The sequence below is a fragment of the Nycticebus coucang genome, chromosome 20 (genome assembly GCF_027406575.1).
Source record: "Nycticebus coucang isolate mNycCou1 chromosome 20, mNycCou1.pri, whole genome shotgun sequence".
NCBI lineage: Eukaryota > Metazoa > Chordata > Mammalia > Primates > Lorisidae > Nycticebus > Nycticebus coucang.
The window spans coordinates 31,204,465-31,276,553 of NC_069799.1; the positions used below are offsets into that span (position 1 = coordinate 31,204,465).

The 72,089-nt window shown below is 41.5% G+C and overlaps 1 protein-coding gene across 1 annotated transcript; it reads right to left on the bottom strand.

Moving 5' to 3' along the window:
• Positions 1-16,784: 16,784 nt before the first annotated feature.
• Positions 16,785-45,744, bottom strand: LOC128572325 (zinc finger protein 98-like). Its single transcript, XM_053572152.1, has 4 exons — positions 45,454-45,744; positions 34,281-34,407; positions 33,686-33,781; positions 16,785-21,476 (listed from the first exon to the last, which is right to left on the bottom strand). Exons 1-4 carry the CDS (start codon positions 45,454-45,456, stop codon positions 19,507-19,509), a joined length of 2,196 nt encoding a protein of 731 aa, XP_053428127.1. The 5' UTR covers positions 45,457-45,744; the 3' UTR covers positions 16,785-19,506.
• Positions 45,745-72,089: the final 26,345 nt, after the last annotated feature.

The window sequence follows — 72,089 nt, forward strand, 5'->3', positions numbered from 1 at the left end:
TTACAATTTCATTTTCTTTTTTTTGTTTGTTTTTTGAGACAGAGTCTCACTTTGTCGCGATCAGTAGAGTGAGATGGCGTCACAGCTCACAGCAACCTCCAGCTCTTGGGCTTAGGCAATTCTCTTGCCTCAGTCTCCCAAGTAGCTGGGATTACAGGCGCCTGCCACAATGCCCCTCTATTTTGTTGTTGTTGTTGTTGTTGTTGCAGTTTGGCCTGGGCCGGGATCAAACCTGTCACCCTCAGTATATGGGACCAGTATATACTTTATAATTTCTTTATATAAAATCTCAGACAAGGTATATTAAATGCTTATTGACAATATGTATTTCCTGTCTCTCTCTCTATATATATTTTTAATAGAGAAAGAGTCTCACTGTACCGCCCTCGGGTAGAGTGCTGTGGCGTCACACGGCTCACAGCAACCTCTAACTCTTGGACTTACGCGATTCTCTTGCCTCAGCCTCCCAAGCAGCTGGGACTACAGGAGCCTGCCACACGCCCGGCTATTTTTTTGTTGCAGTGTGGCCTGGGCTGGGTTTGAACCCGCCACCCCCGGCATATGGGGCCGGCGCCCTACTGAGTCACAGGTGCCGCCCGTCCTCTATATTTTTAATATTGGTCACTAACAAAAAGAAAAACAATATTCTCTAAATGGTTAATATTATTTGTCTAATTTTAAGCTTTCTTACATTTATTTTGATTTCATGTTATTGTAGGATATTAAATCTAATACAGGTATTGCCATTTGTGTAACATGTGTTGTATATACTTTTGTGATGGTGCCACTCTGGCTAAAGTGCCATGGCATCATCATACCTCACAGCAACCTCAAATAGTTGAGCTAAAACAATACTCTTTCCTCACCCTCTTGAGTATCTGAGACTACCGGGGTGTACTACCAGCCTTGAGTGGTTTTTCTATTTTTCATATTTTTGTTCCTCTGGCAGGTCTGAAACTCCTGAGCTCAAGCAATTCTCCTGCCTTCCCCTCTCAGAGTGCTAGAATTACAAGTCAGAGACTCTGTGCCTGACTACATTTGTGGTATATTTTTATTGGCATTTTGCCTGGGGGTCATGCAATATTTATAAGTGTACTTCAAGCGTTGTGACTGGTGTCTGTTGTCCCAGCTACTCAAGAGGCTGAGGCAAGAGAATTGATTGAACCCAAGAATTTGAGGTTGCTGTGATCTAAGATGCCATGACACTCTACCAAGGGTGACCAACTGGGAGTCTGTCTCAAAAAAAAAGTGTATTTCATTTTTATGTAGGAAAAATAGTAGTACTTGTGTTGGGATAAAAAAGAAGCAAGCCTAACTCCATTTTAATATAATTCCTTTTCCAGAGAATCAGTGGGAAGGCAAAGAGGGCTGTTTTGCTACATTTTATTGCTTTAGAAAAAACTGGTTCCACCCGCCGCCCCACCATTGCATTGTATTTTAAGTATATTTAGTTAGAACTGTTAAATTATTAATATTGTATGGAAAGTCACTAATTACTTTTATGACAATCCTCTTCTCACTGAGGGCTTGCAGGTGTAACTCCTAAAGAAAAACCAGTGAGAATATGTAAGGTGGTCTTCATGCTACTTTTATATTATATGAAAATGTTAAAAGAGCAAGTTGGACTCCATTTTACTGTTTACTCCCTTTCGGTCACATTTCATCACTTCTAAAAACTGGTTCCTCTTATTTTCCCTCCCAGTATAACCGTAAATGCCTGTAGGTAAAATTGTTAGTAATGTAAGTTACTGACCACGTAGCCCTTATGATTATAGCTTTTTATGATCATGTTGTTTATTACCCTCACCTGGGAGTCCTCCTCCCTATCTGACTGTACCTGCTTTGCAATTAGTAATTTTCCATTGCTCTCATGATTTCCCCTCACTGCTGTTTTTCACTTCTATGACTATGTTTATCTGACCTCTGGAAATATTTTGTCTTTAAAAGTCAGAGCCTTAGATAATTCGGGGTTGCACCCAGAAATCCCATGGTGGGACACTGGGGCAGTTGACAGCCAGCTCTTCAATAAAAGGACTCCTCTTTTAAAAAAGAAAAAAAAAAAAGGACTTCCCTTTAATTCGACAAGTCTGGTGGAGTTGTCTTTGGGGGGGACTCCTGGGTGTAACACTTGGCTTTCTTTTCCACTTCATCAAACAATTTACATATTACAGAGCATGAGATATACATTAATCATTTTCAGTATTTTACATTGTAGGTAATTACGCATTTAATCCAATAAAATCCGTTGCAAATCCATGTGTGGATTACAGGTGACTACTGGCAGGAGAATTTTCCAGTACTTCATATTGTTACCATTTTTCTCTGGTGTGATTTTTCTTATGTTTACTGAGGGCTGAAGACTAGTTAAAACCTTTACCACATTATTCACATTTGTAAGATTTCTCTCCAATATGGATATTCTTTTTTTTTTTTTTTTTTTTGGCCGGGGCTGGGTTTGAACCCACAACCTCCAGCATATGGGACCGACGCCCTACTCCTTGAGCCACAGGCGCCGCCCTCCAATATGGATATTCTAATGTATGGTAAGGTTAGAGCTCTGGTTAAAGGCATTCCTGCACTGCACACATTTGTAGGATTTCTCACCACAGTGAATTCTTTTATGCTTAGCAAGTTATGAACACCAGGTACTCTGGTGGCACTACTGCCACATTCTCCATATTTGGAGTGTTTCTGTCCAGTATGAATTAATTTATGTACAGTGAGGTTTGAATATGTTAAAGGGTTTGTCACACTGTTTGTATTGATAAGTTTCTTTCCAGAATGAATTCTTTTATATCTAGAAATGTTCCTATGCTCATTAAAGGCTTTGCTACATTCTTCACATGACTAGTGTAGGATATTTAGAAATAAACATATCCTATATCAAGCATAGAAAGAGAATTCAGTGTGAGTTTAAAATGACTTGCTTTTCTTCCAGAGGCTTAAGGGACCTGGACTCCCCTGGGACACACACAGAGTTGTTGGCTTGCCCGGAATGAAAAATTCCACAGGCCCATTCTTTGAAGCTGTGCACCCCATGAAGCCTGAGACCAAAGGGCATGCCGCCCTTCCTCAGAGATACGGGCCGAGAGTTGATGTATGTTAATAACATATTATCCTAGGTTCTTAGGTACTCTGCTCTGAGGGAAAGACACAGTCATTACTCAGTCATACTGAGTAAACTGAGTGAATGCTTGAAGATATTCTTCCATTAACTCTGTTCCCCTGTGGCTACTTTCTTCTTTATGATCTTTATTTAGATAACTGCTCAGAAATTAGTCAGTGTTTAGAAGAAGAAGTTGACAACAAAAGTGATTGTATTGATATGATAACAAAGTATTTCCTTTCAAGTTAATTTCAGATAGGTAAAATAATGATGAAACTCACAGATGATATATTAAGTGTATACATGACTAGAAAAGTATAAAATCAAAACCCTGAATAAAGATTTTCACTACATGCCATCCCATCTTATGTAGCCGTTTCTTGACTTAATGATTACAGGAGTGAGTTTATACCCACAGCAAAGCTGCTGTTCCTTCACATTTCTGGTCATGCAACAACTAGAATTTTTATTCATAAGAAATTCTTTTATGTCTAGAAAGGTGTGAATACCAGTTATACGCTTTGCCACATTCTTAACATTTGTAGGGTTTCTCTCCAGAATGAATACTTTGATGTGCAGAAACATTTGACGACTCATTAAAGGCTTTGCCACTTGGTTGACATTTGTAGCATTTCTCAGCGTTTCTCTCCAGAATGAATTCTTTGATGTCTAGTAGTTATGGGTACTAGTTAAAGGCTTTGCCATATTATTAATATTTGTAGGATTTCTCTCAAGAATGAATTTTTTGGGGGGGTGAGACAGAGTCTCAAGCCTTGGTTAGAGTGCCATGGCATTGTAGCTCACAGTAACCTCCACCTCTTGGCCTCAAGCAATCCTCTTGCCTCTGTTTTTCTATTTTTAGTGGAGACAGTGTCTCACTTTTTCTCAGGCTGTTCTTGAAATCGTGAGCTCAAGCAATCCACTAGCCTCAGCCTCCCAGAGTGCTAGGATTACAGGCATGAGCCACCTCCCCTGGCCCGAAATGAATTCTTTGATGTACAGAAAGGCTTGAGTACTGGTTAAAAACTTTTTGACATTGGGCAGTGCCCCTGGCATAGTGAGTAGGGTTCTGGCCCCATATAACGAGGGTGGCGGGCTCAAACCCAGCTCCTGCCAAATTGTAACAAAAAATAACCAGGTGTTGTGGCGGGTGCCTGTAGTCTCAGCTACTTGAGAGGCTGAGTGCCATAGCACTCTAACCAAGAGAAAAAAATAATAAATTAAATTAAACAAAAATAAAGAATTTTTCACATTGTTGACATTTGTAGGATTTCTCTTGAGAATGAATACTGTGATATACAGAAAGGTGTGAGTACTAGTTAAAGTCTTTTCCACATTCTTGACATTTGTAGGGTTTCCCTCCATTATAAATTCTCATATAGTTAGAGTATTTTGAGCTCTGGGTAAGACACTTGCCATAATTTTTACATTGGTAGAGTTATCCAGTATGAACGCCCCTTGTGATTAGACAGTCTTCAGCAAGATTTAAAGATTTCCCAACACTCTTTACATTTGTACTCCTTGTCCATAAAATAAATTATCTCATGTTTTCCAATGTGAGAGCATAGGTTTAAGGCCTTCCCATATTTTCTACACACAAAAGTTTTATCTATGGTATATATCATCTTATGTCTATTTAAATTTGATAATTTTCTGATCACATTCATATATTTACTGTATTGGGACATTTTGTCATGGGTAGATGTTAAACATTGAAGGAGCTAAGAAAATTTCATGGCAAAATATGATTCCTTGATCTGAAAATTATTTTGAATTAAAGGCAATTTGTTATCAGGGAACTTTAAAGGAAGACTTTTCTCTATCTTCAAAGGCTGCTACACTCCTTCTCACATGCTAATAGACCTGTGATAAGGTTATTTGAAGCACAATACCTGTCTCTCTCTTTTTCCCCTCCATCTATCTATCCCCCCTAGCACCACTAGCTACACCAATACTTTCCAGTTTCTCTCCACCCCCTTCCTTCTAAAAGACATCTTTAAAAGCCACTGACAGGCGGTGCCTGTGGCTCAATGGGTAGGGTGCTGGACCCATATACCAAGGGTGGTAGGTTAAAACCTGGCCCCAGCCAAACTGCAGCAAAAAATTAGACAGGCATTGTGGTGGATGCCTGTAGTCCCAGCTACTTGGGAGGCTGAGGCAAGAGAATCACCTAAGCCCAGGAGTTGGAGAGACTTTGGGAAATCATTCTTTTGGTTCACTCCATGCACATGGTATTTGGAAATAAATCTTTCTCTTATTAATCTACCATAAATATGAGTTGATCTTTTCAGTGAACCAACCTAGAAGGAAAGGGCAAGTTTCTCTGAGACCCCCAACACATTCATCAAGTCCACTAAATCATATTTTCTGCTGCTTATGTTGCAGGAAGATGAGGCCCAATGGAGAGAAAGAGCACCCAAGCACCATGTTTGTAGTACCCAGCAAAAAGACCCTAAAGGCCCTGTCTCCACCTGAGCCCCGCACATCTCAACCCACCCCCATGTGGGTTAATTCTGAGAATAGGTTTTAGGACAAGGAAGTTCCCTGAGTTCCCCAAAACTCCTAGCAACAGGTAAAACCATGGTAGAACTTGCCCCAAACCCCTAGCAAAGGCTAAACAATGGTGCAAAGCTTACTCAAGCAAAATTTCCCAAGCCAAGTTTGTCCCCATGTCAGCTGCCATAATGTAACCTCTTGAGCCATCCAGGCCCCCTCACTGTAACTTTGCCCTGAGCTACCCCCTCAACTAACCAATGGCCACGTTCTGTATCTGTTTTTGCTTGGCTTGCCACATAGCACACAAAAAGAGTATAAAAATCACCCTGCTCCTTTCTTCAGGGCCATATGCCCTTCGGGGTGGCAGCCCATCTGCACAGGTGTAATAAATCACCATCTGATTTATACCTGAAGTGGGGTTCTAGTTTTTCTTCCAGGTGGCAAATGAGTTACGACATTTCTGGAGGCCCCAGCGAGATTGAAGTGGGGTCGGAGTTTTTCTTCCAGGTGGCAAATGAGTACAACATTTCTGGAGGACCCAGTGAGATTGCCACCCCCAGATGCCCACCTAGGCCTGCTGCCACCGGACAGTTCCAGGAGAAGCCCTCAGAGAGATGTTCCTCAGCCCCTGGAGTCCTCAGAGGTGTGGAGTCAGAGCATAGGTTTCCAAAACTTTTGAAATTGGTGATAAAGCAACAGCACCTGGGTGAGTTTTCTTTGATCTCTAGAGAATTTGGGGGGGGAGTAATCAGACCATTTGGATGCAACTACACAGTCAGTTCCCCAGGCAGGGGGAGATGTCTCACCACACCAGGTCAGGTCTCATACAGGGCTCATGGCAGTGACTCCAGGTCTCACGCAAGGCTCACCAGGGTCACAGGGTTGAGTCCGGTATGTCTCAAGTCTTTTCCATATCAGTAGGATTGTGTAAAACTTGTCAGTCTTTTTCGTGCCAAGTCTGTTAGTTTCTCTTCTCTGGACTCTCAGAGTATGGGTCTGTTGGTCTCTTCTCTTCTTAGGATTCAAAGAGGGTGGGTCTTCAGTTTTTTTAGATGGTGTGTGTGAGTAGTTCGTCAAATTTGTGTCAGCGCTGGTGTGTGTGAGTTGTTTGTCAAATTTGTGTTTGCTGTTTCCAATGGTTTGTCAGAATTCCTTTCGAAAAATTGATCAATTCCAAGTTTGGGTGTCAATATCTGTGTTTTCTTGTTGTCTGTCAACGTGTCAACATACAATTTGTTTTATCCCCTATGTCTCCCACTGCCCTATAACCCACTTGTGATTGGGACGCTCTCTTTCTGGCAATTAAAGAGTTAGTACAAGGTTTTATAAAATTGCCCCTCCCTTTGACTGCTAAAAGCTGTGGTTGCTATGTTACAAATAGTGTTGAGATAAGGTGCTGGCATTCGGCAGAAAACCCAAGGTTAATTACTCATTGGAACTAAGGGGAAAAAAAAAGTCCTCTTTACCTTTTACAACTGCAGCCACTTGGCATTACTCTGTTTGTTTCTTATTCTGCTGAATAAGAAGGCTACCCCCAACCAGGAGACTGGCTGACGATTACTCCTAAATTTATTTGTAAGTCCACCTCCAGAGGTAAGCCATTTTAACATGTAATTTTAACTAGTGTGTGCAAACATTAATATAATTGTTCATGGTATTTTATTGTGCTTATTTGTTGTGAATTGTTAGAAAAATATGCAACTGTTTGTGAAATTCAATTGTTGTAATTTGTATAGAGCCTCTGAGGGAAGGCCAAAGAGATAGGGACCTCAGGTTGCCAGGCTATTGACCTGTCAGAAGCTTTTGGAAGCATGAGAAGCCTCAGCCCAGTAGCCAGTTGAGGGCTCCCAGAAAGCAGACATCCAATCAACCCCTGGAGTGTTAGATCACACAAAGGCCTGTTAAAAATATGAGAAGGTGTTCTGTTTCTGGTTTTGAGAATATGAGAGTGTGAGAGTAAATGTAAACTAAAGAGAAGAAGAAAACATGTATAAAAGAGTTTTTAAAAGATTCCCTAGAACTCAGCATTCTATGCTTTGAGACACCAGAGTTCTAGTTCTTGTCAGCAATTAGAGGTTTCTTCCTCTATATTGTTAGTATAAATATCTGTCTGTTTTAATCCACTGTTTTCCTGCAACATTATGGTTCCCTGATGAGTGTTCCCCAGCACCCTGACTGACGCCATTCCCTAAGAGCCCTCCTGTACTAATTACACAGAGAGGAGGAACCCAGCAGGGTGACAGCAAGGTCCCACAGTGGTACTCTGTGACAGCGGCCCACCAAAAGAGGAATGAACATACAGGGGAAGAGCAGGCACTGACAATGAACCTACTTTTGTCACCTCCATTTCTAAAGTAAAAGGTAAAATAAAACCCCCTGTGTAGTCCTCAACTTCATCGCCTCTAGAAAAATGAAATTTAACTGCCCTTCCCCACAGTTCACATAGAATCTTAAGATTAAGTTAAACACCTAACTCCTCTAACATCACAGACTTTTAGAGAAACTTTGTATCTTATGTCATAAATTTGTCCTGAAACAAAATAGTTGTATAGAAAAGTGAAAGGCAAGACAAAGGTTAAAAAAGTCTAAAATATGTGTGAACTGTCTGTGCAGGTTAAATAAAACTTATAAAGACATTTACATGTAATCCAGTGCAGTTGTAATCTTGTTGAACAAATGTTTTAAACCTCTGATATTTGACAAAACTTCCAAAATTTAGAACTCGGCACCTGTGGCACTGTGGTTGTAGCACTGGCTACATTCACCAAGGCTGGCAAATTCAAACTCGGTCCGGGCCAACTAAACAACAAAAAACACAACAATAAATTTGGTCTTCTTAGAAAAATATATAAGAAACATTGTCAAATATGAAATGGTGATTAATTATGTATGGATTACAGTTGTACATATATGTTCCAATATTGTAAAGCATTGGTCTCTCCTAACTATAAGACATTGGTTTGTCCTAACACATATTACCAGTAATAATTTGAATTCATCTAAAAAAGACTGAGTCCCAAGTTTATCCCTAAAAGGAAAAAGAAATATTTTTCCTACTGTCTTTAGAATTTTTGTTTGAAAGTTAGGGCGCTGCCTGTGGTTCAAAGGGGTAGGGTGCTGGCCCCATATGCTGGAGGTGGCGGGTTCAAGCCCAGCCCTGGACAAAAAAAAAAAAAAACTGCAAAAAAATAAAAAGGAAAGTTAACATATCTATGAGTATTGCTGAGCTAACTTCAAACAGAATAGAAATCAGTTATGTGGAAATGGGCTGGTTTGTTATGGCTTTTTGTTTGAAATATTATTGATTCTTTCTATGCTTTGTTTTCCAGAAGTCAAGAAAATAATTTTCTGTCTTTTGAGCTATTTACAACTTTTCAAGTATATACTTATGAGCAGAGTTTAAAACATGTACTTTTTTCTCTCTCCTTGATTTCTCCAAAATTTAAAAGCCTTTTGTCAGTATTCTTGATTCCTGACAATACAGTTATTTGCATAAGTTCAATAAGAATCTGTTTTGTTCTATAGCACAATGAAGGCACTGGTTAACTTACCAAGGCTTTGGCTGCAATAGCATTTCCAGAGGTATCCAGCCTGCATTAAGGAATTAAGGTTGACTTTAAAAAGCCAAAAAAATAAAAAAGCCCTTTGGAAAACTAACCACATACCCGGCAGTAACATTTCCCGATCTGTGATAAGTAACGAAGGTCACTTGCTGACGGATCTTCTGGGAATCGAAATGTGCTTGGGGACCTCAAGAGAAGAGGAATTTACCCAATGCATACCGGTATCTAATGGCACAGAGGAAACCTGGGCTCGTAAAAGGCTTTCTAGAAAGTCCAGTCTGAGATTCCTTATAAAAGGTTTCAAGAAAAGCCTTTTTTAAATTTTTTTTATGTATTTATTTTTTTTGTAGTATTTGGCCAGGGCTGGGTTTGAACCCACCACCTCCAGCATATGGGGCCGGGGCTCAACTCCTTTCAGCCACAGGCGCCACCCAAAAAAAGCCAATTTTAAAGGAAAGAAGAGCCTAGATAGCTAATAATTATTCTTACTGCAATCTATGCAAATAATCAGACCCAGTATACTGAAGGTACTGTTCATTTTGGCAACTAAGTTAGCTTTGCTATATTTTGTTGTCAGTAAAGAGAAAATTAGAGAGAGAGAAATAGTTCAAAAAGAAAAAGCTGTAACCCACCTGTATTAAATCCCAGCCTTGTCTGTACTGTCAACTCATAAAATGAGACATAACTGTTTTACTAAACTAATCTGTTAAACAGAGCTAAAAGACTGGTCAAAAAGTATACAATTATATACAGCAATTATTGTGCCTAATTTGCATACTCTGCTGAGTTTGCTGTCAGCAGAAGCCAAGCGACCCACTTGCCCAGACTTAAAAGATGATATGTAGAGATATCACGTCCACATGCCCTGCTCTAGCCACATATTGAGAGCTGGCTGGTCAACACATGCCTGAAACCGAAGGAAACTCATGGAGGGACTTGTCTTAATTGAACTTTTGGACTTTAGCAAAAAGGAGGAAGATGTCACAGGGGAATGTAAAAACTCATATGTATATTAGCTCATCACCATGGTACTATTAAGGCCTGAGTAGAGAACCCAAGAAAAGTCACAGTCCCTAAGACCTAAGTGCTAAAATATCAGCACCTCTCTCACTTAAACTAATACACTCTTTCCCAGTCTTTTCTTAAGTTTAAATTCTCAGGGCCATGGTTTTAATATATTATAAGGTTTATCTCTGGGAATAAAATATTTATGCCCAGTTCTTATGAAGGGTCTTGGAAAGAATTGAGAGAGGATACCTGAGAAGGTTGAGTCTAGGAGAACAGGTCTTCTCAAGGAGACTACAAATGTACACCTGCAGGGTCCTCTCCATTGTAACTCGGCTCTTGGGAATTTGTGGACTTAACTTCCTGGAACTTGAAAATTTGCATTTCTTTGAAATCCTGCAGTTCTGTGGGGGGTGGAAATAGCATCTCCTGCTTGATTCAAACTGGCCAATGAGAAGGTTATGTGTGGGGTAGAACTTTATGATTGTCAATAAAAAGGGAAAGACCAGGCCAGTTGGGAGCATGGCCATTTAGAATTCTTCTATGCCGTAAGCTCCTGGCCGGTGAATAAAGCCTTTCCTCTTATAACTGTGGTGTTTGGGTGATTTTTCTCTCCACTGGGTTGGGCCTCGTCTTCCTGCAACAGAATGATTAGATATGGCTGAAAGAAATTTATAAAATACAAAATTATGCCACTGACTTTTTATCAGGAAAAAATACAAAATTTTCCTGTAAAATTGCAAAGGACATATAGTAGAGGGCATAATACAGTACATGAGCCCTAATAATTTTTAAGATACATAAATGTAACAAATATATACTGCATATTGAGGAATTACAAGAAGCAAATAAAGAGGCTGGAAGCAGTGGTTCATGCCAGTATGTATTCTCAGCACTCTGAAAGGCTGAGGTGGCTGGATCGCTTGCATTCGCATGTTTGAGACCAGCCTGAGAGAGAGTGAGACCTCATCTCTAACAATAGCCAAGCACAATGTTAAGGGGCATTTCAGGCCAGCACAGTGCCTCACGTTTGTACTCCTAACACTCTGGGAGACTGACATGGGTTGAACATTTGAAAACAGACCTTTGTGGCCAGCCTTGTCACAAACCAACACAGCAAAGAGGAGACAACCAGAGTCGAATTCATGGGGAATAAGGAAAATACAGGACAAGAGAAGACACAGAGAAAAAATATGGGTTTGGGAGGTCTGACTAAGCTGATGGCTTCAGCCAGCACCAAAGCACAAAATCAGCTTTATTTTACAGTATCTGTACAGAGTTCTCTACAGGGAAGTAGCATAAACAAAACACATATGTTTGTTCTTACAATATGATTGGAAACTGTAATTTACTTGAATAAGGACAAATCATCTTGTTAATGGTTTCTACTCAACTTCTTTGACATATGACAAGAAGTAAGGAGGGAGAGGTCACGAGGAGCTCTGCACAGTTAACAAAACAAAGGAAGAACTATGTGACTTAGTGATTTCTACTCAACTTCATTAAAATATGACAAAATATAACATTGAAAGATCACAATGATCTGTATACAGTTCTTGAAAATTAACTAGACAAAGAAAGAGCTATGTGACTTGGCAGAGGGAGCATGTAGAAAGGAATATGGTTATTTCAGGAATGGAGGAGAAGTAGTTGGGGGTTCATTCCCTAAATGTTCCCCAAGCTGTGGGGGCCCTGATGCCTTACAGCCCACTCTCCACACAGCTTGAGACAGAGACCTCATCTATACCAAAGATTGAAAAATTAGTAGGGCATGTAGCAGACTCCTGTAGTTCCAGCAACTTGGGATTCTGAGGCAAAAGTTTTGCTTAAGCCAAGGAGATTGATGTTGTTGTGAGCTGTGAATGCTACAGCACTCTGCCCAGGGTGACAGTAAGACTCTGTCTCAAAAGAAAAAAAAAAAAGAACTAAACACAATTCCAAAACAAAATTGAAAGAAAACTTAACCCATTAAATTGTGAAGAAGGCTCAGCACCTGTACCTCAAGCCGCTAAGGTGCCACCCACATACACCAGAACTTGCTTGTTGGATTCCTGCCCAGGCCTGCCAAACAACAATGACAACTACAGACAAAAAAAATATCCAGGCATTGTGGCAGGTTCCTGTACTCCCAGCTACTTTAGGGGCAGAGGCAGGAGAATCACTTGAGCCTAGGAGTTGGAGGTTACTGTGAGCTGTGATGCCATGGCAGTCTACTCAGGGTGACAGTTTAAGGCTCTGTCTCCAAAAAAAAGAAAATTGTGAAAAAAAAATACTAAATGACTTAAGAACGACAGTCTTTTAGTTTTTGAGACTGAGAGTCTCATTCAGTTGCCCCAGGCTAGAGCACTGTAGCGTCAGAGCTCACAGCAACCTCAAATTCCTGACCTCAGGAGATCCTTTTGCCCCAGAATCCCATGCAGCTCTGATTATAGGTGTGCGCAATAACACCTGGCTAATTATTCTATTTTGTTAGCAGAGACAAGTTCTCACTCTTACTTAGGCTAGTCTGGAATGGCTGAGGTCATGCAATGCACACACCTCCACTTCAAGAGTGCTAGGATTACAGTCATGAGCCACCATGCCCGGCCCATAACTGTCATCTTTAAGGATAAGTAGACATCCATGAGCAGCACAAATTTTGAATCTTTAGCATACACTTAGGGCAACAACATTTTATAAAAACACATGAAAACTATTGATAAAAACTCTGATAACAAAATATTGTCTTGGCGCCTGTGGCTCAAGCAGCCAAGGTGCCAGCCACATATACCTGAGCTGGAGGGCTTGAATCCAGCCTGGGCCTGCCAAAAAACAATGATGGCTACAAATAAAAACAGAGCCGGGCATTATGCCAGGTGCCTGTAATCCCAGCTACTTGGGAGGCGGAGGCAGGAGAATCACTTGAACCCAGGAGTTGGAGGTTGCTGTGAGCTGTGATGCCACGGCACTGTACTCAGGGTGACAACTTGAGGCTCTGTCTCAAAAAAAAGAAAAAGAGAAAGAAAGAAAGAAATCAATATTGTCCATTAATGTGAATGGCTTAAACTGTCCTCTAAAGAGACACAGGTTGGCTGACTGGATACAAAAACTCAGGTAAGATATTTGCTGCATACAAGAATCACATCTTACCTTAAAGGATAAATATAGACTCAGGGTGAAAGGATGGTCGTCCATATTTCAGGCAAGTGGTAATCAGAAAAAAGCAGGTGTTGCAATTCTATTTGCAGATATGATAGGCTTCAAACCAACAAAAGGAATGATAAGAATGGCCACTTCATATTTGTTAAGGGTAATACTCAATATGATGAGATTTCAATTATTAATATTTATGTACCCAACCAGAATGCACCTCAATTTATAAGAGAAACTCTAAAAGCTATGAGCAATTTGATTTCCTCCAGCTCCATAATAGTCAGAGATTTTAACACTCCTTTGATAGTTTTAGATAGATCCTCCAATAAGAAGCTGAGCAAAGAAATTTTAGATTTAAACCTAACCATCCAACATTTGGAGTTAGCAGACATCTATAAAACATTTCATCCCAAAACTGAATACACATATTTCTCAACAGTCTATGGAACATACTCCAAAATCAATCACATCTTAGGTCACAAGTCTAACCTTTTAAGTAAATTTAAAGGAATAGAAATTATTCCTTGCATCTTCTCGGACCATAATGGAATAAAAGTTGAACTCAGTGACAACGGGAATCTGCATACTCATACAAAAACATGGAAGTTAAGTAACCTTATGCTGAATGATAGCCTGGTCATAGATGAGATTAAGAAGGAAATTGACAAATTTTTGGAACAAAATGACAATAAAGACATGAATTACCAGAACCTCTGGGATACCACAAAGGCAGCCCTAAGAGGGAAATTTATAGCACTGCAAGCCTTCCTCAAAAGAATGGAAAGAGAGGCAGTTAACAACATAATGGGACATCTAAAGCAACTGGAAAAGGAAGAACATTCCAACCTCAAACGCAGTAGAAGAAAAGAAATAACCAAAATTAGAGCAGAATTAAATGAAATTGAAAACAAAAGAATTACACAAAAGATCTATCAATCAAAAAGTTGGTTTTTGAAAAAGGTCAATAAAATAGATAAAACTTTGGCTAAACTAACAAGGAAAAAAAAGGAAAATATCTAATTTCATCATCAGAAATGACAAAGGCCTAATAACAACAGATTCCTCAGAAATTCAAAAAATCTGACTCAGCACCTGCAGCTCAAGCGGCTATGGCAGCAGGCACATACACTCGAGCTGGCAGGTTTGAATCCAGCCCGGGCCCACCAAACAATAACGGCTGCAACCAAAAAATAGCCGGGTGTTGTGGTGGACACCTGTAGTTCCAGCTACTTGGCAGGAGAAGGCAGGAGAATCGCTTGAGCCCAGGATTTGGATGTTGCTGTTAGCTGTGATGTCACAGCACTCTACCCAGGGTGACAGCTTGAGGCTCTGTCTCAAAAAAATCCCAATAAAGAAAAAAAAACAAGAAATTCAAAAAATCCTTAATAAATATTAGAAGAAACTTTATTTTCACAAGTATGAAAATCTGAAGCATAGTGACTAATACTTGGAAGCACGTCAACTTCCAAGACTTAGCAAGAATCAAGTGAAAATGTTGAGCAGGCCTATATCAAGTTCTGAAATAGCATCAACCATACAAAATCTCCCTAAAAACAAAAGCCCAGGACCAGATGGCTTCATGTCAGAATTCTACCAAACCTTTAAAGAGAAACTAGTACCTCTTTTACTCAACCTGTTATAAAATATAGAAAAAGAAGGAAGACTTCCCAACACATTCTATGAAGCAAACATCACCCTGATCCCCAAACCAGGAAAAGACCCAACAAGAAAAGAAAATTATAGACCAATATCACCAATGAATATAGATGCAAAAATATTCAACAAGATCCTAACAAGAAGAATCCAGCAACACATCAAACAAATTATACATCATGACCAAGTCGGTTTTATCCCAGGGTCTCAAGGCTGGTTCAATATACGTAAATCTATAAATGTAATTCAGCACATAAACAAATTAAAAAACAAAGGCCACATATTCTCTCAATTGATGCAGAAAAAGCTTTTGATAATATCCAGCATCATTTTGTGATCAGAACACTTAAGAAAATTGGTATAGAAAGGACATTTCTTAAACTGATAGAGGCCATCTACAGCAAACCCACAGCCAATATCATATTGAATGGAGTTAAATTGGAATCATTTCCACTCAGATCAGGAACCAGACAAGGTTGCCCATTGTCTCCACTGCTCTTTAACATTGTAATGGAAGATTTAGCCATTGCAATTAGGAAATAAAAGGCGATGAAGGGTATCCATATAGGGTCAGAATAGATCAAACTTTCACTGTTCACAGAAGACATGATTGTATATCTGAAAAACACCAGGGATTCTACTGCAACTCTTAGAAGTGATCAAGGAATACAGCAGCGTCTCACGTTACAAAATCAACATTCATAAATCGGTAGCCTTTATATATAACAACAATAGTCAAACTGAAAAAACAGTTAAGGACTCTATCCCATTCACAGTAGAGCCAAAGAAGATGAAATATTTGGGAGTTTATCTAACAAAGGACGTTAAAGATCTCTATAAAGAGAACTATGAAACTTTAAGAAAAGAAATAGCTGAAGATGTTAACAAATGGAAGAACATACCATGCTCATGGCTGGGAAGAATCAACATTGTTAAAATGTCCATAATACCCAAAGCAATATACAATTTTAACACAATCCCTATTAAAGCTCCTCTGTCATACTTTAAAGTTCTTGAAAAAAACAATACTTCGTTTTCTATGGAATCAGAAAAAAACTCAAAAAGCCAACACATTACTCAGAAATAAAAACAAAGCAGGAGGAATCATGCTATCAGACCTCAGACTATACTGTAAATCGACAGTGATCAAAACAGTATGGTACTGGCACAATAACAGGTATATGTATGGAACAGAACAGAGAACCAAGACATAAACCCAGCTTCTTACCGTTATTTAATCTTTGACAAGCCAATTCAAAACATTCAGTGGGGAAAAGATTCCCTATTTAACAAATGGTGCTGGGTGAACTGGCTGGCAACCTGTAGAAGACTGAAATTGGAACCACGCCTTTCACCATTAATTAAGATAGACTCTCACTGGATTAAAGATTTAAACCTAAGACATGAAACTATAAAAATACTAGAAGAGAGTGCAGGTAACCCTCTTAAAGAAATCGGTCTGTGTGAATATTTTATGAGGACCCTTTGGGCAATTGAAGCAGCTTCAAAAATACATTACTGGGAGCTGATCAAACAAAAAAGCTTCTCAACAGCCAAGAACACAGTAAGTAAAGCAAGCAGACAGCCCTCAGAATGGGAGAAGACCTTTGCAGTTTATGTCTCCGACAAAGGTTTAATAACCAGAATCCACAGAGAACTCAAACGTATTAGCAAAAAAAAACAAGTGATCCCATCACAGGCTGGGCAAGGGACTTGAAGAGAAACTTCTCTGAAGGAGACAGGTGCATGGCCTACAGACATAGGAAAAAATGCTCATCATCCTTAATCATCAGAGAAATGCAAATCAAAACTACTACTGGAGTTGGAGGTTGAGTGAGCTGTGTGATGCCACAGCACTCTACCGAGGGCAATAAAGTGAAACTCTGTCTCTAAAATAAATAAATAAATAAAAAAGAATATGGGGAAGGCGGAGGGTGAGAGGATAGGCGGAGGGAGGGTGATTGATGGGATCAAACCTATGGTGCCTCTTACAAGAGTACATATGAAAAGTTAGTAAATGTAGTATATAAATGTCTTAACACAATAACTAAGAAAATGCCAGGAAGGCTATGTTAACTAGTGTGATGAAAATATGTCAAATGGTCTATAAAACCAGTGTATGGTGCCCTCACGATTGCATTAATGTACACAGCTATGATTTAATAATAAAAATAAATAAATAAATAAATAAATAAATAAATTTGATTTAACATTCTGCTTGTGGAATATTTTTTAAGCTTTTAAATATCATGGCTAACTGGATGATGAAATGGATTGCACAGATGAAGAAGAAAAATGGAGATGAGGCAGGGGTAGGTAAGGAGCTACATTACCTGGAAGTGAAGACATTGAGAGAGATATAGGCATAATAAATAATCTGTAGCTGGCAGAGGGAATTCTGAATCTCTATTCTACCATTAGTTTATCTTGCTGAACATGTATATTTTTCTTCCAGGTTTTGGTACCATAAGGTCATATATGGGGACCAGATGTCAGGTTTGTGTTCCTTGTTTTTCTGTTCCAGGTGCAAAAGAATGGTTACTGGTACTTAGACAGTGGAACAAATGAGCATAATAAGTAGATACATGTATGGAAATTTCAACATTAAATGACTACATGATGCAGAGAAGGAATACATCTACATTTTCAAGTGAAGAAGACCATGGATTTAGAAAGATGTTTCCCCTTTATGCTGCTTTTCCAATTCTGTGTTAACTGGTGTGGAGGTATAAATATTCATGATGGGGCAGCATCTGTGGCTCAATGAGTAGGAAGCTGACCCCATATACCGAGGGTGGCGATTTCAAACATAGCCCCAGCCAAACTGCAACAAAAAATAGCCAGGCTTTGTGGCAGATGCCTGTAGTCCCAGCTGCTCAGAAGGCTGAGGCAAGAGAATCACCTGAACCCAAGAGCTGGAGGTTGCTGTGAGCTGTGACGTCATGGCACTCTACCGAGGGCAACAAAGTGAGACTCTGTCTCCAAAAAAAAAAAAAAAAATTATGATTTTTCCTGGAGAGTGGGCAAACGTCCAAAATGTAGAGTCCTCTGATTTTCTATCCCTGTAAGGTGATTTCCAGAAGTTATCATTGTTTTTGTACAATGTGATAGAACTAGTGTAAATTGTACTATGTCAATTAAAATAGGTCACTTCAGCCTACTGTCATGTAAGTTGTATGCACTCTCCAAAAACGTCATTTTGTGGTCTTAGCCATGTCTCCACATTGTGGCCTCTCTACCTCTGAGACTCATCTTTGTAGAGCAAACATCAGTTCAGTTTTTAGAAGTCTTCTTCAAATGCCAGCTTTTCTTTCTAGGAAGCCCCCTCCATTCAATTTTTTCCTGATACTATGGACAAAGGATCTCATAGTATCATCTGCCCCATCTCTCCTTAGCCCAACTAACAGTATAAACACAACATTAAGGCTTTGAGAGATGATTGGCATTTGTAGAGTATTTCATCCACATGAATTATGATTAGAAAAGTGTGAGAAATATTTCTCTATGAATACCCTTATGTACTAAAATGTGTGAGTAGTGGTTATAGGATTTGATACTTTCTTCACATTTGTAGACAGTTTCTCTGTTAAAAACTTTTCATATATAAAAAGGTTTGAGCACAAGTTAAACATTTGTCGAGTTCTTCATATTTGTAGAATTTCCCTTCAACCTAAATTCTATTGTGTACAGAAAATGTGACTATTTCCATAAGACTTTACCACATCTTCATATTGTTACACTGTTTCTCTTGTATGATTTCTCAAGGGCTCAAGACCAGTTTAAACCTTTGCCAAATTATTCCCTTCTGTAAGATTTCTCTTCCGTATAATTTTCTTATGTGTAGTAAGGTTTGAGTTCTAGTTAAAGGCACTGCCACACAGTGCACATTTGAAGAATTTTTCTCCAGTGTGAATTCCTTTTTGCTAAGCAAGTTATCAATACCAGGTAAAGATTCTTCCACTTTCTTCATATTTGGAGGTTTTCTCTTTTATATGATTTTTTTTATGTACAGTGAAGTTTGGATGTGAGTTGAATGTTTTGTCACACTGTTCAGAATGAATTATTATTATTATTTTGTTTTTTTGAGACAAAGTCTCACTTTTTTGCCCTTGGTAGAGTGCCATGTCACAGCTCACAGCAACCTCGAGCTCTTGGGCTTAGGCGATTCTCTTGCCTCTGCCTCCCAAGTAGCTGGGATTATAGGCACCCACTGCAATGCCCAGCTATTTTTTGTTGCAGTTTGGCTGGGGCTGGGTTCAAACGCATCATCCTTGGTACATGGGGCTGGCGCTCTACTCACTGAGCCACAGGAGCCACACCAGAATGAATTATTTTATGTCCAGAGGTTCACATACTGATTAAAGGCTTTGCAAATTGTTGACATATGTAGGGTTTCTTTCCAGAATGAATTCTTTGATGTACAGAAAAGTGTGAGTACTGATTAAAGGCTTGGCCACATTCTGGACATCTGTAGGGTTTCTAGACAGAATTAATTCTTTTATGTACAGAAAAGGTTGGGTTCCAGTTACAGGCTTTCCCACATTCTTGACATTAGTAGTGTTTCTCTCCAGAATGAATTCCTTGATGTTCAGTAAGGGTTGAACTACAATTAAAGGCTTTTCCACAGTCTTGACATTTGTAGGGTTTCTCTCCAGAATGAATTCGTTGATGTCTAGAAAGGTGTGAGTACTGGTTAAAGGCTTTGCCACATTGTTGACATTTGTAGGGTTTCTCTCCAGAATGAATTCTTTTATGTACAGAAAGGTTTGAGTACTGGTTAAAGGCTTTCCCACATTCTTCACATTTGAACGGTTTCTCTCCAGAATGAATTCTTCTATGCACAGAAAGGTTTGAATCATGCTTAAAGGTTTTGCCACATTGTTGACATTTGTAGGGTTTCTCACCAGAATGAATCATTTGATGATTTGTTAGGTTTGAATTAAGGTTAAAGACTTTGCCACATTCTTTGTAGGCTTTCTCTCCAGAATGAATTCTTTGATGTACAGAAAGGCTTGTGTACCGGCTAAAAGCTTTGTCACATTTCTGACATTTGTATGGTTTCTCTCCAGAATGAATTCTTTGATGTACAGAAAGTGTTGAGTACCGGTTAAAGGCACTGCCACATTCTTGACATTTGTAGGGTTTCTCTCCAGAATGAATTCTTTGATGTACAGTAAGACTTGAGTCATGCTTAAATGCTCTGCCACATTTTTGACATTTGTAGGGTTTCTCACCAGAATGAATTCTTTGATGCTTAGTAAGAGCTGAACTACAATTAAAAGCTTTGCCACATTCCTGACATTTGTAGGGTTTCTCTCCAGAATGAATCCTTTGATGTACAGAAAGTGTTGAATACCTAATAAAGGCAATGCCACATTCTTGACATTTGTAGGGTTTCTCTCCAGAATGAATCCTTTTATGTACAGAAAGGTGTGAGTCATCCTTAAAGGCTTTGCCACATTCTTGACATTTGTAGGGTTTCTCACCAGAATGAATTCTCTTATGTCTAGAAAGGTGTGAGTTTCGGTTAAAGGCTTTGCCACATTCTTCACATTTGTAGGGTTTCTCACCAGAATGAATTCTTTGATGTACAGTAAGGGTGGAACTACAATTAAAAGCTTTTCCACATTCTTGACATTTGTAGGGTTTCTCTCCAGAATGAATTCTTTTATGGATTGAAAGGTGTGAGTTCCGGTAAAAGGCTTTACCACATTCTTGACATTTGTAGGGTTTCTCTCCAGAATGAATTCGCTGGTGCACAGAAAGGCTTGAGTAATGCTTAAATGCTTTGCTACATTCTTGACATTTGTAGGGTTTCTCTCCAGAATGAATTTTTTTATGGCTAGAAAGGTGTGAGTAATATTTAAAGGCTTTTCCACATTCTTGACATTTGTAGAGTTTCTCTACACATTGAATTCTTTGATGTACAGAAAGGTGTGAGTACTGGTTGGTAAGTTTATCACATTCTTTACAGTTGTAGGGTTTTCCTTCAGTGTTAATACTCGTATGGTTAAAATATTTTGATCTATGGCTAAGACATTTACCATAATTTTCACACCTGCAGAGTTTCTCTATAGTATGAAGTCTCTTATGTTTAGACAGTCTTGAACAAGATTTGAAGACTTTGCTGCCTTCTTTACATGTGTACTGTTTTTCTCCCATATGGATTATCTTATGTTCAGGAATGTGTGAGCATAGGACACAGGCTTTCCCATACTTTTCACATTTAAAAGTTTTTCGTACTGTATATATTGTCTTATGTCTATTTAGATTTGAAAATTGTCTGAAGACTTTCAAACATTTTCTACATTGGAAAATTTTGCTATGCGTATCTGTTAAACACTGGTCACATTTACTGGAACATCCTTTCTGCTGCTGACACTCATCCACACTTTCCCAGTCTTTTTTTGAGTTAAAATTTTCTGGGCCACACCTTTGATATGATCTCAGGATCTTCTCTGAGAATAAAATATTTGTTCCCAGCTCTTGCAAATAGTCTTGGCTAGAACGATTAGATGCAGCTGAAAGAAATTCAAACAATAACAATTTTAGCCACTGACTTTTTTTCAGGATTGAGAACATATACATATCACATTTTATCTGCAAATCATGCCAAGAACATTAGGAACAGGTATACAAGCACTAATTATCTTCAAGATAAATAAGTGTTCATGTATACTTTGTATTTGTGGGAATTCTAAAAACCAGGTAAGAATTTGCAACACAGCAGGTGATTAATAGTTATAGAGCCAACATAGAGGCTGAATGGGTTGGCCCATGTTTGTAATACCAGACCTCTGGGAGACTGAAGTGAATGCATCACTTGATCACATGTGTTTGAGACCAACCTAAGCAAGACTAACACTCTAAGCTAGGTGTGGTGGCTCATGAGTATAATTCTAGGAGTCCAAGGCCGGTAGATTCCTGGAGCACAGGAGTTCAAGACAAACCTGAGCAAGAGGAGACCCTGTATCTACAAATAGCCAGACATTGTGGTGGGCACCTGTAGTCCCAGCTGCTTGGGAGGCTGAGGCAAGAGAATCACTTGAGCCCAGGAGTTTGATGTTGATGTGAGCTGTGACACCACAGTACTTTACCAAGGATGACAAAGTGAGACTCAGTCTCAAAGGAAGAAAAAGAGTAAGACTCCATGTCCCTCACAAACACAAAAATTAGTTGGGCATGGTAGCACATGCCTATAGTCCAGCAATTTATGAGGCCAAGACAAGAAGATCTCTTCAGCCCAGGAGATTGAGGAGGTTGTGAGCTATGACAACACCTCTGACAAAACACTCTACCAAGTGTGACAGAAACTCTGTCCCAAACACATAAATAAATAAATTTGTATATAAATATATAAAAGGAAAGGAAAAATTTAGTAAATAATAATAAAATGAGCAAAACAGAATGAAAAAGGAAGTTTGTCATATTTCCACACCACAGACTTTACCCTATCTGAAGACAGTGTGGTATATATCCAAGTAAAATTATAAATTTCAGCCTTGTTCCCAAAAGAAAAATAGTGACACTAGAGTTAAACCTTCTTGTTTCAAGGCCTTTCCAAACAAAGGTTGGTGTCTCCCATGGCTGAGGGTGCTGAAAGAAATGGTGGTATGGTTTATAAGACAGACCAGAGGTGCTGAAACCAAAGGGAACATTTTGTTACAGCAGCAGAGAGACTCCAAGACAACAGACAGATTCGGTCTAGAAAGTGATGACAAGCTCTTCAAAGGAAATAGGGGAAAATAACAGCACAATTCCACAGGCAAAACACTGCCAGAATGTAATGGTCCTCACTTTCTTACTATTATGCGCGTCAGAGTCTTGTAGGATAAATCCATATCACAAAGGTGATTTGTGAAAGGTGGCTTTTCTAATTCATAAAAATCAATGAGAGGTTATAAAATGTACAAAATATTAGGGTGGCATGATGATCTTGTTCAGTCTGGTCTCAAATCCATGAGCTCAGGCAATCCACCCGCCTCGAAATCCCAGCGTGCTAGGATTACAGGCATGAGCCACCATGCCTGCCTGTCCTTTCAAAAATTATCTTCACATTAGACAAATGTTCCATACAAATATAATATGTGTTAAAATTAAGACAGGTTGCATAACTATTCACCTACAGGATAAACAACAATTGTCCAACAACCATGAGAAAATGTACTATTCATAAACCAAATATGCAGGCGGTGCCTGTGCCTCAAGGAGTAGGGCGCCGGTCCCACATTCCGGAGGTGATGGGTTCAAACCCAGCCCTAGCCAAAAACTGCAACAACAATAACAACAACAAAAAAATAAAATAAAATAAGCTCATAAACCAAATATGTATAACACATAAGCAAATGAAGAGGAAAATAAAATTTCCAATAGACATGTGATTGATTTATATTTAACTTTTGTTCTCAATGTCTTAAAGTATACAGAGTTTAATAGTGTCATAAAAAAAGTGTCATACAAAATTATAATATACAAAGTGTCCCAGAACTACTCATAGATAGGAAACTGATATTATATATATATATATATATAAATATATATATAACTGACATTATATATGTGTGTGTGTATATATATACATACATATATATATTTTGGTGGGGGGGACAGAGCCTCAAGCTGCTGCCCTGGGTAGAATGCTGTGGTGTCATAGCTCACAGCAACCTCCAACTATTGGGCTCAAGTGATCCTCTTGCCTCAGTTTTTCTATTTTTTTAGTAGAGATGGAGTCTCTACTTTTTGCTCAGGCTGGTCTGAACTCATGAGCTCAAGCAATTCACACTAGGATTATAGGCATGAACTACTGTGCCTGGCCTATATTTAATTTTTTTTTTTAATTTTTTTGAGACAGAGTCTCACTACATTGCCCTCGGTAGAATGCTGAGGTGTCACAGCTCACAGCAACCTCAAACTCTTGGGCTTAAGCAATTCTCTTGCCTCAGCCTCCCAAGTAGCTGGGAGTACAGGCACCTACCACAATGCCTGGCTATTTTTTGGTTGCAATTGTCATTGTTGTTTAATAGGCCCAGGCTGGCATTGAATTTGCCACCTTGCATATATGTAGCCGGCGCCCTATTCACTGAGCTACAGGCGCCCAGCCTATATTTTATATTTTTCATATTTTTATTTTAACACATAGAAAAATACATAGGAAAATTATATTATGAATATTTTGTAAATAATAGTACATTTAGCTACAATTTTCAATTTTTCCTATGCTTGTACATCTGGCAAATTTTGAAATATCCTGTATAGGTAAAAACTACAAATGAAATTGAGGTAAGGTTACCCATTTGAAAAAGTTAAAAGAGGGCAGAGAGCAATGGCTCATATCTGTAAGCCTAACCCTCTGGGGGATACAACCAAGTGGATGGCAGGAGCTCACTATCACTTTTCAAAGTAGAAATATAGATGGCTGGGCAGCGCCTATGGCTCAAAGAAGTAGGGCGCTGGCCCCATATGCCGGAGGTGGCGGATTCAAACTCAGCCCCAGACAAAAACTGCAAAAAGAAAAATAAAAAGAAAAGAAATATAGATGGCCAATAATCCATTTATTTGAAAAGATGCTTAAAGTACTTATTATTAGAGAAATGCAAAGTGAAATCACAATGAAGTATTACATCATAATCACAATGAACACTAAAAAAAGTTTGTCACGGATACCAAGAAATTGGACACTTTTTTTTTTGGTGGGGGGGTGGGGACAGAGTCTTAGGCTGTTTACCTAGGTTATGTAGAGTGCCGTAGTGTCACAGCTTACAGCAACCTCAAACTCTTGGGCTTAAGTGATCCTCTTGCCTCAGCCTCACAAGTAGCTGGGACTACAGGCGCCCACCACAACACCTGGATTTTTTTTTTTTTTTTTGGTTATAGTTGTTATTATTGTTTGGCCACCCAAGCTGGATTTGAACCCACTAGCTCTGGTATATGTGGCTGGTGCCCTAGCCACTTGAGCTACAGGCGCCGGGCCGAAAGTGGACACATTTTTTAAATGTTGGTGAGGAAAAATGTTTCAGACACTATTAAAATGTACAAAGCTTTCAAAGAAAACTAAAGTGAAAGGTCATTATTTGGCTAAGGTACCAGCTACATACAACTGAGCTGGCGAGTTCGAATCTAGCCCAGGCCTACCAAACGACAATGATGGCTGCAACAAAAAAATAGCCAGGTATTGTGGTGGGTGCCTGTAGTCCCAGCTACTTGGGAGGCGGAGGCAGGAGACTCACTTGAGCCCAGGAGTTGGAGGTTATTGTGAGCTGTGATGCCACGGCACTCTACCCAGGGTGACAGCGTGAGGCTCTATCTCAAAAAAAAAAAAACAAAACGGTAAAAAGGGCGGCGCCTGTGGCTCAGTGAGTAGGGCGATGGCCCCATATGCCGAGGGTGGCGGATTCAAGCCCAGCCCTGGCCAGACTGCAACAAAAAAATAGCCGGGCGTTGTGGCGGGCGCCTGTAGTCCCAGCTACTCCGGAGGCTGAGGCAAGAGAATGGCGTAAGCCCAAGAGTTAGGGGTTGCTGTGAGCCGTGTGACGCCACTGCACTCTACCAAGGGCGGTACAGTGAGACTCTGTCTCTACAAAAAAAAAAAAAAGGTAAAAAAAGAAAGGTCATTATTTGATCCAGCAATCTCATGGCTGGGTATATATCCAAAACATACACTGCAGAAAAGGGAAGATTCAAGTTCTCACTCACAGTCATTGCACCATTATTCATAAAATGGAAGACACTGTCAAGTGTACTGGCTCACACTGCAATCCTAGCACTCTGGGAGGCTGAGGTGGGTAGATAGCTGGAGCTCAGGAGTTTGCCACCAGCCTGATTAAGAGCCAGACCACGTCTCTAGTAAAAATAGAAAAAGTAGCTGAGTGTTGTGGCCTGTAGTCCCAGATACTTAGGAGGCTGAGGCAAGAGGATTACTTGAGCCCAGGAGTTTGAGATTCTTGGGAGCTATGACACAACCACATTCTTCCCAGGACACTCTACCTGGGTCGACAAAGCGAGACTGTCTAAAAAAAAAAGAAGCTAAGAGGTATAAGCAACACAGATGTCAAAATATGTGGCCTGTACAGACAATGCAGTATTATCCAGCATTAAAACAGAAAATCTTCCCACAGCTAAGGATAAGGGCAAACCTTAAGACTATCGTGTTAACTGAAATAAGCCACAACAATGTGACAGTACCTGGTTACACTTAATATGATGGATCTTAAGTAGTGAAACTCACAGAAACAGAAAGCAGAACAAAGGCTGACAAAGACTGAAGAGAGGGTAAAATGAGCAGAGATTCTGGAAAACGCACTATTACTTTTCCAAGATGTAAAGATTATAGAGGTCTTGTGCCTAACAATGTAAATACACTTAATACTACAGAAACACAGAGAGATTGAAGGTGGTATATTGTGTTTTCGCCAAAATTAAAATTGTAATGGGGTAACTAAAATAGTTACAAAGTTTCTCAAATATTACCTGAATACTAAAAAAGCTTTTTCCTCTCAAAAAGAGAATATAGATTCATCGATACACACATGTCAAGATTAAGGCTATTTCCCTGACTGTTAACCGAGACAGCACAAAACAACCACTGAATGACCCAGGAAAAGAAACATTCAAGATAAGCTATAAACAAACTTTGGGCAATATTTATCTAAAAACACACACGGGGATCATCAGTAGTAAACTATAGCTGACTCATTTTTTTAAGAGACAGAGTTTCACTTTGTCACCGTTGGTAGAGTACCGTAGCATCACAGCTCACAGCAACCTCCAGCTCTTGGGCTTAGGTGATTCTCTTGCCCCAGCCTCCCGAGTACCTGGGACTATAGGTGCCCGCCACAACGCCTGGCTATTTTGTTGTTGTTGTTGCAGTTTGGCCGGGGGCTGAGTTCAAACCCACCACCCTCAGTATATGGGGCCAGCGCCCTACTCACTGAGCCACAGGCACCGCCCTGCTGATTCATTTTTTAATTGAACAACATATTAAAGTATATAAAAGAGTTGAGGTTTCATCTAAAATTATAATACACAGGTGAAACCGAACACAAAATACAGGTATAAAAATCTACCATGATAAGATACACACTAACATGGAATTGCAAAACAAGAATAAAAAATTAAGACATTAAATTCTTTATACAACATTGCTATAACATTTTTTTAAAAATTCAAGGTCACCTGGGGTGGCTCACACCTGTAATCCTACCACTTTTAGTGGTTGATGTGGGAGAAATGCTTGAGCTCAGAAGTTTGACACCAGCCTGAGCAACAGTGAGACACTGTCTCTACTAAAAGAAGAAAAACATAGCCAGGAGTTGTGGTGGGCACCAGTAGTTCCAGCTATTTGGGAAGCTGACGCAGGAGGATTGCTTGAACCTAGGTGTTGGACATTGTTTTAAGCTGGTATGATGCTATAGCATTCTAGCCCAAGTAACAGAGTGAGGCTCCATCTCAAACAAAAATTCTTTCTAGATAACTACAATGTTCCACTGTGAGTATGGACTGTTCGAAAGCAGGTATTTTTTTCTTAGTATTAGTGAACATTTTATTGACTGATAGCAGGTATACTGAATATTTTTGTGGTGCATATGGCAATAAAATTTAATGGAAAATGTACTATTTATTACTGTGAGGGACTTCTCAGAAAATGTTAATAGACATTTAAAAATAGTAAAGATAATTTTTATTATGTTATTAATATATTGCTATTTTAACAAAAACTGAGGTTTAATTTACCCCTTAGCAGCAATCAAAAAACATTTATGTGTGGCACTGGGAGTTGTGGCGGGCTCCTGTATTCCCAGCTACTTGGGAGGCTAAGGCAAGAGACTCACCTAAGCCCAAGAGCTGGAGGATGCTGTGAGCCGTGATGCCACAGCACTGTGCCAAGGTGTAGAGTGTCTTAGAAAAAAAAAATTTGTAAGTAAAATAAAAATATGAACTAGGTAAACTGCAATAAGTCATAATATGTAAAATAAACATTTTGGAAAAATTAAAATATAATTTAGATATAGGTTGAGGAAAGTGATGAAAAATCGGCTGATTTCTTTTTGCCCGCAGTAAACTAGAACTTTCAAGTGAGCCTTTTATTTATTTATTTTGAGACAGTCTCACTCTGTTGCCCTCAGTAGTGTGCCATGGCGTCACAGCTCATAGCAACCTCAAACTTCTGGGCTTAAGTGATTCTCCTGCCTCAGCCTCCCAGTAGCTAGGACTACAGGGGCCCATCACAATGCCTGGCTATTTTTTGTTACAGTTGTCATTGTGGTTTTAGCTGGCCCAGGCTGGATTTGGACCCGCTAGCCTTGGTGTATGTGGCTGGCACCACAACTACTGTGCTATAGGTGCCGAGCCTCAAGTGAGCCTTTTAATAAATATGGAATGCCTACTTATTCTCTAAATTACTTCTTACAAAAGTTAGAATTCTAACATATAGTTCTGAATATTTAGATTTAAAATTTCAGAAAATTCAAAACGGTACAATAGAAGCCCCATGTTCATGTGTTCCTCCCATAGGTAACAAAAATTTGGGAGCCATCTATGGGAAAAAAGGTTTAATGACACCCAGCACTGTGACTCACGCCTGCCGTTTCACCTACTTAGAGGCTGAGGTGAGAGGATCACTTTAGCCCAGCAGTTTGACACCAGTGAGATACCATCTCACTAAAAGTAATTTTATGAGAGCTTTAAGATCCAGGGAGGAGATTGTGAAATTCTCCTAATGCCTTTAAGGAAGGTCATTTGGAGAAGGTAGACCCTCATTTACTTGGCAAACTAGAGGACCCCTGGTCTTGGTTACTGACTGGAGAATGACCTGCTCAACTTTGTCTCATTGAGAATTCTAAAGTGACCATGTGGGCCTCTCCAACCCAGCCGGAGACCTGGAGCGAGATGCACACTTGTGACCATGCAGACAGGCCTGCAGATCCTGGCATTGTGTGTGTATGTTTTTGTTTTTGGTTTTTTTTAAGAATATTTAATGACCTTTTTTTTTCTTTTTGAGACAGAGTTTCATTTGTCACCCTCGGTAGAGTACCCTGGCATCACAGCTCACAGCCAACCTGAAACTCTTAGGCTCAAGCGATTCTCTTGTCTTAGCCTCCCGAGTAGCTGGGACTATAAGCGCCCACCAGAATGCCCAGCTGTTCTTTTTGGGGTTTTTTTGTTTTGTTTTGTTTTGTTTTGTTTTGTTTTGAGACAGAGCCTTGAGCTGTCGCCCTAGGTAGAGTACCGTGGCATCACAGATCACAGCAACCTCCAACTCCTGGGCTCAAGTGACTCTCCTGCCTCTACCTCCCAAGTAGCCGGGACTACAGGCACCCACCACAGCACCTGGCTATTTTTTTTGGTTGCAGCCATCATTGTTGTTTGGCAGGCCCAGGCTGGATTTGAACCCGTCAGTTCAGCTATATGTGTCTGACACCTTAGCCGCTTGAGCCACAGGCACTGAACCTTGTTTGTTTTTTTTGTTTTTCAGAGATGGAGTCTTGCTTTTGCTCAGGCTGATCTCAGAACCTGTGATCTCCGGAAATCCACCTGCTTCAGCCTCCCAGAGTGCTAGGATTATAGACGTGAGGCACAGTGCCCGGCTGTGTCTATGTGTTTATATAACTATTTGTGTGAATTTACAAATATATACACACAGTTGAACCTCTATAGTTGGCCATCTCCCTACACTGACCATCTCCTCAAGTTGATGTGATTTTCATAGACCAGACACGCACATGTGTGTATTGGTAGAGCAGGCCTAGTTCATTATGCTAATCACCTCTGCATGTTGACAGGTTTGTTACAGTCTCTTGAGTGATCAACTTACAGAGGTTCTGCTGTGGGTGGGTGGGTGTGTGTGTGAATAACACAGTCCTGATAAGCATATCTATAAGCCAGAGAGAATTATAAAATAATAGTTATTTTGTAACAACAGATATGTTAATACATCCTCAGGAATACTCTAAACTCCACAATGACAGTATATTTAAGAAATGTAGGGGGCGGCGCCTGAGGCTCAGTGAGTAGGGCGCCGGCCCCATATACTGAGGGTGGCAGGTTCAAACCCAGCCCCGGCCAAACTGCAACAAAAAATAGCCGGGAGTTGTGGCGGGTGCCTGTAGTGGCAGCTGCTCGGGAGGCTGAGGCAAGAGAATCGCATAAGCCCAAGAGTTAGAGGTTGCTGTGAGCCGTGTGACGCCACGGCACTCTACCCAAGGGCGGTACAGTAAGACTCTGTCTCTACACACACAAAAAAAAACGTAGGGCAGCGCCTGTGGCTCAAAGGGGTAGGGCGCCGGCCCCATATGTCACAGGTGGTGGGTTCAAACCCAGCCCCGGCCAAAAACTGCAAAAAAAAAAAAAGAAGAAATGTAGCTTCCAGAGGTGGCACCCATAGTTCAAGTGGCTAAGGCACCAGCCACATATACCATAGTTGGCAGGTTCGAATCTGGCTGGAGCCTTCTAAACAATGACAACTACAACCAAAAAATAGCCAGACATTGTAGTAGGCACCTATAGTCCCAGCTACTTGGGAGGCTGAGGCAAGAGAATCGCTTAACCCCAGGAGTTGGAGGTTGCTGTGAGCTGTAACACCATGTCACCCTACCCAGGGCGATGGCTTGAGGCTCTGTCTCAAAAATAATAAATAAATAAATAAGAAGAGTCTGAGGTTTCTGTGAGCCATGATGTCACGTACTCTACCGAGAGTGACAGAGTGATAGATACTGTCTATAAAAAAAAAGAAAGAAAGAAATTTATCTACCAGAAGTGGGCACTCACGCCTCTTATCCTATCACTCAGGGATGCCAAGGTGGGTAGACTGCTTGAGCTCAGGAGGTCAAGACCAGCCTGAGCAAGAGGGAGACACCAATTCTACTAAAAATTGCAAAACAAACCATATGTAGTAGAAGGTGCCTGTATCCCAGCTACTTGGGAAGCTGAGGCAAGAGGATCACTTGAGCCCAAGAGTTTAAGGTTCCAAAGAGCTATGATGCCATGGCACATGACTCTGATTCAAAAAATCAAAACAAAAAAAGAATTGTAGGGAGTAGATACTTTTAACTATATTAAGGCTGACAGATTAAAGCATATAGAAATTAAATTATTCAGGCTTGGCGCATGTAGCTCAATGGCTAGAGCACCAGCACATACAATGGAGCTGGCAGGTTCAAATCCAGCCTGGGGGCCTGCCAAACAACAAGGAGAACTAGAACCAAAAATAGCCAGGTGTTGTGGCAGGCGCCTATAGTCCCAGTTACTTGGGAGGCTGAGGCAAGAGAATCGCTTAAGCCCGAGAGTTGGAGGTTGCTGTGATCTGTGACACAGATCTATGGCACTCTACTGAGGGGGACATACTGAGACTGTCTCAAAAGTAAATAAGTTAATTAATTATTCATCACAGTCCATATAAAAACAAAATTTTGAACTTAACTAACATTATATATTCTTATGTTTTGGGGGATTTTTAGTGTTCTGATAAAATTACTGACTATAATTCCTTCAGAATCTTATTTAAAGCTTCACAGCATAAAAAAGTGGCTTAAGGCACCAGCCACATACACCTGAGCTGGCGGGTTTGTATACAGCCCGGGCCCACCAAACAACAATGATGGCTGCAACCAAAAATTAGCTGGGCATTCTGGCAGGTGCTTGTAGTCCCAGCTACTTGGGAGGCAGAGGCAGGAGAATCACTTGAGCCCAGGAGTTGGAGGTTGCTGTGAGCTGTGATGCCACAGCTCTCTACCCAGGGCAACAGCTTGAGGCTCTGTCTCCAAAAAAAAAAAAAAAAGTATAAAGCAGAAAACATACAACAACTATTGGTGGTGTTCCTGGGATTTTTGAACCAAATACTAATATCACCACTTTACTCACATATTTTGGATATGATGCTAAAGAAATATAAACTTTTTTTTCAGACACAATCTAATTCTGTTGCCCAGGCTAGAATGTCATAGTATCAGCCTAACTTAAAACAACTTCAAACTCAGTGGATCAAGCAATCCTCCACCCTCACCTCCCACACACCCCCAGTAGGTTGCAACAAGCAACCACTACAATGCCTACCAAATTTTCTATTTTTACTAGACACTGCCTCGCACTCTTGTTTCAACTGGTTTCACACTCCTGAGCTCAAAAATTGTCCCACCTTGGGTCCCAGAGTGCTAAGATTACAGGTGTAAGCCCCCACACTGTAGCAGCCCATATAGCCTATGGCTAGGAGAAGTGAGAGTTATAAGAAACACCTGTATAGCTCAATAATGAAACACCTTGGTGAAAAGGGCATGGGGAGGGGGATTTAGCTCTCCTAACAAGCATGAGAGAGCTCTTGAGACGAGAGCATTAGTAGATTGGCAGTCTCTACACCTGTGGTGTTAAGAGTCACAAGATCACCTCTATATTAGGCTAGAGGAGAAGGCAGTGGGAAGCGAATGTACCTTCTATCACTATCTGTCACTTCTCCTGCCTGCAGAACGTCAGCACGGCCCCTCTCTCTGGGAAAGGCTGCTAAGCTCTATTCTTCTAAGACTGTTTTTCTCTCCTTCTGCTAAAGTAAATAGCCCTCAAGCACCTAAGAGCAATTGTTCCTGAGTGAGATAACAGCATATTGGTGCATCTGGAACATACCTAGATAAGCAAGGGGCCAGAGACCTGGCCAGTCCCAGGCCCTGACAATTGGCATCACCACACCCAACCTAAAGAATATTAAAAAAAATTTTCACAGAGATACTCAAAAATACACAAATATCTTATGTTCTTAAATGCAAGGGAAGAGTAGTCACATCCTGCTGACATGTAACCCTTAGAAAATTCTTGTATTTGCACTGTAACCTAGAAGAAATATCACTGAAAAGTAGTCTTTCTGGAAATTAAAAACAAGAACAGATATAGTGGCTCACAAATATAAATCTCTAGGAAGCCAAGGTGGAAGGATTGCTTTAGCTCAGAAGTTCAAGACCAACCTCAGTAAGTGGGAGAAACTCTCTCTACTAAAAAAAATAGCAAAACCTTTAGCTAGGCACTGTGGACAAATCTATAATCCTGGCTACTTGGGAGATTGAGCTAGAAAAATCACTTGAACCCAGTAGCTTGAGGTTGCTCTGTGCTAGGCTGATGCCATGGCACTGTAGTGTTAGGCAAGAGAGGGAGACTCTGTGTCAAAAGAAAATATAGCTGGGTGTCATGACAGGTGTCTGTAGTTCCAGCTACTTGGGAGACTGAGGCAGAAGACTTGCCTAAGCCCAAGAGCTGGAGGTTGCTGTGAGCTGTGATGCCACAGCACTCTACTGAGGGCAACAGAGTGAGACTCTGTCTCTAAAAAAAAAAAAAAAGGCGGCTCCTGTGGCTCAAAGGAGTAGGGCGCCGGCCCCATATGCCAGAGGTGGCAGGTTCAAACCCAGCCCTGGCCAAAAACTGCAAAAAAAATGAAAGAAAGAAAGAAAAGAAAAATTAAAAAATAAAAATAGGAACAGAGGTGCCCTTCAGTAAAAATAACAGAAAGCTAAGCTTCAAAGAAATCTTGTCCATTGCAGCTGCACTTCCATAATCACATTTTATTGTTTGGTTTCCTCCTTCAACTTTGGACCTCTCATCAGTGTTTTTTTGTTTGTTTGTTTGTTTTTTGTGGTTTTTGGCCAGGGCTGGGTTTGAACCCGCCACCTCCAGCATATGGGACTGGTGCCCTACTCCTTGAGCCACAGGCGCCATCCTCTCTCCACTAGTGTTATCTGCTCCATTCACTCCAACTTACCTGGGTGCTTGACTACTGTCTGGTGTGTCTTCACCTTCCAGGGTTCTTTCCTTTGCTCCAGACAGGTGATGAGGTCTGGCTTAGAGAGAGTAAGACCTGTTGTATTAGAAAAAAGAAATATGACTCTCATTGGGAATCTCCGACTGGCAATCTAATACCTTGCTAAAGTAGAGAAAAGAACAATTTTTGAAAATCCTGAAATAATATTCCCCAAATAAAGGTTCCTACAAGAACCTTTAGAATCTTTAAAAAATATTTAAAGTTAGACTATTTTTAATTCCACTATGCAGTACTTCTGAAATAAAATTTGGTGCTAGAAATCACTTAAAGGTATGGGTAACAACTTATGCTAACAAATTTCTGACATTATCATTTACCTAGCGAGGTATATAAATCAGCTCAAAGAACAGTAAGATTAATGCCAAAATAAAGCTTCTGCAATACTTCTTCTTCTATATCAAGAAATTCTTAAGTTTTCCTTAGAAACAAGAACCTGAAACTAATGCAGTCAAAGAAACTCCATAACAACCTTGTATAGGGAAGGAATATGAAATATTAGTGTAGTCCAGAAACTGTGTATTTAAGTTATCCTCACCTAGGAAGACCAGGTTTCTGTAGTTCTCTAACATGACATCCCAGTACAAATTCTGCTGAGCAGGGTCCAGGCAGGCCCACTCATCCATAGAGAACTCTATAGACACGTCTTTGAACGTCAACAGTGCCTGAAAAACAAACATACTTACCAAGAAGCCAAGGGGAAATTGAATTTTACTTTATTGTTAAATGAGTGAAGAGAACTCTTGCTGATTTATATGAGCAACTGGAATTATATAATTAAGTATGGAAGAAAGAGATATATTCCCTCAATGATTCTCTAACTGAAGAAAGGGGATGGGATAACATCCAGAAAACCAGGGTAGACACTATACTTATTTTTTTTGGTTTACACAGTATAAATAAAAGGCCACCAATACAGGGATGTATTCTTTTTGCCTTATTTATATAATATAGTATTAATTGTGTATATTTTTAAATTAAAATGTCATGGTGAGTTAAATAGTATCTTAAAATTTCAATGTATAGGCGGTGCCTGTAGCTCAGAGGGTAAGGGCGCCAGCCACATACACCGAGGTAGGCCAGTTCAAACCTGGCCCGGGCCTGCTAAACAACAATGATAACTGCAACAAAAAATAGCTGGGTGTTGTGGTGGGCACCTGTAGTCCCAGCTAAATGGGAGGCTGATGCAAGAGAATCACTTAAGCGCAAGAGTTACAGGTTGCTGTGAGCTATGATGCCACAGTACTCTACAAGGGGTGACATAGTGAGAGTCTGTCCCCCCCCCGAACAAAAAAAATTCAACGTGTACAAGTAGGAACTGGATCTGATCTTGATAAAATGCAGATATTTATTCAGAAGCTATGGGGTGAAGTTTCAATTTCTAAATTATAAACAAGCTCAACAGGAATGCCAATGCTTCTATTCTATGATAATATTTTCTCAAACATGCAGTGAACTACATGTAGACACTGGATTTATCCCAGTTGATTTCTGAACCAGTAAACAAAGATGACAACCTTTACTTTCCAAAGCAAGGTATGAAAGAGAATCTAAGAAGAAAGGGATGCTTCCTCAATAAATGTTTTGTTTGTGCACATTAGTGATATCTCCTCAAGTACTTATTAACAAAACAGAAGATATCCTGAACTCTGTAATGTAATACATATCAAAGAACACTGTAACTGAGCGAATAAAATTAACATAAACTGTAACAGCCAAATTAATATCAGGTGCTGATTCACAAATGCAAATGCAACATCACTGCTATGACAGTACTGGCTAGAAAAAGTAAGTCATAATCTGATAAATACCATTTAAAAAAAAAAAAAAACCTTGGGAAAGAAAGTTCAAGGTACAAATATCTGCCATGTTTTCTAATCTCTAATTGTGTCTTTAAATAGTCATTTTTAGCATCCTAAAAAGCAAGTCCTTTCTTTCTTTTTTAAAGCAAGTCTATTTGAATTATTCTGGTTTTCAGAACTTTGAATTACTTTTGGAAGTTAATGCCATCTTATTTCAAAATGCATGTACTTCATCTTAGCCTACATAGAGCTGATGGAAATTCTAGATGGAACCAAAACAGTACATATTTCCTTTCTTTGCTAATATCCAATGACTCAACCTCATCCACAAAGGTAATCTTAGGTATTCACATTTTCCCATCTTTAAAAGGCAAAAAAGGAAGATTTGCAGTATTGTACAACTTTTTTTTGTAGAACATGAGTTTACAGTGGGAATTTTGCAGGGCATATGAGAAGCTAGATGGAAAGAATGGAGGTAGGGGAGGATTTCTCAGAGCCTCTTGACTATTGTAAAAAAAGGGCAGAAGAGTATTATTTGAAATAAACTCATTAGGCAGGAACATCACAAGTAGAGAAATAAAGGTCTGTAAATTCTAAGAACATGATATTGCAGGAGATAAAATGGGCACAGCCCTGGACCTTGAACACATTTACCCAAGAAGCAATTATTTTTTTCTCTTTCTTCTCCTTCCCTTGATTTCCTTCTCAGTCGAGATTACCTGCATAGATTCCACCTGCGTCTTGATAATATGGCTTTAAAGAAACCTGCATACCCCCTTCACCTGCTACCACTATATCCACAGGCAGAGGGACCTAGAAGTACAGAATAAATGTCACCCTTTCCTGTTCTTTTTTCTTTCTTGAGACAGAGGCTCAAGCTATCACCCTGGGTACAGTGTGGTGGCATCACAGCTCACAGCAACCTCCGACTCCTGGGCTTAAGCAATTCTCCTGCCTCAGCCTCCCAAGTAGCTGGGACTACAGGTGCCCACCACAACATCCGGCTATTTTTTGGTTGCAGCCATCATTGCAGCTTGGCGGGCCCAGGCTGGATTCGAACCCACCAGCTCAGGTGTATGTGGCTGGCACCTTAGCCCCTTGAGCCACAGGCGCCGAGCCTTTTCCTGCTCTTTATCACAGGAGAATCAGGAAGAAGGAGGTTCCACATAAAGACCCAAGCACAAGTTTCTTATTTCTTGGACTCCTGTGCCCTTCCCTGCCAGCAATTTCTAATATGGAAAAGGAAATATGGCCCTGTGACCTCTTTCTGGCAAACAAAGTAAATAAACTCAGCTGTCTTAAACGTATCTAGAAATCCTCTTGCTTGACACTGGCCTAACCTTAGTACCACATGGAAGAACTTAATTAAAATCATATGGGTGACACGACCCAGAGTAATAAAATTTGTGGGCAGGAAGAATCACAGATGATGGTGCTTCTTCAAACTGCCCATGGATTCCTAACTGGAAGCCTGGGCTGAGGACCAGCTAAGCATCACCTCTCAGGATTTAAAATGCATACAAGTTATTTTGTATTATGCCCACTCTATGTGATTCTGCAACAGCAGTAGTTACTCTTATCTTCAAGCAAATAATCACTTTTTTTTATACAATACTTATTTATGTCCTTGCTTCAGAAATTTAGGAAGAAGGCCAGACGCGGTGGCTCACACCTGTAATCCTAGCACCTGGGAGGCCAAGGCAGGTGGATTGCCTGAGCTCATGGATTCAAGACCAGCCTGAGCCAGAGCAAGGCCTCATCTCTAAAAATAGCTGGGCATTGTGGTGGGTGCTCATAGTCCCAGCTACTCAGGAGGCTGAGGCAAGAGAACTGCTTGAGCCCCAGAGTTTGAGGTTGCTATGAGCTCTACAGCACTCTACCAAGGGTGACAAAGTCTCTGTCTCAAAGAAAAAAGAAAAAGAATTTCAGGAAAGGTTTTTTGTTTTTTTTTTTTTTGTAGAGACAGAGTCTCACTTTATGGCCCTTGGTAGAGTGCCATGGCATCACACAGCTCACAGCAACCTCCAACTCCTGGGCTTAAGCAATTCTCTTGCCTCAGCCTCCCAAGTAGCTGGGACTACAGGCACCCGCCACAGCGCCCAGCTATTTTTTGGTTGCAGTTCAGCCGGGGTCAGGTTTGAAACCGCCACCCTCAGTATATGGGGCCGATGCCTTACCGACTGAGCCACAGGCGCAGCCCTTCAGGAAAGGTTTTTGTTTTTTTTTTTGAGACAGAGCCTCAAGCCATTGCCCTGGGTAGAGTGCCATGGCATCACAACTCACAGCAACTTCCAATTCCGTGGCTCAAGTGAGTCTCCTGCCTCCACCTCCCAAGTAGCTGGGACTACAGGCGCCTGCCAGAACACCCAGCTATTTTTTGGTTGCAGCCATCATTGTTGTTTGGCAGGCCCAGGCTGGATTGGAACCCGCCAGCTCAGGTGTATGTGGGTGGTGCCTCAGCCACTTGAGCCACAGGCGCCAAGCCTCAGGAAAGGTTTTGAGCCATTAACTGTAGAACCAAAATTGCAGAACTCCCCAAGAAGAAAACAAGTGAGCCATTAACTCCCATTTATGTTTTGGTCTAGAATCAGTCAGACTGCCAGATGGCAAGAAACCATTTCAAAAAGACATCCATCCTATGTGTAGACATAGAAACCATCTACACATAATTTCCCAATCTCCTTTCCCCATTCACTATCTTTTCATCAGCTGAGGAACATCAGGTGGGATTTGCAACAGTAGTCAGCCATCTGCTCATGTTGCTCTTGAATAATCTGCTTTTTCTTATACCAACTCTTGCATTGTGACATTGACTTTTCATGAGTGAATAGTGAACCTAGTGTCTGATTAAAATTTTGCAGGTTTTGAGTAACTGTATAAAGTGGCTTCTTTTATTTATTTATTTTTTTTTTGTAGAGACAGAGTTTCACTTTACTGCCCTTGGTAGAGTGCCGTGGCATCACAAAGCTCACAGCAACCTCCAACTCCTGGGCTTAGGCGATTCTCCTGCCTCAGCCTCCCGAGTAGCTGGGACTACAGGCGCCCGCCACAACGCCCGGCTATTTTTTTGTTGCAGTTTGGCCGGGGCTGGGTTTGAACCCGCCACCCTCGGTATATGGGGCCGGCGCCCTGCTCACTGAGCCACAGGCGCCGCCCTAAAGTGGCTTCTTTACCAATTCCCTTTATAGCTGCTGTTACCCCTTCTAGAATATAGGAGAGCACTCTGCTAGAGAAAGCAAATACAGCACAGAGTTCCTTCTGCTCCCCACTTTGTAACAAAATACCTTTGGTTCAAGAAGACCATCACTCACAATCTTGAAAAGTGACATAGCTTGCTGGCACTTTAAAGTTTCTAGTGGTCAAAGAAGGCAGCAGTGTCTGAGGAAGGACCTGGACTCAGAATTTGGACCTGCAGATTTGGGGTTTGCACACACGGGGATGCAGCTAGTGCCTGTATACATTCATGAGAATTATGGAAACAAAAAATGGGAACATTCTCAAGTGTACTCAATTCACAACTTGTGCTCCAGGTTGAGCTTTGGTATCATACTCTCTGGATCGGTTATAGGTCTAAAGATATCAGGATAAAATCTAAAGGTTGTCCTGAAAGTCACCATGCATAGGGAAAGTTGAAAATTGTAGCTAAAAATACCTTTAGAAAATACTCATTGCAAAATTTTACAAAGAGAAGAAGGAAGTGGGTAGAGCAAGATGGCAGACCAGAAGCATCGTTTAGCTGAGCTCTTCTGGTATGGAAGAAAAGAGAACTCAGCCATACCCAGCACATGGACCTTACCCAGAGTCATAGCTCGGGGAGCACGATTTACTGGTGTGCTGGGTACAGTGTGTGATCTGGAGCGGTGGAAATCTAACACATTAGGCAAGTGATTGGGAGACTGAGAGATTGGCTGGCCCCCAACAAAGCTCAGGGAGGGAAGGAAGCTTTTCCTCAGTTTTCGGGTTTTAGGGGAAACTGCATGTAGAGTGAAAAGCAAAGATGAGTGAGTGGACTCCAACAGTATACAGCAACCATATTTGAATACCAGTTGGACTAGATTTGCCATGAGATTGGTGGCTGGTAAGGCAGCCATACAAGGAAGGTCTCGGTTGCGAGGGGAACTCCATTGTGAGAAGATGGTGAAGGGTCATGAGGATGGGCCTCTTAACAGGAGCCTAAAGTATGGTCCTCTTAATTCCATCTGCTGGGATCAGAAATATACTCTTGGGACTCCCACACCCTTGGGGAACTGGTGTCAGGATGCACTGTGAGGCCTGCCCCTGAGGGATTCTGGAGACCTGTAAGATCTCATCCCAGGCTCGGTGCCCATAGCATAGTGGTTACGACATCAGTCACATATACCAAGGCTGGCAGGTTCAAATCCAGCCCAGGCCTGCCAAACAACAATGATGACTACAACAAAAATAGCCAGGTGTTGTGGCGGACGCCCGTAGTCTCTGCTACTTGGGAGGCTGAGGCAAGAGAATCACTTAAGCCCAAGAGTTTGAGGTTGCTGTGAGCTGTGACACCACTACACTCTACCAAGGGTAACAAAGTGAGACTGTGTCTCAAAAAAAGAAAAAAAAAATAGCCAGGAGTTCTGGTGGGTGTCTGTAGTCCCAGCTATTTCGGAGGCTGAGGTAAGATAGTCACTTAAGCCCAGGAGTTTGAGGTTGCTGTGAGCTGTGACACCACAGCACTCTACTGAGGGAGACATAGTGAAACTCTGTCTCCAAAAAAAGAAAAAAAAGATCTCAAGCCCAGAGGGGTGTGAAAGCTGAGGGAACAATCAGGCAATCACTAAGGGTAACTAACTTAGGAATAAGGACCATAGAAGTTGCTGGTTGTGTTCTCCATCTTCTAAAAAACCACAGTGCCACCTGGAGTCCTAGCAACATATACATTCCTTTTTTCTTTTCTTTTTTTTTTTTTTGAGACAGAGTCTCACTATGTTGCCCTCGGTAGAATGCAGTGGTGTCACAGCTCACAGCAACCTCAAACTCTTGGGCTCAAGCGATTCTCTTGCCTCAGGCTCCAAGTAGCTGGGACTACAGGCACCCGCCACAATGCCCAACTATTTTTAGAGACAAGGTCTCACTCTTGCTCAGGCTAGTCTTGAACTTGTGAGCTTAGCAATCCACCCACCTTGGCCTCCCAGAGTGCTAGGATTACGGTGTGAGCCACCATGCTCGGACTATATTCCTAATATATACCTATTAAAGTTGGTCCCTTCCAGCATATACATATTTATACATCTATCTTATCTATATGTATACAGATAAATTCTTTAAATATTTTTTTCTTCTTTTCTACGTTTCTCAGTTTGCTATTTTTGGATATTTCAGCATGTTTTGTTTTGTTGTGTTATATCTTTTTTTTTTTGCTAATTTGATTTATTGGTTCTAAACTTCCACTTTTACTTTCTTCAACAGCAAGGGCTCCTATATTTTTGGTCATGGTATTTTAGCCTCATTTATTCTCTCATTAATAAAGATGCTTTTCTCATCTTTCCCACGTAATTTGCTCATGTAACAGCCAAGATATCACCTTCTTTTTTTTGGTCTTTCTTTCCTCTTTCCCCTTCTCTGTCTCTCCTTTATTTGATACAACTGTATTTTTAATTTTTTTTTTTTTTTAAGACAGACTCACTTATGGCTCACATCAACCTCAGATGCTTGGGCTCAAATGATACTCTCGCCTCACCCTCCCGAGTAGCTGAGAGTACAGGCACCTGCCACAATACCTGGCTATTTTTAGAGACAGGGTCTCACTCTTGCTTAGGCTGGTCTCAAACCTGTGAGCTCAAACAATCCATCCACCTCAGTCTCCCAGAGTGCTAGGATTTCAATAATTGTGTTAGAGCCAGTCACCCAACAATCTTTTCTTAGCTAGTTGTGAACTTAGAAAGCTTTTTAAAATGTGTAAATGAATTGTTCATCACTGCTCAGGACTTTCAGCAATGCCTAAACAACACAACATTAACCCTGAACCATTTAGCTGAATGGTGCTATTGGGTATCAAAGTAAAAAGCTCAAATCCGTCTGCAGAAAGTGAAATTTCTTGATTTTCAGCTAGAACCTGGACAAGGTAGCCTATTAACAAATAGAAAATAAATTAATATTACATAGTCCAACCCCTGCAATAGCTTAGGGAATTTCTAGATATGGCAAGTTTCTGCCAGGTATGGATTTCCAACTATGGCTTAACTTTATTTTTATTTATTTATTTTTTTTTTGAGACAATAGTCTCACTCTCGCTCTCGGTAGAGTGCCATAGCATCACAGCTCACAGCCACCTTCAGCTCTTGGGCTCAGGCAATTCTCTTGCCTCAGCCTCCCAAGTAGCTGTGACTACAGGCGTCCGCCACAACGCCTGGCTATTTTTTGTTGCAGTTTGGCCGGGGTCAGGTTTGAACCCTCCACCCTTAGTATACGGGGCCGGCGCCCTACCCACTGAGCCACAGGCGCCGCCCTATGGCTTAATTTTTAAACACGTGCATGAGACCTTGAAAATACAGGAAAATGACCATGATATTAAACTAAGGAGTGTGACAAAACCCTGCAGAAACTAAAACAAAGTCTCTCTAAGGCCTATGCTCTTGGCCTGCCTGAGTTATTTCCATACGTGCATGAAAGACATGCGACAGGACTTTGGCCTTGAAGTACTAGTACCAAAAAAAATGGCACCATTCCCAGACCAGTTGCATATATTTCTAAACAATTAGACTTTACAGCTATGGGGTGGCCTTCCTGTCCTCAAACCCTGGCTGTGACATGTGATCTTTCAAAAGAAACTGAAAAATTCACCTTGAGACAACTGAATATGGTTAATGTCCCTCATCAAGTCTTGTTCCTATTTCAGCAAAAAAGAAACTTCTAATTAATTGCAGGTAGGATGAGAAGGTATCAAGCTATGTAACTTAATAAAAAACCCTGAAATATGGTTACAACTGATACGTGGACTGAACCCAGACACTCTACGTCATAACCTTAATCAAGAACCAAAAGAACATCAATGTCTAGAGCTAATTGAACAAAGTCTTTTCTAGTCAAGGAGACCTGTCAAACAACACTTCTGAAGAGGTAGAGTGGACTCCGTGTAAACACAGAAACAGTTATATTGAAAAAGGAATGAGAAGAGCAAGTTATACAGTAGTGACTGCAGAAAGGCTGGTAGAAATGAAAGCTCATCCACCATTGACTTCGGCCCAAAAGCTGAATGAACTAATTGCTCTAACCAGGACATTAGAACTGTCAAAAAGAAAAACCCTAAACATTGATATGGACTCCAAATTTTCCTGTCTAATTCTTCATTGTCAAAATGCCATATTAAAAAAAACAAAAAAGATTACTAGCAGCATAAAAAAAGATATTTAAAATAGTTCAGAGTTTTACATCTATTAGAGACTGTCTTGCTTCCCCCACAAAGTGGCAGTCAAGCACTAGCCAGGCCACCAGAAAAGACTTAATCCTAGGCCAGGTGCAGCAACTCATCCCTGTAATCCGAGTATTCGAGGAGGCCAAGGCAGGTGGACTGCCTGAGCTCACAGGTTAGAGACCACCCTGAGCCAGAGCGAGACTGGTCTCTAAAAAAAATAGCCAGGCATTGTGGTGGGCTCTATAGTCTCAGCTACCTGAGGAGAGCTTGAGGGGCTGAGGCAAGAGAATCGCTTGAGCCCAAGGATTTGAGGTTGCTGTGAGCTATGACATCAAGGCACTCTACCAAGAGCAACAAAGTGAGACTCTGTTTCAAAAAAAAAAAAAAAAAAAAAAAAACTTAAATCTGTGCCAACAGAAAACCAAAGGGTGACACTGCGGGAAAGCAAGCTGCAAGACAGACAGTAAAGGCCCCCTTTAGTACCACCTCTAAACCTACCTGATTTCAATGCCACCTATAAGAAAGGAAATAAAAATAAAACAGAAAAATTCCATAATAAAAAAAAGCTGACTTGGGCAGCGCCTGTGGCTCAGTGGGTAGGGTGCCAGCCCCATATACCTAAGGTGGCCTCTGCCAAACTGCAACAAAAAATAGCTGGGCATTGTGGTGGGCGCCTGTAATCCCAGCTACTCAGGAGGCTGAGGCAAGAGAATTGCCTAAGCCCAGGAGTTGGAGGTTGCTGTGAGCTGTGACACCACAGTACTCTACAGAGGGCAATAAGTGAGACTCTGTCTCTTAAAAAAAAATAGCTGACTCATCAACAGCCAAGGACAGATAACACCACCCAGAAGTCTAACACGTCAGGTAAACAAACAACTTCATGACATGACACTTTCCTACAAAAAAGCCTTACTGAACTTCCTTCTGCCATAAATTGTAAACAGGTAACTCACCCAAATAATCAAATATAAATACTCACTGTTTGCTTTGTACAAGAAACAACTCCAAAACAGAGAACAAATATAAAAAACCACTCCAACCAAAATCAAGCAGACATTATTATTAAAATACAATCATAAATGTAAAAACTTAAAAATCTTTATACTGCTTCAATTTTTCTAACAGTTCCCAACTCATTAAAACAAGTTAAAATTTATAAAAGACATAGCAATGAATACAACAAACAAGATTTTTCAGAATATCCAACACTTCCCATCTAAAGTATTGTCATAATTACCCAACATTACCTAAGTCTGAATGCTAATAGTTATTCTTATTTTATATATTATAAGCTTTTAGTTTGTTACAAAATATAATGTATATCATTCATATTTACTCACTGTTTCACAAATTTCAAAAAACAAAAGCACAGCCTTCATGTCAATTTAACTTACTATAACAATTATTTCAATTTGAAATCAATTTTATAGACATAAAAATAAAATAGAGAATGTGGTAGACACAGACACCCCCACAACCTTTCTTAGCTATTTGTGAACTGACAATGCACTTTAAAACAGGAACAGTAAGTCAGTCGAACAGGCCACACCAGAAGTAGGGAATAAAGATAATAATCTTGAAAAAAAAAAAAGAGAGAAAGTAATGAGGCATTATAGAACAAGTTAATAGCACATTTAATGATTTTTTTTTTTTTTGAGACATTCTCACTTCACCACCCTGCCTAGAGTGTCAAGGTAAAATAGCTCACAGCAACTTCCAACTCTTGGTTTCAAGTGATTCTCTTGCCTCAGCGTCCCCACTCAGAGTCCCAGTCTCAGCTGGACAGGCACCCGCTACGACGCCTGTCTATAATTATGTTTTTTGATGATGATTTTCTTTGGTTAGTTTTGAAATTTTTACAGGCACTTAATTTGCTACATGTTGTTAATCACATAAGTTAATCATATAAGTATATTTTTAGCATACTTTTGAAATTATCCCCTATATAAATTATTGAAATTATCCCCTATTTGTTACATAGACAAAACAACATTTTAAAAATTACTCTCTCTGTACTCTGGAATTACTAGCCTGTCCGATAAGAAAGTCTTTTCACGAATCATCTCCGTGTCTCCGTGTTTAACTACAATGACAGCATTCAGCCACTTTAGGTTCCGCAATGGCGTGAGCCACACAGCCCAGCCCTAAGTTTATTTTAAACAGGAGAATGCAAGGACTGGGGGACCCACGGACCTACAGCCCTTCCCAGAAACAAGCCCCACACACCCAACTGGGATTCTTCCCGGAGGACCCTTCCACTGTCACCACATGGGAGGGACTCCAGGAGCTGCAGCCACACAGCAGCTCAAAGAGAGTTAGGGCCGCGATAAAAGCTCCAGGAAGGGGCTGGAGCAGCAAGAGTCCCAGGTGCCTGCCCCGCTCCACCTTTTGCCCACAAGGACCAAGGGGTGTCAGTGGCAAACTTGGGTCTGAAGACTCTAAAACTGAAGCGAAATTGCCCGGTCCCACCACCGACACTTCCGGTTCCATCCACGCCCCTCCCCCTCTCAGGACACCCAGTCTCCTAGACTCACCATTTCCCAGCTTCCGGGATGTCCCGGTGTCTTCCCTACAGATCTCCGAGTACCTGCAGCTCACAGGGTGACAGAGGCTGCTGCAGAGACACCTGGATGGTCCTGGAGATGCAAAAGTTGAAGGGGGGACCCCCGGATTAGCGACCAGCTCAAAGGACAAAGGCTGCTCCTGATTTCCGTTGCCGCCTCCTTCTTTCTGGCTGTGCATCTGATTGGACAGTTCATACTGGAGCATCCCTGATTGGATAGGGCCTTAGTCTCCTCACCACCACCGCCTTGAGTGACAGGAATCCCTGAGAGGAGAGGCTGAAATAGGCCAGAATGCTCACAGTTTCTTCATTACAGCACTTTTTTTTTATTAAGGACATGGAGCACGACTTTATTCATCTCCATATTCCAGGGCCACTGTGTTTGCTGTTCAACAAATTTCTACTAAAGGAATGAAAATCTATTTACTGAGTGTTTAGTCTGTGCGGGGCTAGGGCACTTATTATTTAAATAGGAGTTAAATTCTGCTTTGAAGGTGTTTTCAATATACATCGCGTCTAGGTAAAAAAAAAAAAAAATGCCTGAAATTGAGAGTTACAAGCAAAGGCTGTGGCAGTTCCCCACAGTTCCCCAGTGAAGGCACTGGCATTGCAGGAGGCTTCCTGCAGGAGGTGGTATTTAATCTCCTGGCTAACAGGCACAAAGTAAGGATTCATGGCACACCTTCTGGCTGAAGGCTTCAGCTACCACGTGGACTTTACTTAACCATCTCTGTAGCTCTTTTTACACCGGGCTTTGCGCCTTCTCTGGGATGCAGCGCTGCCTGAGGGATATTTGTATTTAACACTGAATATAAATTATATCCATTTATCAATTTTAATTGTATACACATATGTTTGTGTTTATATATACCCACACAGTAAATACATGTTTTCCATGCATGGAAACAACGTATTAACAATTATATACAGGGCGGTGCCTGTGGCTCAGTGAGTAGGGCGCCGGCCCCATATGCCGAGGGTGGCGGGTTCAAACCCAGCCCCGGCCAAACTGCAACAAAAAAATAGCCGGGCGTTGTGGCGGGCGCCTGTAGTCCCAGCTGCTCGGGAGGCTGAGGCAAGAGAATCGCGTAAGCCCAAGAGTTAGAGGTTGCTGTGAGCCGTGTGACGCCACGGCACTCTACCCAAGGGCAGTACAGTGAGACCCTATGTCTCTACAAAAAAAAATTATATACGTATTTTTTTACAATGAAAAGTTATATACAGAGTGGATATAAAGTTCATGTGCAATTTAAAATACTTTACTATTTAAAATTAAAAGTTCACTATTTAAATTTAATTACTATTTTAATTTTAATTTATAATAGATTAATATTTAAATTGCACATGAGCTTTACATCCATCCTACTTTAGAACTATCCAACTGGACTTGGTTTAGATGATCTGAGTTTTGTGGGCAACAAAAAAAGCATCATAATGAGGAGCCAGTGGAACATAGGCCTTCTTCTGTCCATCAGGCTTGGTCAGAGTGTTGACCTTGGCCACATCAATGTTCTTCACAGCCTGTTTGATCTGGTGCTTGCCGGCTTTGACATCCACAATGAACACAAGTCTGTCGTTTTCTTCTATGTTCTTTTTGGCAGACTTAGTGGTGAGGGAGAACTTGATGATGGCACAGTGGTCAAGCTTGTTTCCCTGGGGGAGATTTTCCTGGGATATTTGTGCTGCCTCTGGAAGAGTGGAAGTGTCTTTGGCCATATGAATATTCTTTTTTGTGTGTCCGGGGTCGCCTTTTAGCATTGCCTTCTTGGCCTTAAATACTTTTGCTTTAGCATTGGCTTTGTGAGGGGCAGGAGCTTCCTTATTCACCTTTGGCATCATCTTGTGAAAAGAAACAATTATTTTTAAAGTTTGAGATTTCTTTAAATGTTCCTAAACTCTTGTCTTTTGAGGAGGCAATCTGAGGTTGGAAAATGGAGGCAGACTGTCCCATAGAACTAAAATGAGAAGCACATGTGTCATTTCCAGTTTTCTAGTAGCCACATAAAAGATAAAGAAATGGGTTAAATTGTTGTTCATTTAACCTAATATACACAAAAATACTTTTGTTCTGATAATTGTTCAATAAAAAATATTAATGAATTACTATGGTTAGGTATCTTTAAAATAACACTTAACAGTCTATGTGTTAAGTGTAGAGTACAGCTCTATTCAGAACAGCACGTGGACAGTTGCTGCCACATTGAAATGCAACTCTGAGGGCTCTGATTCTATTAACCTCGGAGATGTAACTGGCCTGAACCACACTATTTTGTTGTGGAAGTAAGAGAACATCTACTTCCTATCATTATCTCTCCTCAGGCCCAAGGGTGGGAGAGATAAGTGCCTCAAGTGGGAGCAGAAGACTGTGTGAAAAAAGTGTGTACCAGTAGACACTTCATACACTGCTTGGTGGATAGCTATCTATCTTCCACAAATCATACACTGAACAAATATCAGTGGGGCTCCAAGAAGGAGCCTCAATATTTTGGTTACAGAAGTCTGCAATACAATACAAGGCATGGAATAAACACATAAGACACATGATCACTGTGACTGGATGGGGCAGATTGGGTGTGAGATCTAGGTTTCTGAGAGGTACCTGAAGTCTGGTAAGTACATTCACAGTCCCCAGGAATTAACGAACCCCACTAATCAATACAAACTTTCAGGCTTTGAGTCTCTAAATTGAACACAGGTAAATACAACACCAGGTACTTCTCCTCCTCCTTTGGCCAGCACCAAGTAGATACTGCTTTGAAGGCTGAGCTGGGTAACAACAGATATGGAGCCAGGAGAAGTAGCAGGTAAAGGCTGGGCTGGCCCTGCACCTGGACAGGACTTTGGCACCTGTGTGTGAGCTGGGCACACCACAGGACTCCTTCTACTTTAACTTCTATAAGATACCCTGCTCTAACTCACAGATTCTTAGGAAAATATGATGGGTCATCAAGGTAAGAATGACGTTTCTCAGTAACACCCACATAGACAATCTTGCACAAATATTTTTGCTTAAGTTCACTGTTGACCCTTGGAGGGACATTTAGAATATTCTCCTCCCCATTCTAATACCAAACTGTCTTCTACTACTTTACCTGCAATTGTCGCACCCAGATATGGTGACAAACTTTGACATTTACTATTATAATGTTCAGGAAAAGAAATTATTGGAAAAGGGATGATGAGCAGTATGTTTTTATTAAAACATTTCATTTTCTTTATTTAAGCATTAAGATAGACATGCACACATTTCCAAAATAGTGTAAATATTTAAATAATAAATCCCATCACAAGTACTACCACTCAAGTAGCTTCTAAAATTTTTATCATCTTGCCTTTACTTAGAAAAACCAACTTCAGCCACCCTAGTCACATTTTAAATATCACAGATAAAAAATTCTTATGGAAAAAAAATTTATCATACCTAACAAAAACAAATAATTTCTCTTTTTTTTATTTTATAGACAGAGACTTACCCTGTCACCCTTGGTAGAGTGCTGTGGTGTCATAGCTAACAATAACCTCAAACTGTTGGCCTCAAGCTACCCCCCTTCCTCAGCCTCCTTAGTAGCTGTAACTCTAAGTGTGCACCATTACACAGGACAAGCTTTTCTATTTTTAGTAGAGACAAGTTCTCACTCTTGTTCAGGCTGGTCTTGAACTTCCAGGCTCAGGCAATCCACCAGCCTCAGCTTCCCAGAGTGGTAGGATTATGGGCACTGGCCACTGTACCCAGCCTAAATAATTTCTTCATTTGAAATAAAAACATATTTTCATTAAATTTTGTGATTGAAATTCTAGATTTCTACAACCATAAAAGTTGCATGATACACCTAATGCATTACATAAAAAAAAATTAGCTTACAATGTTATAGTGACAAAGCAGAAGATATTTATTGCTGATAAAAGTTCATAGACCATGATTATGTATTTTGTCTTTTTTGTTGTTGTTGTTGTTGTTGTTGTTTGAGAAGGAATCTCACTTTGTCACCCTTGGAAGTCTGCTGTGGCATCATAGCTCACAGCAACCTCAAACTCCTGGACTCAAATGATTCTCTTGCCTCAGTCTCCCAAGTAGCTAAGACTACAGCGCCCCCCACACACACACACACTATGGCTGTCTATCTTTAGAATGTGATCTTCCTGTTGCTCAGGCTGGTCTAGAACTCCTGAGCTCAAACAATCCACCTGCCTCAGACTCCCAGAGTGCTAGGATTATAAGCAAGAGCCAGTGCACCTGGGCTAGATCATTATTATTTGCCGGGAGCCAAAACATATCACAAAAATGCCCCTTGTTATCTTGATTTGACGAGCAAACTATTCTCAGGAATTCAACCGTAAACAGCAACGGTACTTTCCCTTTGCATATCTCCTCAAAAATGCACCCCGCTGCGTTAGGGTCCTTCTCCCAGTAATTTTCCAGAAACTAGCCCCCCTCCCCGCCCTGTTAGGAATAGCCCTTAGTTACTTCCTCCTTTGAATGTTTATAAGCCTAGCTGAAACAATAAACTCTTCAGAGCTTGATCAGACTCTTGACTTGCCCTCATTCTTTTGTGTCTCTTGTCCCCTCATTCGACTGACCCCTTTGTTTCCCAGGTCCCCGTTGAATTCCCCGCCGGTCGGGGCAATTGGCGCCCGACGTGGGGCAAGGGTACGGGGGTGTCATCGAACGTTGCTGCCAGTAAGGGTACCCTTATCATTGGATTGCCGCAACACCAAGGTTGTGAGTGAAAATCCGCACTGTGATCGCCACGCCACAAGAAGGATGCCGCAGAATTGCCCACCTGCGAGTCTGATCCGTCAAGGTAAGAGAAAGCAACGAGTTTATGGGACAAAAGTTAAGTAAACATGACTTGTTTATTCAGGGACTCAAGGAGTCCCTCAAGACACGAGGAATTCGGGTAAAGAAAAAAGATCTCTATAAATTTTTTGTTTTTATTGGTGATATCTGTCCTTGGTTCCCCCAAGAAGGCACTATTGATGTTCTGAGATGGACTAGAGTCAGTGATTGTCTAAAAGATTATTATAGAACATTCGGCCCCGAAAAAATCCCCATTCAGGCATTTTCCTACTGGAACTTGATCTATGATATTTTAAAAACTTACAACCAATGGCCTGATATCCAAGAAGTTGTTAAAGAAGGAGAAAAGGCGCTTAAAGAACACTCCAGACCACCCTCAGCCTGCCCTTCTGTTTCTGTTCCTATGCCTGAGTCTGAGACTCCCCCCAATCCTGAACCTCTCAAACCTCCTATTAATTCCCTATACCCCTCCCTTGAGGAGCCCCCTCCCGACTCCCTCTCCCCCGAAGAAACGACCACCCGGGAAGAGGAGGCCGCTAAGTATCACCATTCTGACTGGCCTCCCTTCCCTTCCGTCCTAAATCATCCCCCTTCCTATGCTTCTGCCCCTCTATTTTGTGCTCCGATTCTACGCGTAGATACGCCAATTGAAAATGTCAAATGCCTGTGGCTCAGTGAGTAGGGCGCTGACCCCATATGCCGAGGGTGGCGGGTTCGGACCCAGACCCAGCCAAACTGCAACAAAAAAATAGCCGGGCATTGTGGCGGGCGCCTGTAGTCCCAGCTGCTCGGGAGGCTGAGGCAAGAGAATCGCGTAAGCCCAGGAGTTGGAGGTTGCTGTGAGCTGTGTGATGCCACGGCACTCTACTAAGGGCGGTACAGTGAGACTCCGTCTCTACAAAAAAAAAAAAAGAAAATGTCAAACGCAAATTATGTCAAGAGGTCTCCTCCCTTAAGGACTTACTCCAAACAAGGAAGGAACATTTAAAACTCATTCAAGAGTTACGTGCTTTAGAATTGGACCTAAAAATCCCCCTCCACCCCAACGTTTCATAAACATAGCTCAAAACAAAAACCTTTAAAGGCGCTGCACGCCTTTCCTGTGACTAATATAAAAGGGAATCCCCCTCCCGAATCAGAACCAAAACCCCCCTCTGATGGGGACGAACACCCCTCAGCAGATGAAGCCTCAGATAATGACCACGAGGCCTCCGACACAGATGGTGAAAAAGCTGAAACTGCCGATCAGCAGTATCGTGGCTTGAATTTCAAGGATGTTAAAGAATTAAAAACTGCTGTGTCCCTCTATGGCCCCACAGCCCCTTTCACTATATCTATAGTTGAATCTCTGAGCGAGCGGTGGCTCACCCCAAATGACTGGTTCTTTATAACCCGCACCACCCTGCCTGGAGGTGATTATGTCTGCCGGAGAACCGAATATGCTGATAACTGCAAAGAAACAGCAGCCCGTAATCTTGAAAATAAGACCTCCAAGAAATGGACTAGGGATAAACTCATGGGACGTAGTCCCTATGATAGTAACATCATACAAGCTAAATTTTCCCCCGGCCTCCCGGCCCAAATACAGAATGCTGCCCTTAAAGCATGGAGAAAGCTCCCTCCCAAGGGATCGGCAACTACCTCCTTGGCCAACATTCGACAGGGCGAGCCTTATAGTAATTTCATCAGCCGCCTTACCGATGCGGTTGAGAGGCTCGTAGGCCAAGAAGAAAATGAAAGCGAGTTCATTAAACACCTCGCATTAGAAAATGCAAACCCTGCATGTCAAGCTGCCATACAGCCTCACCGCAGCGGAAAGACCATTTCTGATTATGTTGAACTTTGTGCAGGTATCGGCACCGCTCACTCTATGGGACTCGCTATTGGAGCCGCCCTTAAAGAATTCGCTCAGGGAAACAACCCAAAAACTTGTTTTAGTTGTAAACAACCAGGACACTTTTCTAGAGACTGCACGGCCCCTAAGGCCGAACGACCCATACCGCCCGCTCTTTGTCCACGATGCAAGCGAGGCAAACACTGGGCGTCCGAATGCCATTCAAAAACAGACGCCCAAGGCAATCCCTTAACTCAGAAGCAGGGAAACTTCCTACGGGGCCAGCCCCTGGCCCCCAAACAAGCACAAACCCCTGGGGCTATCAGGTTTGTCCCCCAAAACCCGCCCCCTCAAGTCCAAGCCTCCTCTCCCTCTCCCGAGCAACTGCCGGCAGCTCAGGACTGGACCTCTGTTCCTCCACCGGCGCAATACTAACACCTGAAATGGGCATCCAAATCCTCCCTACAGGGGTTTATGGTCCCTTGCCCCCCAACACTTTTGGACTTCTTCTTGGACATGCCAGTACCACCCTGCAAGGCCTCACTATTTCCCCCCAGCATCATTGATAACAATTACGCCGGAGAAATTAAAATACTTCCTTCTGCCTCCCTCGGCCCTATAACCATTCACCCAGGCCAAAGAATAGCTCAGCTAATATTACTTCCCCTCTTACCCTCCAACCATCCTTATTCTCTAAAAACCCGGGGTACTCATAACCTCGGTTCCTCTGATGCTTATTGGGTCAGACAAATCACACAAGAAAAACCCCTCCTTAAGCTACAATTAAACGGCAAAACTTTTGAAGGATTACTTGACACTGGGGCAGACGCCACAGTAATCGCCAGTAAATACTGGCCCCCTTCCTGGCCCCTCACTACTTCCCAAACCCATTTCCGAGTATCGGCCAAACCTCCAACCCCCAACAGAGTGCTGAAATCCTCAGATGGATGGACGAGGAAGGCAACACTGGTACTGTCCAACCTTATGTTGTGCCTGGCCTCCCAGTCAATCTCTGGGGCGGAGACATCCTGGCCCAACTAAGACTAATTATGTGCAGTCCAAACGAAACCATCACCCACCAAATGTTAAAACAAGGGTTTCGCACTGGTCAGGGATTAGGGAAATATTCCCAAGGAATAAAAGAGCCCATTCAAATAACCTCAAATTTTAACCGCGCTGGACTAGGCATAGAAAATTTACCCTGACGGCTATTCACCTTCCTGTACCCCACGCTGATAAGATTACTTGGAAATCCAACAAACCAGTGTGGGTCGATCAATGGCCATTAGCTACAGAAAAATTAACTGCAGCAGCAACGTTAGTACAGGAACAGCTTGCTGCTGGCCATATTGAACCTACTACTTCCCCTTGGAATACTCCTATTTTTGTCATAAAAAAGAAATCTGGCAAATGGAGACTACTGCAAGATTTAAGAGAAATAAATAAAACAATGCTTTCCATAGGAGCTTTACAACCAGGTCTGCCTACTCCCATGGCTATCCCTGCTGGATTTTATAAGATTATAATTGACCTTAAAGATTGCTTCTTTACCATTCCCTTACATGCTGAAGATAAGGCACGCTTGGCATTTAGCTTACCAGTAACTAATTTCAAAGGACCCATGCCTCGCTTCCATTGGAAAGTTCTACCTGAAGGCATGGCTAACAGCCCAACACTGTGCCAAAAGTTTATAGCCCAAATTATTGACCCTTTTCAAACATTATGGCCTACTATCTATATAATTCACTAAATGGATGACATTCTTTTAGCAGGAGCAGATGCTTCCCAAGTACTCCTATGTAGTCAGCAACTCTCACAGAAATTAATAGACCGAGGCCTCCAAATTGCCCCAGATAAAATTCAATTAAAAGACCCCTATTTTTATTTAGGATTTGAGCTCCACCATCAGAAAATCACCACACAAAAACTCCAATTAAGAACCAGCCATTCAAAAACCTTAAATGATTTTCAAAAACTTTTAGGCGATATTAATTGGATTAGACCCTATCTCAAACTTACCACCGGAGACCTCAAGCCCCTCTTCGACATTCTTAAAGGTGATCCTAACCCCTCCTCCCCCCGCTCCTTAACGCCTGAAGCGATAACAGCCCTAAAAACTGTCGAGGTGGCCATCCAGAACCAAGGAGTCACTTTTATCTCTTATGACAAACCCTTCTCATTCATTATCTGTGCCACACCTCATACCCCTACTGGAGTATTTTGGCAACATGGTCCTCTCTTATGGACCCACCTTCCTGCTTCCCCTTCCAAAATTCTCATCCCTTATGCTACCTTAGTTGCCAACCTCATCCGTTTAGGACGCGAACAAAGTCGTCAGTTCTTTGGCAAAGATCCTGACAGGTTAATATTACCCTATACAAAAGACCAGCTAAACTGGCTCTTACAAACCACAGATGAGTGGCCAATTACCTGTTTATCTTTTTCCGGTGCGATTGACAATCATTATCCTGCCAACAAATTACTCCAATTCAGCAAAATTCACCCTTTTATTTTTCCAAGAATAACTTCCTCTCAACCACTTCCTGAGGCATGCCTTGTGTTTACCGATGGCTCCTCTAATGGTCTTGCTGCCTACACCATAGACGGACAAACCACCACTGTCCAATCTCCTTTTAAATCAGCACAACTTGTAGAACTTTATGCAGTAATTCAAGTCTTCTTAACCTTAACTAATCATCCTTTTAATCTATATACTGATAGCGCTTACATTGCTCATTCAGTTCCTCTCCTTGAGACAATTCCCTCTATTAAACCCTCCACCAACGCCACCCCCCTTTTTATCCACCTCCAAAAATTAATCAACTCCAGAAATTACCCCTTTTATCTTGAACACCTTCGCGCCCATTCTGATCATCCGGTCCTCTTGCCAAAGGAAATGCTTGTGCTGATGTGGCCACACGCCTCACCTTCCCTATTTCTGTAGACCCTATTGCAGAAGCCCAGCGATGCCATGCCCTACATCATTTAAACGCCCAAACCCTACGGCTAGCTTTTAAAATTACCCGGGAACAAGCACGACAAATTGTTAAACAATGCCCAGCCTGTGTCACCCTACTACCCTCCCCTCATATAGGTGTTAATCCCAGAGGTCTAATTCCTAATGATATATGGCAAATGGATATTACACACATCCCTGAATTTGGCAATCTCAAGTACTTGCGTGTAACTATAGACACCTTCAGTGGATTTATATTTGCTACCCTCCATACTGGAGAAGTCTCCAAAAACGTTATCGCCCATGTCCTTAATTGTCTCTCAGTCATGGGCAAACCTAAAATCATCAAAACTGACAACGGCCCCGGACACACCGGAAAAAACTTTCAGGAGTTTTGCCACCAAATGCAGATTAAACATATTACTGGCACACCTTATAATCCTCAGGGACAGGGCATCATTGAACGTGCTCATCAAACCCTTAAAAATACCTTTCACAAATTAAAAAAGGGAGAATTATACCCCACCAAAGGATCCCCCAGAAACATTCTTCTTCATGCCCTATTAGTCCTTAATTTTTTAAATATGGATGCCCAGGGCAAGTCTGCCGCTGACCGCCTTTGGCACCCAGAAACAAATAACAATTATGCCACAGTCCTATGGAAGGATCCACTCACCTCAAAATGGAACGGCCCAGACCCAGTTCTTATCTGGGGCCGAGGATCTGTATGCCTACTTGATATGAAAGAAAATGCAGCCAGATGGCTGCCTGAAAGATTAGTAAACAAATTGATAACAATTCTAAAATCCAGGGAGAAAAACCTCCCTCAGATTATCTTTCTCCTTTCCCTTCCAGAACCACGGATTTCCATCCATGGTGCTGCCTTATCTCCTGATCTTCTGCCTCCTGGCACTGGGCCAACCTGTTCCAGCGGTTACAAGCCCTTCGCTTGGCGCTTTTATTTAACTGAAAACTCGACTGATGAAAAAGGTTTCGGCCACCTCCTAGCCACTGCCGACTGCCCGCCTTCTGGATGCAGTTCTACCATTTTTCTTAATTTTACTGACTTTAAAATCCAAGCATGGCATCCCCGCCCACATCTATGTTTTTTGTATGATCAAACCGATCGTAATTGTAAAGATTACTGGTACATGCAAAATGTAGGCTGTCCCTACTACTACTGCAATATTCACCCAACCCAATATCCTGATTCAAGTTATTCCCTTAGTTCACTTCCTTGCCATAGTCCCCATAAGCTTTTTTACTTCCAAGACCACTACACCCTTATCATTCAAGATCCATGGGACAATAGATGGACATCCCCTGTCAAAGGTGCCATGTACCCTACCTCATACAGCTCCTGGACTTCCAGCAAGCTGCTCATATGGCGCTCCCTCATACAAATCCAAACCACCCTTCATACCCAGATTCAAAACCAAGAAAATGCCTTGCTTAAACAACTTGCACCCCCTTCCCCAGATAGCCCTTTTTCCTGGCTTACTCTCCTCCGCGAAGGTCTCCTCATTGCCAATATGAGCAGGCTAGGCAACCTCACCTCTTGCTTCCTCTGCGCCAGTCTCGGCTGCCCACCCCTTACCGCCGTCCCTTTGCCGTCTCCCCTGAATGCTACTGCTTTAGAAGAAACATCCTTTAAACCTCTACTTGATATTTCTCTGTTCTTAAACCCCCAAGAAGACTCCTTCATCTCTTGTTATTCTAACGCTTCTACTAGACTCTGCAACACCACTTCTCCACCTACCCAAAACATCACCGCCCCCCCTGGCTCCATCATTTGGTGCAACGGCACTCTTTCCAAAAATCTTACCCTCCCACTTCAGCCTACAACCTTGTGCCTGCCAGTAACTCTTATCCCTCAACTGAACATCCGTACACCTACTGAATTTATTTCCCCCTTGGACAAAATTGACTCTCGTGTTTTTTCCAGAAACAAACGTGCTGTTTTCCTTCCCCTAGTTGCGGGTATCTCTCTTGCAACATCTGCCATATCTGCAGGACTTGCAGGAGGGGCCCTTGGGCACTCCTACATCACTGCTGCCAAGTTAACAGAACAATTCCAACTAGCAGTCGAGGCCTCTGCAGAATCCCTCGCCTCCCTACAAAGACAAATGACCTCCCTTGCCCAAGTAACCCTACAAAATAGACGAGCCTTAGACCTCCTCACCGCTGAAAAAGGAGGAACATGTCTATTTCTACAAGAGGAATGTTGTTACTTTGTTAATGAATCAGGCACAGTAGAAACACAGATTGACAAACTTCATAAGCTTAGCTTAGATTTACAAAAACAAAAATTTTCTTCTGAGGCAAGCGAGTGGTGGAAATCCTCCATGTACTCCTTACTCATGCCCCTCGCAGGTCCCCTTATTAGCTTGCTATTGATAGTCACCCTTGGACCCATTATTTTTAACAAAATCATGAATTTTATCAAATCACAGATTGACTCCCTGGCATCAAAACCCATTCAAGTCCATTATCATAGACTTGACCTTGCAGACAGGGGCCTTGCCGAACCTAACAACGAAGATATTCCTCCGGGAACCGTGTAAGCACTCAGAGCTATGCATGTTGACTCACCATCATATGTGAGTACAACCTGGGTTCCTTTTTACGGGGTGCAATAAAGACACTGCAAAGGGAAGGCATAAACAGCCTCTCTGAGTCCCTTGGAAGAAAACCTGATTTGCATAGAGGTTAGCGTCGTAAAAATTTCTCCTCTCCTCCCCCAAAGACGCTCAAACTTATCATGCGGTCATTATGCCAGTGGGAGGAATCAGGTCAGTACTTCCCCCCAAAAGGTTAATGCCGTCTCTTCTACGCCGACAACTGACAGACCCCAACAATTTAAAAAACTAAAAGGGAGGAGATGCCAGGAGCCAAAACATATCACAAAAATGCCCCTTGTTATCTTGATTTTACGAGCAAACTATTCTCAGGAATTCAACCGTAAACAGCAATGGTATTTTCCCCTTGCATATCTCCTCAAAAATGCACCCCCCGCCTTAGGGTCCTTCTCCTAGTAATTTTCCAGAAACTAGCCCCCTCCCCGCCCTGTTAGGAATAGCCCTTAGTTACTTCCTCGTTTGAATGTTTATAAGCCCAGCTGAAACAATAAACTCTTCGGAGCTTGATCAGACTCTTGACTTGCTCTCATTCTTTTGTGTCTCTTGTCCCCTCATTCGACTGACCCCTTTGTTTCCCAGGTCTCCGTTGAATTCCCCGTAGGCCGGGGCAATTATTTATAAAAAAATGCCATTGGGGGGTGGCTCAAAGGAGTAGGGCGCCGGCCCCATATGCCAGAGGTGGTGGGTTCAAGCCCAGCCCCGGCCAAAACCTGCAAAAAAAAAAGAAAATGACATTGGAACACACATGTAGTCCAAAGCAGTTTATTCTGAACACCACAAAATAGAAAAAAAGAACATAGAATTCAAAATAGTGCATATAACAGGAGAATGACAATTTTGCTCAGTTTTCAGAGGAAGAAGAAGTGAATACAATGTCTAACTAAAATTTTAGCTCTACTGGATAGATAATTAACTAAAAAATATTAAAAAGATATCTAACTTACAAAGTGAGACCCCTTCAGAGAGAAGAGCCTCAAATTTTTTAATGTTTGGGAGAAACAGAATATGATACTTTAGGAACTGATGGCCAGAGCCCTCTGCTGTATAACAAGGAATACTTAGGTTCATAAAAAGAGAAGAAAATATCTAATGGAGGACATAAAAAAAAAAAATTGAAAAATGGTGTGTTTTTATTTACATCAGAACTCATAAAAAAACATGCAAATGATATTTATTTATTCATTTATTTTTTGTTGTTTAGACAGAATTTGACACTATTGCCCTAAGGTTGAGCACCATGGCATCATCATAACTTACAGCAACCTCAAACTCCTGGGCTTAAGTGATCTTGATGCCTCAACTTTCCCAGTAGATAGGAATACAGGAGCCCATGGCAGTGCCTAGCTAATTTTTTTATTTATTGTTTTTTTTTTTTCTTAGAGATGCTATCTCCCCTGTCCTCAATCTGATCTCAAAATGCTGAGCTCAAGCACTATGCCCATCTTGACCTCCTAGAGTGCTAGGATTACACCACGCCTGTTCAACATTCTTCAAACTTGGTGTTATGGCATTAACAAGTAGAAAGTAAGGTAAACTTAGAAACCGGTAGAAGCCTGGTCAGGAGGCTGATTCGGCATCACCTTAGGAAATATGGTGGCCCAGACCAGAGAGGACACAGAGGTAGTAGTTACAAGTGGTCTCATGTTCTGAATATTCTGAAGTGCTTGTTAGTGTAACCAGCTTTATAAATAACATTTTATAATGCTCAAGTGTCTTTGTTCCCTCATATTCCAAAGGAGGGTTCACTGTTCATGTTATGACTGAAGCCAACACTAAGTGGCCTTGACTTGACAGGACTGAAACAGTAGTGTTCTCTCAGGCCCAGTAGCCCAGCAACTGCAGCCTTAGAGAAAGGAGAGAACAGCTAGAGAGCTCTCAGGACAAAACAGCTGCACAAAACTTTGTAACTTTCTGTCCACGGATGTGATTCTTTTGAGTTTTTTCCCCAGAAAAACATCAACATCAGAAGTTGCTTGCAGGATGAACGATACACCAGCACAAATTGTGCTCAAGAGCCACTGAGCCTGTGCACAAGGCTAAACCAATGAACAATATGAAGCCCTAGCTCATCATAATACCCTGTTTCCCTGAAAATAAGACATCCTCCGAAAATAAGACCTACTTACAGGAAAGATAAGACGTCCCCTGAAAATAAGACCTAGCGCATCTTTGGGAGCCCACCTTAAAATAAGACACTGTCTTATTTTCAGGGAAATAGGGTACTAAAATTCCCACTCTGGGGAGGAATTTGTCCACCATTTTTTGTCCATGGGATGTATGTATTAGCATGTACTTGCATGCTTTGCACTCCACCCCAAATATACAATGGGGTTCACTCTTCTGCATTATTCATTTTCATTTTCACCTCCATAAAAACCCCTTGACATTGCTAATCAGAGAGGTAGATTTGAGGTAGTCTGGACCTCACCTCCCGCTTGGTGTGTCTTCTGAAATAAATAATTTTTACCTTGACAATCTTCATTATTGTGTCAGTAATTGTCAATCTGTGGGGTGAGCAACATGGAATCCCCCTTGTAGGTTTTTTAACATTAGGTTGGTTGTACAATGCAAATAAAAATAATAGTCCACGATTAATTAAGTGCTTTATTTTGTGCTAGTAAATGTGAACTTGTTGTTCTGGGCTAGATAAACATTAAAGCATGACTAATATTAAAAAGTACTGATTGGCTTGGCACTTGTAACTCAGAAGCTAGGGCACCAGCCACATACCCTGGAGCTGGCGGGTTCGAATCCACCCCAGGCCTGTCAAACAACAGTGCCATGGCACTCTACTGAGGGTGACATAGTAAGACTCTGTCTCAAAACAAAACAAAACAAATTAAATTAAATATGTTAGGAATTTCTGACAATGAATAGCAAAACCAGAATAAGTTAAAAAAAAAAAAAAAAAAAACAGGACCCACGAAGCCATTTCACAGTAAATGAACTACGAATGGTCACTTCCCACAGAAAGAGGCCTCCAACTTCAATGGTGTTTAGAAGAAACATATTATAGAATAGATGTATTTTGGCTCAGCGCCTGTAGCTCAGTGGCTAGGCTGCCAGCCATCTACACCAGAGCTGGTGGGTTTGAATCCAGCCCTGACCCACCAAGCAACAGTGACAACTACAACAAAAAAATAGCTGGGCATTGTAGCAGGCACCTGTAGTCCCAGCTACTTGGGAGGCTGAGGCAAGAGAATCGCTTAAGCCTAAAAGTTTGAGATTGCTGTGAGCTGTAACACCACTGTACTCTACCCAGGGCCACAGCTTGAGACTCTATCTCAAAAAAAAAAAAAAAGAATAGATGCATTTTGTGAGACAATCAGATAAAAAATTTGAAGGCTGCCTAATCTTGTCTGTTTTTATGCTTGGTAATTTGCACATGCTTATGCAAAGTAAATGGCTAATGAACTCTTTTTATTTATTTATTTATTTATTTAGAGACAGAGTCTCACTTTGTCACCCTCAGTAGAGTCCCATGGCGTCACAGCTCACAGCAACCTCTAGCTCTTGGGCTTACTCAATTCTCTTGCCTCAGCCTCCCAAGTAGCTCAGACTACAGATGCCTGCCACAACCCTTGGCTATTTTTTGTTCCACAGGGCAGGGTTCAAACCTGCCACCTTCTGTATATGGGGCTGGCACCCTACTCACTGAGCCACAGGCACTGCCTGGCTAACAAACTCTTGAAGAACAATTTTAAAAAAATCTATCAAGTCTTAAAATTTGTTCATAATTTTTTTTTTTTTTTTGAGACAGAGTCTCACTTTGTTGCCCTTGGTAGAGTGTTGTAGCATCACAGCTCACAGGAACCTCCAACTCTTGGGCTTAAGTGAGTCTGTTGCCTCGGCCGCCCAAGTAGCTGGGACTATAGGTGTCCACCACAATGGCTGGCTATTTTTAGAGACAAGGTCTCACTCTGGTTCAGGCTGATCTCGAACCTATGAGTTCAGGCAATCCACCAGCCTCAGCCTCCCGGAGTGCTAGGATTATAGATGTGAGCCACCACACCCGGCCAAAATTTGTTCATTCTTGTTTATATGAGTCTACCTCTTAAAAGACATGCAATAAGAATGTTTGAATAAGTCCAGCCTTAGTTGTTCATCTTGTAATCCTAGCATTCTGAAAGGCAAAGGTGTGTGGATTGCCTGAGCTCTGGAGTATAAGACAGTCCTGAACCAGAGTGACACCCTGTCTCTATAAATAGCTGGGCTTTGTGATGGGCACCTCTAGTCCTAGCTACTTGGGAGGCTGAGGCAAGAGAACCACTTGAGCCCAAGGGTTTTCTGTGAGGTATAACACCGCAACACTCTACCAAGCATGACAAAGTGGGACTTAGTCTCAAAAAAAAAGAACACTTGAACAAAATTACCAACACTGGCATATTGTTGGTAAACATCTAAAGAACAGAGGAGGAGAAGAAGGAGGGGGAGAGGGAGGGGGAGGGGAGGAAGAGGAAGAAGAAGAAGAAGAGGAAAAGAAGAGGAGGAAGAAGAAGGGGAAGAGGGAAGGAAAGACATATATGTGTATGTGAGAAATCAGGGAATCCATAAAATCATTTGATAAATGAATATGGAACCAGGGGGAGAAAAACCCCAAGAGTCCATTTTCCTTCTATTTGCTGATGCATCCTTTAATGACCCCTGGGAATCTGAAGTAGGCTCTTTCTCAGCACCTCTTCCTGACTGAAGAACAATCTATGTGAAGTGTCCAGACTTGTCTCAGATTCCTATTTCACTTGGGTGATAGGAAGCAATGGGACAGTCATGACTTCTATTTTGGAGTGAAGAAGGCATTCAAGATCTGGCAGACTTTTCCAAGACTTCTCCAACCCTCATGGGATGTCCACTTTCCAACTCCCAGTAGAAGTTCATGGTTTCTGAAGTACAATCCAGATATATTTTCACTTAGGTTTCATTGTTATTCTATCAGCCATACTGTTTCAGTACAGCCCCATACACCTGCCCAAAGTGATCCTCCAGGTGTAGCATGAGTGAGGAACTCTGATGTACACTGTACTCTCTGAATACTTTTATTTAGTTCCTTCATCTATGCTTGGAGAAGGCTGTAAAAACAGAGTGAAAGGGAGACACAGAAATTTTAATGTGCAGTGATGGCTTCAATCCCTCAGATGTCTCACCTTTGCCTTTATTCCCTGTCAATCTTGAATCTTCTGACCCCAAAGTCAGAAGATACCAGCTTTTCTTTGGTTGCATATTGTTTCTTTCCATTATTTAAACCCACCAACTGTGGAGGGATAGGGTCTTCCAAACACTTGAGTGGGCACCTCTATATTTTTTCCTGACAATTCTTTCACCTTTCTTGTGAGTTGAAAGTAGGAATAAAAAGAAGTCCTCGTCTGCATCAAAGACTGGAAGATTCCAAAGGTTAACATTAGGACAAGTTTTTTGTTTGTTTGTTTGTTTGTTTTTGTAGAGACAGAGTCTCACTTTATGGCCCTCAGTAGAGTGCCGTGGCCTCACACAGCTCGCAGCAACCTCCAACTCCTGGGCTTAAGGGATTCTCTTGCCTCAGCCTCCCAAGTAGCTGGGACTACAGGCGCCCGCAGCAACGCCCAGCTATTTTTTGGTTGCAGTTCAGCCGGGCCGGGTTTGAACCCGCCACCCTCGGTATATGGGGCCAGCGCCTTACCGACTGAGCCACAGGTGCCGCCCATGGACAAGTTTTATTTCTTTCTCTCTCTCTCTCTCTTTTATTTTTTTTGGAAGGGACAGGTTTTATTTCAATTTTTTTCTTTTTAAGGACAAGACACAGGTAATAGGTGTCTTGGAAACTCTTACCCACAACCCATTTTAAATGCAAAAACAGGAAAAAAAAAATCCAAAGGTATAAGAATGATGAAGCGCCTGTGGCTCAGGGGGCAGCGTGCCGACCCAATATACCGAGGGAGGTGGGTTCAAACCCAGCCCTGGCCAAACTGCAACAAAAATAATAGCCCGGCATTGTGGCGGGTGCCTGTAGTCCCAGTTACTCAGGAGGCTGAGGCAAGAGAATCGCTTAAGCCCAGGAGTTGGAGGTTGCTGTGAACTGTGACACCATAGCACTCTACAGAGAGCGACAAAGTGAGACTCTGTCTCAAAAAAAAAGAATGATGATCCACCGGAATTTATCTGCTGAGATTGTGGATGCTGAATCAATTCTACAGAACACAGTAAAATTCCCAGGATAACTGAAGTGAGGTAGAAGGGAAATTCTCTGTCCTGATGGACTTTGTTGCTGCCTCTAGAATTTGCAGTCACTGTGGATAGCATAGGTTCTAATCAATTGAAAAAATATCCCTTGAACTAATTATCTCTCTCAATTTCTAGATGAGAAGGGACATTTTTATTTTGTTTTTACTTTTTCCCTTCATCTTTATTTTACTACACATGTGTATATCCAATATAATTTAATATTGGTCATTTCCAAGCATTTGAAAATTATAACATTTATGTATACAATTTGTAACAGTGTATTTTTTCTGATGTGCAATGTAAATGTGTGTCCGTAGACTACTTGCTTCTGTATCTTAAAATCTGGGCAAGTTCTTACATACTTCTATGGGAGAATTGAGCCAGTAATCATATGAGAATGAGTCCACTTCATTTATTTCCACGTCCCTGTGGCTTTGACATCCTGGTTGATGACACTGTAACAAGAACCTATAAAATATCTTCCCTTATCAGTTTTCAGGTCCTTGGTGCAATAACTACTTGAAAGTTTTTTTACTGAGGTTATGATGAGTGGTAGAAGGGAAAAATGTCTTCACCACACCAGCTTTTAAAAAACAAATCCAACGAGCCACACGTACTCTGAGGTGTAAAAGAGGAGACTTTTACCTGACCTTCTACATGAAATTGGGAGGTGAAGACCCAGGAATCTTTAATAGGAATAGCATTAAAATTGTATATCACTTTGGGTAGTATAGACATTTTAACAATGTTGATTCTTCCCAGCCCAGAGCATAGTATGTTTTTCCATTTGTTAACATCTTCAGCTATTACTTTTCTTAAAGTTTCATAGTTCTCTTTGTAGAGATCTTTCACATCCTTTGTTAGGTATACTCCCAAATATTTCATCTTCTTTGGCACTATGTGAAAGGAATAGAGTCCTTGACTGTTTTTTCAGCTTAGTTATTGTTGGTGTATATAAAGGCTACAGATTTATGGGTGTTGATTTTGTAGCCTGAGACAATCCCGTATTCCTTGATCACTTCTAAAAGTTTTGTAGTAGAATCCCTAGTGTTTTCTAGATATACGATCATATCATCTGCAAAGAGTGAAAGTTTGATCTCTTCTGACCCTATGTGGATAACCTTGATCGCCTTTTCTTCCCTGACTGCAATGGCTAAAACTTCCATTACAATGTTAAAGAGCAATGGAGACAATGGGCAACCTTGCCTGGTTCCTGATCTAAGTGGAAATGATTTCAATTTAACTCCATTCAATATAATATTGGCTGTGGGTTTCCTGTAGATGGCCTCTATTAGTTTAAGAAATGTCCCTTCTATACCAATTTTCTTAAGTGTTCTAATCATGAAGGGATGCTGGATATTATTTTAAAGATCTTAAAAATAATAATAATACTTCATTTTATATGGAATCAGAAAAAACCTCGAATAGCAAAAACATTACTCAGCAATAAAAATACAGCAGGAGGAATCGTGTTACCAGACCTTAGACTGTACTATAAATCGATAGTGATCAACACAGCAAGATTTTGGCACAAAAACAGAGAAGTAGATGTCTGGAACAGAATAGAGAACCAAGAAATGAATCCAGCTACTTACCGTTATTTGATCTTTGACAAGCCAATTAAAAACATCCAGTGGGGGGTGGCGCCTGTGGCTCAGTTGGTAAGGCGCTGGCCCCATATACCGAGGGTGGCAGGTTCAAACTCATCCCCAGCGGAATTGTAACCGAAAATAGCTGGGCGTTGTGGCGGGCGCCTGTAGTCCCAGCTACTCGGGAGGCTGAGGCAAGAGAATCGCTTAAGCCCAGGAGTTGGAGGTTGCTGTGAGCTGTGTGAGGCCACGGCACTCTACCGAGGGCCATAAAGTGAGACTCTGTCTCTACAAAAAAAAAAAATAATAAAGTGGAGAAAAGGATTCCCTACTTTACAAATGGTGCTGGGTAAACTGGCCGGCAACCTGTAGAAGATTGAAACTGGACCCACACCTTTCACCATTAACTAAGATAGACTCTTAGTTAGTAGAAAGGAAAAATGGAAAACAATGGAAAAATCATTAACTAAGATAGACTCTTTGTTAATGGTTTTAACTAAGAGTTAATGGCTTTAAGATTTAAACTTAAGACATGAAACTATACAAATACTTGAAGAAAGTGCAGGGAAACTCTTGAAGGAATCAGCCTGGGTGAATATTTTATGAGGAGGATTCCCCAGGCAATTGAAGCAGTATCAAAAATACATTACTGGGACCTGATCAAACTAAAAAGCTTCTGCACAGCCAAGAACATAGTAAGTAAAGCAGGCAGACAGCCCTCAGAATGGGAGAAAATATTTGCAGGTTATACCTCCAATAAAGGTCTAATAACCAGAATCCATAGAGAACTCAAACGTATTAGCAAGAAAAGAACATGTGATCCCATCTCAGGGTGGGCAAGGGACTTGAAGAGAAACTTCTCTAAAGAAGACAGACGCAGGATCTACAGACACATGAAAAAAAGCCCATCATCCTTAATCATTAGAGAAATGCAAATCAAAACTACTTTGAGATATCACCTAACCCCAGTAAGAGTAGCCCACATAACAAAATCCCAAAACCAGAGATGTTGGCGTGGATGTGGAGAAAAGGGCACACTTCTACACTGCTGGTGGGAATGCTCACTAATACGTTCCTTCTGGAAGGACGTTTGGAAAATACTTGGAGACCTAAAAATAGACCCGCCATTCGATCCTATAATTCCTTTACTAGGTTTATACCCAAAACTCACAATATAACAAAGACATCTGTACCAGAATGTTTATTGCAACCCAATTCATAATTGCTAAGTCATACAAGAAGCCCAAGTGCCCATCAACCCACAAATGGGCTAGCAAATTGTGGTACATGTATACCATGGAATGTTATGCAGCCTGAAAGAAAGATGGAGACTTTACCTCTTTCATGTTTACATGGATGGAGCTGGAACATATTCTTCTTAGCAAAGTATCTCAGGAATGGAAGAAAAAGTATCCAATGTACTCAGCCCTACTATGAAGCTAAATTATAGCTTTCACATGAAGGCTATAACCCAACTATAGCACAAAACTATGAGGAAAGGGCCAAGGAAGGGGATGGGAGGGGGGAGGTTTGGTGGAGGGACGGTATTTGATGGGGCCACACATACGATGCATCTTAGAATGGGTACAGGCGAAACTTACTAAAGGCAGAATACAAATGTGTACATACAATAAGAAAATGCCATAAAGGCTACATTGAACAGTTTGATGAGCATATTTCAGATTGTATATGAAGCCAGCATATTGTACCCCTTGATTGCACTAATGTACACAGCTATGATTTAACAATAAAAAAAAAAGACCCAGGAATCTCCTGCCCTTGTATGCAATGCCTCACTGACCAGCTCCCTTTTCAACAGACCTGCTTTACAGAAAAAGGCCCAGGTAAACACAATCAATCATATGAAAGAATCACTATGACACTATTATTATTCCACAAAGAACCACATTCAAAGGCAAGATGAGGGCTTGGATTCTTCATAGGGAGGGTGAGAGTCATGGATACTGAGTGTGTTTTCTTGGTAGTGTTTCATTCTGAGTTTGGAAATGGGAAATTTCTTATAGCCATCAGAAACCTTTGCGGAATGCAGCAGTGATCTCCTGGATTTGTGTTCTTCCTCTTTACTTTGATACAGCTGAACAGTTTCAGTGGAGAGAATAACCCACAATAATGTTGGAGACATAGACTATGGGCTCTAGATTCTGAGAATTCCAAATATGATAATGATAATAATCATAACAATTTCAAAGCCACAAACAGCATTGATAGACCAGGTAAGATTTGATTCTTCCAGGTGAGAAGTGATAGAAGTGGATTAAAACAGCATTTCCTGGTCAGAGAACTTCCAGTTCTCTGACAGCCAGAACCTTTCAGATTCGGAACTCTGAAAAAGAAAAATCAACTTTTGCTGAAACTTCAGCACATGATTATCTAGGATAGAGTAGGGCTTCTAAGGTGTTCACTTAGAGGCGCTCACTCACTCATTTTATCCACAGAATTAAGGACTACCTCAGATGGGGGAATTCCAGGAAAAAGAGGATTATTTCGAAGGGCAGCTTCCAAGATTGAGCACTGGGTAGAATTTTGCTTTTTGGCCCCCAGAACAGACAAAACAGATAACTTATACAGAGCATTCATTGGCAGAAAGTGGGCTTCTCAGGGGCTAAGAGGATTTTCGTATCCTGCATTCACAGAGCACTCAGGATGGCTTCAGACTTATGGACAAGAGGATGCCAGGAATAAGGAGGAGATATAAATGAGGTTCACGTGAGGGTGTATGGGAAGGTCCTAGAATGAGTCTCCTTGGGAATTGCTATGGTGAGTCTCTCACACACATGATTTCTGCACAGAGTACTTCTATAAGATAAGCACAGCTTCACTTTGAAAAAGGAACTAAAGAACCACACTGGGCACCCAGATTGCAGTAGAAATGGTCCAGATTGCAGTTCCCAGGAGATCACCCGCTGTGATGTTAAACAAGCCTGCTGACTTTCCTTTATGTTATGTCTGAGGGGATTACCAAGATACAGCCGAGGTGTAGTCACAGCAGGTACATTCACAGCAGTGCAGACCTATGCCCTGGCCACCTACCTGCCCTTTGTGTTTTCTGCTGAGAGCCATTTCCCTACATTTCTGATTCTAGGGATCCAGCCCTGGGTGGAGAAACACACAGCTCCTTTTAGGAAAGACATGGGCATAACCCATCCCTGAATAGGATGTCACAGCATGAAAACACACAAGAACAAAAATAAGCATCAGCCATCGAGACACCAACACACATCAATGAGAATGCAACTGGGAGATACCGATACACCAAGATTATGAAACCTTGCTGAGTTGTTTGCACAGCTCTGCTACTGTACTTGCACAGTGGCAAATTCACAAACTTAATTGTCAGATCTCAAATAAATTTCTTCACAATTAGAAAAAGATTAAAAACTAAAGGTTGTTACCATTTCGTATATGGGTAATAGTTTGACTTTAATCTGTATTTGTAATATTTATTCTTTCACAGCACAAACTTTTGAAAGCCAAGAAAAAAAATTAACACAAAGAAATAACTGCTACAAAAAGTAGGATGATTGTCCTTACAGAGTAAGAAACATTCCTGGTTAAAACTAGTCAGAACCCACCACTGCTCCAGCCCACTTGATAAACCTAGCACCTAACAAGGGGAAAACAGAGGACAGAGAAAGCCAAGTAGCATGTCTCTCCTCTCCTAAGCCCCTATTTGTACAAGTTTTATATTATCAAGTAGAACATGGACTCAAAATGGAAGGTGTATCCCTAAGGATACAGGCAGAGAGACAAAGGTACATTAAAGGTCCAATAATCAAAAGACCATAAGGGGTCAGGTACCGTCAGATGACTACACAATCCTACATTACTGACTGCACTTAGGTCTCGGACAAACAAGCATCACTCTGTTCCAGTGCCCTGACCTGTGGGGAATTCAGTGGGGACCTGGGGAACGAAGGGGGTCAGTCGAATGAGGGGACAAGAGACACGAAAGAATGAGAGCAAGTCAAGAGTCTGATCAAGCTCCGAAGGGTTTATTTTTTCAGCTGGGTTTATAAGCATTCAAACGAGGAAGTAACTAAGGGCCGTTCCTAGCAGGGCGGGGAGGGGGCTAGTTTCTGAAAGATTGCTAGCGGCAAGTCCCTAAGGCGGGGAGTGCATTTCTGGGGAGTTACGCAAGCAGAAAGTACCGTTGTTGTTACGGTTGAATTCCTGAGAATAGTTTGCTCGTAAAACCGCAAATCAAGCAAGCTAGCAAGAGGCATTTTTGTGAGGTGTTTTGGCTCCCAGCATCTCCTACCTTTTAGTTTTTAAATTTGTTGAGGTCTGTCAGTTGTCGGCATTGATGAGGGTGCATTAACCTTTTGGGGGAAAGTATTGACCTGATTCCTCCCGTGAATTCCTTCCGCATGATAAGATTGAGCGTCTTTTGGGGAGGAGAAATGTTTACGACGCTAACCTCTATGCAAATCAGGTTTGCTTCCAAGGGACTCAGAGAGGCTATTTATGCCTTCCCTTTGCAGTGTCTTTATTGCACCCCGTAAAAAGGTACCCAGGTTGTACTCACACATGATGGTGAGTCAACGTGCATAGCTCTGAGTGCTTATGTAGTTCCCGGAGGAATATCTTTGTTGTTAGATTTGGCAAGGCCCCTGTCTGCAAGGTCGAGTCTATGATAATGAACTTGAATGGGTTTTGATGCCAGGGAGTCAATCTGTGATTTGATAAAATTCATGATTTTGTTAAGAATAATGGGTCCAAGGGTGACTATCAATAGCAAGCTAATAAGGGGACCTGCAAGGGGCATGAGTAAGGAGTACATGGAGGATTTCCACCACTTGTTTGCCTCAGATGAAAATTTTTGTTTTTGTAAATCTAAGCTAAGCTTATGAAGTTTGTTAATCTGCGTTTCTACTGTGCCTGATTCATTAACAAAGTAACAACATTCCTCTTGTAGAAATAGACATGTTCCTCCTTTTTCAGCGGTGAGGAGGTCTAAGGCTCGTCTACTTTGTAGGGTTACTTGGGCGAGGGAGGTCATTTGTCTTTGTAGGGAGGCAAGGGATTCTGCAGAGGCCTCGACTGCTAATTGGAATTGTTCTGTTAACTTGGCAGCAGTGATGTAGGAGTGCCCAAGGGCTCCTCCTGCAAGTCCCGCAGATACAGCAGATGTTGCAAGAGAGATACCTGCAACTAGGGGAAGGAACAGCACATTTGTTTCTGGAAAAAACATGAGAGTCAATTTTGTCCAAGGGGAAAATAAATTTAGTAGGTGTACGGATGTTTAGTTGAGGAATAAGAGTTACTGGGAGGCACAAGGCTGTAGGCTGAAGTGGGAGGGTAAGATTTTTGGAGAGCGTGCTCTTGCACCAAATGTAGGAGCCGGGGGGGCGGTGATGTTTTGGGTAGGTGGAGAAGTGGTGTTGCAGAGTTTAGTAGAAGTGTTAGAATAACAAAAGATGAAAGAGTCTTCCTGGGGGTTTAAGAACAGAGAAATATCAAGTAGGGGTTTAAAGGACGTTTCTTCTAAAGCAGTAGCATTCAGGGGAGATGGCAAAGGGATGGCGGTAAGGGGTGGGCGGCCAAGACTGGCGCAGAGGAAGCAAGAGGTGAGGTTGCCTAGCCTGCTCATATTGGCAATGAGGAGAACTTCGTAGAGGAGAGTGAGCCAGGAAAAAGGGCTATCTGGGGAAGGTGCAAGTTGTTCAAGCAAGGTGTTTTCTTGGTTTTGAATCTGGGTATGAAGGGTGGTTTGGATTTGTACGAGGGAGCGCCATATGAATAGCTTGCTGGAAGGCCAGGAGCTGTATGAGGTAGGGTACATGGCACCTTTGACACGGGATGTCCATCTATTGTCCCATGGATCTTGAATGATAAGGGTGTAGTGGTCTTGGAAGTAAAAAAGCTTATGGGGACTATGGCAAGGAAGTGAACTAAGGGAATAACTTGAATCAGGATATTGGGTTGGGTGAATATTGCAGTAGTAATAGGGACAGCCTACATTTTGCATGTACCAGTAATCTTTACAATTACGATCGGTTTGATAGTACAAAAAACATAGATGTGGACGGGGATGCCATGCTTGGATTTTAAAGTCAGTAAAATTAAGAAAAATGGTAGAACTGCATCCAGAAGGCGGGCAGTCGGCAGTGGCTAGGAGGTGGCCAAAACCTTTTTCATCAGTCGTGTTTTCGGTTAAATAGAAGCGCCAAGCGAAGGGCTTGGTGACCAGTGGAACAGGTTGGCCCAGTGTCGGGAGGCAGAAGATCAGGAGATAAGGCAGCATCATGGATGGAAATCCATGGTTCTGGAAGGGAAAGGAGAAAGATAATCTCAGGGAGGTTCTTCTCCCTGGATTTCAGACTTGTTATCAATTTGTTTTACTAATCTTTCATGCAGCCATCTAGCTGCATTTTCTTTGGTATCGAATAGGCATACGGGTCCTTGGCCCCAGATAAGAACTGGGTCTGGGCCGTTCCATTTCGAGGTGAGTGGAACCTTTCATAGGACTGTGGCGTAATTGTTATTTGTTTCTGGGTGCCAAAGGTGGTCAGTGGCAGACTTGCCCTGGGCATCCATATTTAAAAAAATTAAGGACAATGTGGAAACAGCCTAAA

What these genes read in the sequence shown, in the direction of transcription:
- LOC128572325 (XM_053572152.1), bottom strand. An exon ending in CAGAAACCTGGTCTTCCTAG is followed by an intron (nt 33,782 to 34,280) that starts GTGAGGATAACT and finishes CTAATACAACAG; the next exon opens with GTCTTACTCTCTCTAAGCCA. An exon ending in GACAGTAGTCAAGCACCCAG is followed by an intron (nt 21,477 to 33,685) that starts GTAAGTTGGAGT and finishes AATTTCTTTCAG; the next exon opens with CTGCATCTAATCGTTCTAGC.